At 41.5% G+C, this 72,089-nt stretch overlaps 2 protein-coding genes across 2 annotated transcripts; one reads left to right on the top strand and one right to left on the bottom strand.

Moving 5' to 3' along the window:
• Positions 1-14,604: 14,604 nt before the first annotated feature.
• On the top strand, positions 14,605-40,796 carry LOC310938919 (ras GTPase-activating protein 1-like). Its single transcript, XM_083903553.1, has 25 exons — positions 14,605-16,294; positions 26,850-27,002; positions 29,154-29,289; positions 30,258-30,328; positions 30,740-30,857; positions 30,988-31,019; positions 31,238-31,290; positions 31,374-31,524; positions 31,639-31,717; positions 32,610-32,733; positions 32,833-32,989; positions 33,392-33,479; positions 33,607-33,687; positions 34,216-34,373; positions 34,469-34,545; positions 35,366-35,538; positions 35,632-35,791; positions 35,893-36,035; positions 36,845-36,960; positions 37,087-37,173; positions 37,245-37,312; positions 37,986-38,074; positions 38,157-38,234; positions 38,422-38,556; positions 39,689-40,796. Exons 1-25 carry the CDS (start codon positions 15,753-15,755, stop codon positions 39,770-39,772), a joined length of 3,153 nt encoding a protein of 1,050 aa, XP_083759679.1. The 5' UTR covers positions 14,605-15,752; the 3' UTR covers positions 39,773-40,796.
• A 71-nt stretch (positions 40,797-40,867) lies between these two features.
• On the bottom strand, positions 40,868-45,411 carry ccnh (cyclin H). The gene is made up of 9 exons (XM_083903554.1): positions 45,168-45,411; positions 44,963-45,085; positions 44,521-44,594; positions 43,554-43,767; positions 43,290-43,453; positions 43,132-43,193; positions 42,913-43,018; positions 41,061-41,124; positions 40,868-40,980 (listed from the first exon to the last, which is right to left on the bottom strand). The coding sequence occupies exons 1-9, from the start codon at positions 45,282-45,284 to the stop codon at positions 40,954-40,956; spliced, it is 951 nt and encodes a 316-aa protein (XP_083759680.1). The 5' UTR covers positions 45,285-45,411; the 3' UTR covers positions 40,868-40,953.
• Between the last annotated feature and the right edge of the window lie 26,678 nt (positions 45,412-72,089).

Raw genomic sequence — 72,089 nt, 5'->3', positions numbered from 1 at the left:
ATAGTGTTAGAAAAGCTTTTTATTTTCCCTCAGTCTCATTCACTTGAAACACCTCTTGTTTTATAATTGCAGTATGTGACCACCAGAGGGAGCCTTACCCACACTTTTCCACTCTCTCTCTCTGTGTGTCAGATTCCCATAATGGAATCATTTATGATCCACATGTCATTGGAAAGTTGTCATGTGCCTCCCCCCAAAAAAAGCTGATTTTTATTGTAATATCAATTTCAATCACTTACCTTCACATATACGGTAACTAAGGTTATTATTGTTGATGAAAAAGTTTGTGTTCACGTGATAGGCTGAGTGCAGCAGGCCTCCACAGAATAGGCTTCTGTTTGCATTATTTGTTTGTGCATAACGGCCTGAACTGAAAACGTTGTTCAGAAAATGCAACAGAGCCTCAAGGCCCCGAGGCATCAGGACTGGAGACGCTCCTGCAGGAAGGAAGGAAAGGAAAGGAAAGGAAGGAAGAAACTGAGCTAATGTCACAGATGAACATCTCTATCATTCAGACTCATTTAATCTGAAACACTGGCTTAAAAGTTCTTTAATCTTCAAACAAACCCATAACTTTAATGTCAGACATGTGTTTGTCTGTTGTTTGTTGTATTGGACGAATAATAATACTGTAGAATTGAACTGAAACAGCAGCACGACGAGTCTGAAAAAGAAGAGTAACCATCACAGTTGACAGTTTATGAATTACCATGGGGCCCAGGGTTGGTGTAGTGGTTAGCACTCTCGCCTTTGCAGCAAGAAGGTCCGAGTTCCTGGGTTCAAACCCCGGTTGGAACAACTTCGAGCCCCAGTTGGAACAAGGGCCTTTCAGCAAGGAGTTTGCATGTTCTCCCCATGTGTGCGTGGGTTTTCTCCAGGGTCTCCGGCTTCCTCCCTATCTACACCTATATAGTGGTGGTCGGAGGGGCCGTTTGGCAGCCACGCTTCCGTCAGTCTGCTCCAGAGCAGCTGTGGCTACATGTAGCTTTGAGTATCAAAAGCGCTCTAGGAAAATATAATGAATAATAATAAAGTGCCATTGTTGTGTAAAGTGTGAGCGAATAAACGGTAAAAACCCACCTTCTGTCATGACGCGCTCGCCTTTAGCGTGTTTATAGAAGACGTGAAAATAGTTCCTGTCCAGTAATGATAAAACCATACCTGACCTTTCAGATGAAACTTTCATCTTCATCTCACGACACAGAGCCAAGAGCAACATGGAGAACGTGTTCAGTGATGCACAAACCACAGGAAGCAGACCATTGAGCTGTCGTTGACCTTCTGTTTGATATGTGAACTCAATCAGACAAACAGAAGATGTTAAGACTTAAACCAAGAGACTGCAGAGACACATCCTTTATTTCTGAGACATGTGTTTATGTGCATGTCTCTGTGTAAAGAGAACATTAGGAGATATAAAATGCTCTTTAATCAACTGCAGAGTGAGTTTCACCCTCCAGCTCAAAAAGCACACTTCTGTTTGTGAGAGAAAAAATGCCACTGGTTAAAAACAATAAAAAACAGGCTCCTTCCTGCAGAGCTTTCTCCAGTCCAAGTGAAACTTGTCTAAACAGCAGCATCAGGATCATGATCGAGCGCCAGAGAACAGGGAAGACGTGGAGAACGTGGAGAACATGGAGAACAGCAGTGGAAGCTGCTGCTGCTTCAAATTTGTCAAAAAGTGGTTGAAAAGGACGATTCATCTAAACTTAAAGGTGAATTATGTAATAAATTTAAATCAACTGGCCATAAAATCCTCCTAATATGTCACAGAGACTCAGGAATAATGTTCATATAACAAACTGAACTCACCAACAACAACAGTACAGACAAAATATTTTGCAGACTGCAAATCATGTTTATGTTTTGAAATCATGTTTTGGTGTCATGTGGCGCCACCTATCGCCGTCTGCCAATCATTGCAGTCAGTAGAGTCTCAGCTGCCGAGTTGCCAGTTGCCAGTTATGTCAGAAAACGAAACCTAAAAGACGTCAGTATTTTGAATTTGAATGTAGTAACTGTTTTTGGCCACATTCTTACATATGGCACCTTTAAGTTGTGATAATGTGATAAGTAACCTTACTTTATCTCCTTTACGTCAACTTCCAGATTGATTTGTGTTGCAATTTCCAGTCAAGTTATTTTAAATCATTGTTTTTAAACAGATTCTTCAAGATAAGATGTATTTCATAAATGTACATAATTGCCTTTCACAGCACAGATGACCTCATACCCCTCAGTAGAGATAAGATAAGATCAGATATATGGTCCTGTATTAGTCCCCCAGTGGTCATTTTGCAGTATTACAGCAGCAAAGACAGTCAAAAATAAAGGTAATAAATTATAAGCATTAATGAAATAGCACTGGTGTGAATGATGAAGTCAGTCAGTCGCTCACAGTGAGTTTAACTTCTGAAAGTTCACAAACTTGTGTTTAAAGTCCAAACTTGTCATAATAAGTGGTTTTAAAGGAATGATCTTAACTTGGTTAATGCTGATATCTCATTTAACAGTTTGTGTTCAAACAAACAGGTTCAGTGGTGAAGATGAACACCCCTCTTCTAATGGTTTTGTCCCATATTTCCAAACCTGCTCTGACCTTATTTTAATGATGTCTAATAACCGCTGCTCCTCCACTTAACACAAAATAAAGCTTCCTCACTACAGTGATTTTTCGGGAGTTTTGCACTGTTGAGGCCAAACTTAATCTCACTGTGAGTCAAACACTAGGTTTCCAGGAGAGATCGTGTCAAAAAGATTACAGGCACTCTCCTCCTCCTCCTCCTCTTCCTCCTCCTCCTCCTCCTCCTCCTCCTCTTCTTCCTCCTCCTCCTGCTGCCTCTGAGCACTCTGCTGATTTATAATGCAATCAATTTAAATTTGTGTTGCATTATTCATGTGTGGATGAATGTACACTGTAGTTTTGCAGGGATCATTTGTTTGTTATCAGTGCACTAAATGATAAGGAGCTTCACAAAGAAACACAGAGTACATTTACGTCGCTGTGAAAAAGTGAATGGGACGAGACGCAGTTTTACTAAATATTGTATTTATTGCTTTATAGGAAGCACTAAATGATGTGGTTATGATGAGCTATGTGTCTTCACACGTCACAGACACATCACAGACATGTTCAAAAATAAAACCCTCACATCTGTATGTATGTGTGTGTGGTTTGATTTCCTATCAACCTAAAGATAACTGGACGTGGAAAAACCAAGGAGCCGGATGTGACTCTGAAGTCTGTCTAAGACTCAGAGGATCAAAGAAACTGTTGGTGCCAGTGTTCAGAGTTATAAACAACCACGTTTATAATGTCTCAAGCAGCTGTTTAATGCCCTTCATCTCACTATACTCTTCTATTTCCTCTGAAATAAATGAATGAACAATATGATCCTGGTCCTCAATAATCTGAACAGAACATTAGTTTCAGCGTTGATGTTATATTTCTGTTCTGTTTGTAACAAAACTCACTCTCTCTCTCACTTACACATTCACTCATTGACTTCATGTGTTTTCACCTGCTTCTCCCTGATTAGTTTCAGCTGTGTTAACTCACCTCAGTATTTAAACACTGTTGGCAGCGCCTTCCCTGTCTTTTGGACCTTATCTTCTCCTGTATCAACCATTTTTTATGACTATTATTATTATCTCTACTCTACTGAGTTTTCCTTTTCTTTCCGTGAAAAGTCCTGTTTCCACCAAGTGGACCAACACTTTGGTTCAGTTAAACCAATGCCATTGCAGTCACCCTAAGTCACCGATGCCATTTCTCCACTACATGGTCCCAGCTCAACTCGCCTCGCCACGGCTCGACTCTAAACGCTTTGGTTGGTTTTCCATTACAATACGATACCACCTCTGCTGAGGCAAGGTGAGTGAAATGTTCTTTAATCTCTTAAATGCTCTTTAATGATAAACAAGAGGCACCGTACACCTTTTAAAGATGTTATATAATGGCCTAAGTTGACCAAAATCACAAATACACTCCAAACTTTGTCATAAATTGTAGCAACCTACATGTCATCGTACGGAGCCCCCAAAGTGACATCAAATGACAAAAAAATTTTTTTTTTGAAATCTCGCGTTTCAAAGTCAAGATCTCGAGTTTCCCCAAAAAAAATTTTTTTTTTTGTTTTTTTTTTTATTTTTGAAACTCGAGATCTCGACTTTGAAACTCGAGATCTCGAGTTTCCAAAAAATAATGAAAAAAAATAATAATAATTTTTTTGGTGATGTCACTCGAGATTTTGAGTTTCCAAAAAACATTTTTTTTAATTGAAAATGTATTTTTTAAATATTTATGTTTTTTCATATTTTTTTACAAAAAAAAATCCAAAAAATGTTGACTTTTTTTTCACATTTGTTTTTTTTTTCTTTTTTGGGGGGGAAACTCGAGATCTCGACTTTGAAACTGGAGATTTCATATGTTTTGTTTTTTTCGTCATTTTTTTTTTTTTTTTCCTATGTCACTTTGGGGGCTCCGTATCATTGTGTAATGCTGTACAAAAAATTATAATTACACTTCGGGTTTAAAAGGGAAGTGTTTGCTCGAATACGTTTTCAGTGAGGAACATGAAATGAAAAGAGAATTTTAAATAGAGCTGTTGTGTCACACTCACACACACTCACACACCAATCAGGATGCAGCAGCCACAGGGCACCAGATCAAGCAGAATTAAAGAACACCACACGCCTCCGTGTTGAACAGTGAGAGGTCACACAGGTGACTGTAAAACACGCTTCCGTCTAAAGTGGCGGATTTGTCCGACAGAGCACGGATCAATGAGGACGCGGCGTGCGCTCGTGTCTGTTTCGCCCTCCGGAGATTTCATGTCCTGATCTGATCAAAGTGCTGTGACATTTACATCTGTGTCGCAGGGTTAGTCTCACTCTCTGTGTGTGTGTGTGTGTAGAGTAACACACACAGGCCTACGTATATATGCATCAGTACGTATGCATACAAATGTGACATTAAAGTCTGATGTGTCTCGCCTTGTTTAGATGCCTCCGTTGATAAACATGCATACATATGTCTTTAAATCTGTTTTATAGAAACACTACACTCTCTCTGCACATGGCTGTAAAAACTATTTGGATCCAGACTCAGTTACTGTTACTGTTGTTAAGATGAATGTCTTGTTTCTGAGTAATAAAAATGGCTGTTGGCCAGAAAATTGAAAATGCAGGAATAGAAAAGACGAAGAATTACACAGAAAGTGGCTCCTGCGGCTTTGACTCTGCTGCAGCACTGATCCATTCTTTATCGATTAACACAGAACTCATATCTTAAGTAGATATTTGAGCACTCCACGGTGGGATCTGTTCAGGAAAATGTTATAACGCAGCAGATCCTCGTAAAGACTCGCCTCTAAATCTACCCTGAGAGAATTAAACAGGGGCCTTAATTCCTCACATTTGTCATATTTGTTTCTCGCAGCAGCATCGATCCTGTTATCAGTGTGTGCAGGAGAGACGTCGCTGAGGCTGTAAATAATGTCAATAAAACACCCGGAGATGATCAATAGTAACAAGCCTAAGGTGTGTGTGTGTGTGTTTGTGTGTGATAAATGGAGCTTGTTTTACGAGGAATGATGCAGTGTAAATATGGAAAAAGGCTTTCCAATTACCACTGTGTGATATATGCATATATATATATATATATATATATATATATATGGTAACGCTTTCTTTTACAGTCCCCTAATTACCATGTATTTACCTGGTAAATTCATGGTAACACAAAAGTGTTACTAGGTAATTACCAATGGTAATAAGAAAGTAAATACAGTGAAACTGTTGCCAAAATACTGGGCATTTACCTGGTAACTATTTAGTCAATTATAGTGTGTTATTGTGTAACTACTGCTGTTAATAATGTATGTACAGCGAGACTATGGCCTAAATGCTGGGTATTCACCTGGTATCTATATGGTGAATTTTAGTGTATTATTGGGTTGTAAACGGGTAATAAGCAGGTAGCTACAGTCCCCTAATTACTAGCTATTTACCCAAGGGGTAACCTAACCCTAACCCAATCTATGTGTGTAAGAACATGGTAATTACATGGAAACAAGCTTGGCTTTCTTTTACAGTAAAGTTTTACTTTACTTACCGAGTACATTACCTAGTATTTTGGCAACAGTTTCACTGTATTTACTTTCTTATTACCATTGGTAATTACCTAGTAACACTTTTGTGCATGAATTTACCAGGTAAATACCTGGTAATTAGGGGACTGTAAAAGAAGGCGTTACCATATATATATATATATTTATATGCACCTGTATGATTCATTTTTGTAGATAAGGGAAATGTCTGATGTGTGAAATGTAACACGTCAACACGGCGTCTGGCTACGACTGCGTCTGCACCGTATGTGCAAGAATAATGTTGTGTTCCTGACATATGTGTTTGAAAGCAGCGAATCGTCTCTGCTCTGCATGGGCGAACACGGCGCTGCTGCTGCTGCTGCTGCGACAGCAAAGCAACACGTCTGTGGGGACGCTCCATTATTTACACTGTGCCTTCACGTGGCCCCCGATGAGACATGACAGGAGCCACAGGAAGCTCATGAATTAATCAGAGGAGCCTAAAAGCACAGGGGGGAGGCCACGGGGTGATGGTGATGGAGGGAGAGGCCTGGGTTAGACAGCAGAGAGCAGGAGGAGGCTGGAGAGGAAGATATGACGGAGATGAGAAGGTTATATTGAAAAAGTAGAACAAAAAAAGTCATCAGAGAAAAGAAAACAGCTGACACAATCTTAACTGAAGTCTCTCGGGGGATTTATAATGAGCCCAATAGAGAGAAAGGAAAGAGCTAAAAAAGAGCAGCCACTGTTCTTAATTTAGCCGGAGAGACACGAGGCCCTTACTAATGCATGTAAAACACAGGAGTGAGCATGATGTCATGCATTCAGTGGACAGTTGGAGGGTGTGTGTGTGTGTGTGTGTGTGTGTGTGTGTGTGTGTGTGTGTGTGTGTGTGTGTGTGTGTGTGTGTGTGCGTGTGTGTGCGTGTGTGTTCATGTACTTGCGGCATACTGAGGACCAGTGAGGGTTTTTAACAAACAACAAACTCACTTTGTTTTCATTGAAATTACTTCCTTAGGTTGCTATATGCTATACTCATTTTGTCCAAAAAAAAAAATAGTTAGTCAAATTTTGGACCAAAAATGTTGGATCAATTTTTTTTTTTCAAATTTTGGACAACATAATATGACGTTTTTGTCAAATTTTTGGTCAAAAATTGTTGGTCAAAATGTTTTGGTAAAAATGTTTTGGTCAACATTTTTGGTAAAAAATGTTTTTTAATTTTGGACGACATAGTATAGTATGACGTTTTTGTAAAATTTTGGACCAAAATAAAAAAAAAAAAAAAGTTTTCCAGCCAGACATTTTATGGTACTGCAACCAGTAATTCTTTGTAGATGTCATTCATGAAGTAGATATTTGTAATTGTGTTGATTTATAAAGTGGAAATGCTGGTCCTCACTTTGCCAGCAACCCAGTCCTCAGTATGCAGCAAGTACAAGAATGTGTGTGTGTGTGTGTGTGTGTGTGTGTGTGTGTGTGTGTGTGTGTGTGTGTGTGTGTGTGTGTGTGTGTGTGTGTGTGTGTGTGTGTGTGTGTGTGTGTGTGTGTGTGTGTGTGTGTGTGTGTGTGTGTGTGTGTGTGTGATGTCCCAGCTGTTGCTGGGCAGTGATGAGGAGCCTCTGGTGTCAGCACGCCGGCGTGACCGGATGGATGGGATAATCTCATCTGAGCTGTGACTCATCATCACCTGATGCAGCAGCAGCAGCAGCAGACGCCGTGTGCAACGAGACTAAAAAAAAAAGAGCTATTAAATACGTGATGAATGGGTATCGAGGTCACGTTAATGAACGTTGGATTGAGATGGACGATGAACTGCCCACGTAGGTGAATGTAGGTTCATGTGTAGAGAGGTAACCTTGGATCTGAATGAAAATGAGCTTCTTCAGTTCTGTGGATATTTCACATGCTCTCTCTGAGTGTGTGTGTGTGTTTTTACGAGTGTGATATTTGTAAGTAACTTTTTACAGGAAGTGCTCCTAACGACAGCCTCTTTCATTGGCCCCCGCAGAACCGCCGTCCATCTCTCATGACAGGCCCAGACGGGAAAAGGAACCGCCCGGCCTGTCGGTGCCAGGGTGATATCATCCGATCGTCAACCTCAAACATGGGCTCCGAGCCACGCAGTGCATTTTCATATCGTGGAAGCAAGGTCTTCATCCGTCACTTTCCTCTTTTTATATTTCTTTCTGCAAATATCGATGGGCTGCACAACAAGTGAAACGAGCTCGTCGTGTAAGAAGAGGAAGTCGTGGGCGTTATACATAAATATAAATATAAACCTATTGTGTGATGAGTAAATTATGCGTGTTAACTTTGAATAAGTCAATTCTTTTTTCTTTTTTCTAACGCCGAGCTGAATGTATCTACTCTTATTGACAGAGTCCATTAGTGGTAATAGTATAGTCTGTCTGTGAAGTATCAGTTGTCCTTCAGCCTGTGCTTTGAGTGCTCTTAATTCCCTCCAGAGCTCATCTGGATAAACATCTTTGCAGACAAAAAGAAAAGATGAGATTTAGAGGAAAGTATCGCAAATAAATGGTTTCAGTTAGTCTTGTGTAAATATCCTTTGTTTCCCCAATGCTGGGTCAATTCATCTGAAAACGGGCAAAACTATCAGACCTGACTGAGGCTGTGTTTGTGTGTATACAGCAGCCGTGCAGAATCCTTTTAGTGGCTGTTTTACATTATACTTGGACCAGTTTGTTTGTTTGTTTGTTTATTGTTTGCACGTTAATAGAACATTACAACAAGGAGCATATCACATAAAAGAAAAAAAATATACATAACAATCGATAATATATGATAAAAAATACAGTGATCCTGGAAGAGCTTATGGAGAACCTCACCATTAAATAAATAAGTCATTATTTTGATAAAACTTGTCTTCTTTGCAGTTTGCAGCCGCCTTGCTTTACTAGCACCACGTAGTCTTTGCCTCCAACTGTCATCACTTCCTGTGTGAGCTGATAGGCTTAATCAGCATCGTGTGAAATCATCATCTGACGGCGGTTTGAATGTGACACAGATGCGTGTTTATATTTAAAAATTACACGTGACAGCGTTGAGTGAAAGCCACTTGAGATCTTTTTGGGGGGGGGGAGTGATAACACTTTATATTTTTAGTCTCTCCAACACAGAAGGAATCTGAGTACAGTTCTGCTCTCTCTCACAATGGGCAATGATCATTTCCTGTTTGTGTATGGTTTCAAGCAATATTTAAAGGTGCATTATGTAATAAATCTAAATCAACTGGCCATAAAATCCTCCTAATATGTCACAGAGACTCAGGAATAATGTTCATATAACAAACTGAACTCACCAACAACAACAGTACAGACAAAGTATTTGCATTAAAAAAATATTTTGCAGACTGCAAATCGTGTTTATGTTTTGAAATCACGTTTTGGCGTCATGTGGCGCCACCTACCGCCGTCTACCAGTCATTGCAGTCAGTAGAGTCTCAGGTGCCAAGCAACCACGGGTTGCCAGTTACGTCAGAAATATTTTGTGGTGCGACAACAACTTGTTGCATGTTGTGTTGTCAAAGGTTAAGAAATGTTAGCGTTACATTTGCGTAGAATTTGCTGCTGATTCTGCTCTATGTGAAATAAAGACGTGCCCTTTTTCATCACTGTGTGTGGAATCTGAAATATGGTGATTTTGAGACACGGGGAAAGTCAATTCAGACAAAAGTTGTGCACACAGAGAGCTTCTTCTTCTGTGACTGAGAGGACCATGTGTGCTCTCCGTACCCCCCCCCCCCCACCACCACCTCACCACCTCACCACCACTCTGCCCATATGTGCATTAGAGTGGCAGCTGCAAACTCCCCCGCTTGCCACAGTGAAAGTAGGAGAGGGTTTTTTTGGCCACAGCTGTGAGCGACAGAGTAACAACAAGAAGGAGATGAAACAAAAGAGAATAAAGAGAAAGAGAATTATATTTTATTTTTTTGTGGAACAGACTGTTTTGTAAATTAAGTCACTGTATCAATCATGTGAACAAACCGAAGCGTTCAGAACCTGCAATTAGCCACAAATAAAGCTCTACAGTGTCCGTCCCATCTGCCTTCTCCAATTCCCTGGAGCGACAGCCTGTTCAACACATTAGTAACTCACTGACATGGAGAAGCCGGGCGGGCACACGTCGCACAGAGCCGGCCGACGCCAGCACAAGACGCATCCACCACCGATTAGAATATTACAAGACGATCAGGCCGACAGAGACACCTCATATTTCTCATGTAACCTTAGACTCACACACGGATACCAAGGGTGAATTCCAATTCCTATCTTAATCCTCAATCTCAAAAATGTTCTCCCTCTAGTCCAAGTGCTGTCCTGATTCTCAGAAAAATTAAGTTGAGGGTCAAGTTTAAGGGCTGTATCTCCCTCAATATTGAGATTTTCCGAGACCACCCTTGGGAGCAAGGGCTACCCAGAATGCATTGCGTGTTTTCACATAAGAAAGATGGCGTTGAAAGCAGCGAAACGAGTACGCTACAAATGAAGTATTTTCTTTGTTAATAGAGATATAAAAATGATCTTAGTTTAGGCCCATATTATGGCTTACTGACGTCATTGTTGCGTAACATTTATTTTTATTTTACGATCTTTTGTCAATAGTCGGCCGGTGTGGTTTACTTTTCAATAAGTCGTGGTGTGTGGTAACTGTCAGCTGAATATTTGTATGAGTATCATCTTATAACTAACTGACAACCTAATAACTTGACTGACAAACGGATCAGAATAAATAATCCTGACGTAAATGTGTTCTTCTTCTTCTTCTTTTTTGGAGTTGACAGACTGGACGCAGCTTTGGCGTTATTCTGCCCCCTACAGTCTGAAGACGTATCTACATTTAAGGGGTGTCCCATTTCTAAGTGACAAAATAACCCTCAACACTTGGTTTTGAGGCCAGTTAAGATTAAGGGTTGAGCTTGAGGGTTAAGATAGGAATTGGAATTGGCCCCAATCTGTCCAGCAACAGAAGGACCTACAGATTACAGCAGCAGAATATCTCATGCAAAGCATCTCATATTTAGAGTTCATGTCAAATCTTTGTCAAAAATGGAGATATCCGAGTTCCTGCACCGATAACACGAAACCTAAATGGAGCAAATCAGCCGTGTGTGTGTGTGCACTGAGTTGAGACTATGTATGAAACTTTAATGGACAAAATGTCCTTTAATTTGAGTTAATGTCTGTGAATGAACAGTGGCACGATCTGAGACGCAGACTCGGAAACACGGACTTATCTTTTCACTTAAATCTGGAAATGTAACATTAGTAAATTCACACGTGACATTAAAACGAATGAAGCATCTGCTCAACAACACTGGACATGGAATGGGAACTTTTCATAAATCCTACAAAACCAGGCTCATACTCCTGAGGACCTTTGCTCACGCGATCATCCGTGTGTCGCTCACTCCCTCTTTTAAACTTTCATGTTAATCCTTTGAATTATTCACACAGAGAATCCTCTGTATGTGTTAATGTGTAGACTATACTTTTAGATTATTGCCTCTTTAGAGCTTAAATAAGAACTTGAGAGGGTTTGTCAGTTTTGGTGAAGAACGTGTGTGTGTGTGTCGCGTGCGTGGGTGAACGTGTGGTCTTGATGGTTCTCAGAAAGCGACTGAGAGAGAGGAAGTCCATGCACATTTATATCCTGTTACACTCCTGATGTGTTACAGTTTATATCTAATGCATGACTTTACCAACAAGCCTTTAACGCAGCTTTAGGCCTGAAGGTGACAGAGTGTGTGTGTGAGATGACGCGTCCTTTAGAATCTTTCACATGTACCACGTGTGGTTTAGTGTGATTGGAACTCACTGTATTTTTATACATTACGTTAGAGATACTGCCTCACACCAGGAAAGTGTTGGTCTGTGCACAACAAAATTTTTTTCAGAAGCACAGGCGGGTGGAGATGTTCCCCGTGTGCTCTCTCAGAGGGCAACGAAGTGTTGTGATAATAACACAGCGATGAATATGGATGAGAGGCTTCAGTCGACAACGGCGCAGACGCTCAGATCTGACAACTCAGTTATGGTGAAACAGAGCAGAACAGCCAGGCTGGTCTATCTATCTATCTATCTATCTATCTATCTATCTATCTATCTATCTATCTATCTATCTATCTATCTATCTATCTATCTATCTATCTATCTATCTATCTATCTATCTATCTATCTATCTATCTATCTATCTATCTATCTATCTATCTTAACTAAAAGGGCAGACATTGGAAAGGGAACATCCAGACATCCTTGCTCAGAGATGTGCTCTGGTGTGGAGGTGGAATGGAGATGGCAGCTTCCCCCGAGGGCATGACTTGACTGGAGATGTTCGATGCTGTCAGGATCTGCTCGACGTAAGCGACGCTAGGTCAAGGTTAGCCTTACTGTGGCCGAGTTACCAGAGCTCACAAAACGATCTTCTCCAGCCTCCGTCCGAGTGGCAGCTGAGTGTTTAACAGGATCTTAAAAGCTGAGCCATCACAATCTCCAAAATGCAACATTCACTCACATCTCTGTGGAGAGACGCCACGGCCGTCTGATTTATGTGGGCTGAGCTTGCTTAAAGATTCCCTTTCACTTGTCACGTTTGCATCCCTCTCTTTTCCGTTTTACAGTGCATAAAAACAGCAGGTGTTCAAGTTTGAAAGGGAATGGTTAAACGTGACGATATATGGACAGAATAGAGGTCAAATCACACGAGAAGCCCAGCTGTCAAAAACCTATGATTAATATTTCTTATAATTGTCCCCTTGCATATTTATGTCCATCGGCTCGTGCTGATCCAGTGAAAATAGATGTCAAACATTGCCTTTCAAGTTTTTAGAGGGGAAAATATGTAGAAACTATACGGAGTCAGTAAACTATTCAGTAACATCGCTGGTGTTGCTCTGCTAGGTTCATGCAACAATAATCTCTTATTTTTGGATAATATTTACATTTCTGTATGGCTGTATTGCGTGGGCCAGTCATGCCAACAATACTTCTGCTTCACTTTCAGAAAAAACGAATGCAAACATAACGCTGCACAACGCTGAAGGTCAAAATGACCGACTCTCCAAGAACAATCACCGTGACAGCGAGACGCCGCCCAGTATCTGTGCCGGTCTGTGTCACAGGACGTCGTGGCCACATGAGTTAAATTACACAAATTGCAATGCTCAGCATAGTTTCAATGAACAGAGACGTGTTCTGACACAAAGCCAGAGCTGTGTGTGTTTGTGCTGCCTTCAGCACGCCGTCACAGTGCTAATTAAACACTCCCACTGGAGCACAATAATGCATGTTTCATTCAGACGTAAAACAGTCAAAAACAAAGGATGAATATTACACAAAGTGCCAGAGCACCAAGCGCCATGTCACTGACACAGTTTATGTACACGGAATTCTTGAATTGTTGCAGAATCAGGTACAAAAATGAGAAAAAATGAGTAATGATTTACAGCATTTGTGGAAAAAACAGACACATGCATTGCAAATGGTTCCTCCCGACCTCCCCCAGGTTGTGTTTTCTTTTCATTGTCGAATCATTACTCATCAGACAAAGAGAGAGAGAGAGTAGCGTCAGTAGAGAAGTCTGGTTGAGAAGAATTAAGTTAGTCTGTCTCTCTGTGAGAACCACAACTCAAAATATAAGACAATTCTCTGGGATGTCGGTTATTGCCCAAGAAGGAAATGATTATATTTTGATGGTGATGCAGACATTGATCCAGAATCAGATTAGTTTTGTTTTTTGATGATTGTGCTCCTCTGGTTTTAAATGTGGTATCATATTGATCTTCTCTTCTGTAAAAAACTACTCCTCTACTTGCTGTACTCAAAATTCTCAGTCATTGCTCCTGTTTTTCTATACTTTGACAATTCAAATTTACTTATATATATATACATATTAATATAGGTTTTTGTTTGACCCTCATTCATACTTTTAACTTTTAATTTTCTTCATGTCACTTTGTTGACATGGGTTAGGGTTATCTGTATCTGTGTGATCTGTACTGCTTATTTACTGAGTTAAGATCAGGGGTTTCAAACTCGCGGCCCTACACTTATTTAAAATGATTAAATTCAACATTTTATTATGTATACGCCTATCTGGTGTGTTTTAATTACAATTGTATACATGTATACATGTATATTTGTATTTTTGTATACATGTTTTATTTCTGTCTGTATCTATCAAAACACACACTTTTACTTTGAAATGGTGTGTGATGTCGTCCTAAATATTTGTAATTGCAACATCATGATGGATTATCAAGATATAATTTTAATTTTGAATCAATGAAGTGTTCATTTTTTACGGAGCTCCCGAAGTGACATGAGAAAAAAAAAGACGAACAAAAAACAAAAATTAATTTTAAGTTTCCAAAAAATATGAAAAAAAAATAAAAATGTAATTTGTTTTTCTTTTTTTTTTTGAAACTCGAGATCTCAACTTTCCAAAAATTTCACATTTTTCTTTTTTCACATTCTTTGTGAAATTTTTTTTTGATTTTTTTTTTTTTTCGAATTTCTTTTTTTCATATTTTTTGGGAAACTCGAGATCTCGACTTTGAAACTCGAGATTTCACTTTTTTTTTCTCATGTCACTTCAGGGGCTCCGTAATTTTTCCCTAATCGTTGGGCTTTCCACTTCAACTGACCAGACTAGAAGTTCACTGGACCCCAGGCCATTTTGAGTTTGAGGTGTTGTGCAGTTGTAGCCCATCGATCATCTCAGGCTTGTTGAAAAATGAGGAAAGTAAAAGTTGGTATTGAAGTGTATACTGTCTGTCTGTGTCTTGGTGGAGATTGAAGATGTCATGGATTGAATTGACGCTGAGTTGCTCTGTGTTCACTTGGCTGCGTCTGCTCTGTATGAGCGGAGAGAGCAGTGGGAGAGGGAGGGGAGACCGAGCAGCGCAGCAGCGGGCAAACCAACCACCACCACCAGGCTCACAAACCCAGGAAAATACGCGAACTTAGCTGCTATACGCATTTTTTTTTAACTTAGCTTTAAGACATGCTTTTTTATAGACAAATATAACGCTGCGAGGGTCCGGGCAACGAAGCTGTGTTGTTTTGGGAGCCCACGCGAGACGACTGGAAACTCAGGAGGAAAGAAAACAACAACAGTGGGAAAAGGACGAGGATTACACACACACACACACACACAACCGTGACAATAAAACAACACTCCCCGACAAGTGGTCTCTGTGGTGCGGAGGCTGAGATCCGGAGGACACAAGGAAAACTATTTGTATGTTTGTTGATTCGTATTTTTGTTCCGGACGTTTTTATTGTTCGTTTCCAAAGTGCGTTTCTGTGTGAACTTTAAACTCAGGAAACAATGAAGACATAGCGAGCAAGAACTCATCAAGTGTTTCGACGCTGCTAGCCATCCCGCTAGCATTAGCATTAGCGTGGCTATCTCGCAAGCGAGCGAATGCGAGGCAAAGCTAACGCCCGCTAGTGCAGCTAAGTAAGCTAAGTTAGCTTCTCGGCTAACGTTAGCTGGGCTAGCTAAACGCGTTTTTGTGGAAAAAAACTTTTAGTGTTGTTTTCCTGGAGCCCAAACACTGAAGGAGTGTTGTAAGGACAGAGGGGAAGGGCAGGACCCCTTCTGGACTTTTTCCCCTCTACGCATTTCCCCAATATGATGGCAGCGGAGGTCAGCAGTGAGGATACGGGCTCGGTCACGACAGGGACAGGGGTGGCAGGCGTAGGAGGCCCGGAGACGGCCCCTTTCCCCTACTATCCCAAGTCGAGCATAGTGCGTGTCACTGATTTGGGGCAAGGACCTGCAGCGAACCTCCGCCAACCTCAGAACACATCACCGGACTCACTACCGGATATGAGCATGGTCTATCCCGTGGCCGGTGGGGATGTGACCGGGCCAGTGTTGACCACACCAGGGAGTGGCGGACCAGGAGGTGGACATTCGGGTTTCCAGGGAACAAGCTCAGGCACCGTGGGCGGCAATTGCTGCTCTCCCATTTCGGAGGCTCCAGCTAGCCGGATTTCACCCACATCAACCGGCCAGGATGGGCCCACTGTCTTCCCACCTCTGCCACCTCCTCCTCCCCCTCCTCCAGGCAGCGGCGGCGGCGGCACTCTGGATGAAAGCGACATGCAGGATGGACCGGAATACGAGGAAGAAGAGGTGGTGTTTCCCCTCTCTGCACCTCCCACCAACCAGTAAGTATTCTACCAGTAATAACTGCGTCCTCTCCATTTGGCATTTAGAAATCACACTTTTTCCCAAGCATCCTGTGTTTTCTGCAGGGTTTCCTTTCTTCCTGCTGCCATGATGCATGTGATACCTGACTTGTGTCGATTGGTGCAGATCTCATTTGTAACGTGAGCTGGCACGCGCTGATATCTTCAGTCATGATCTACATTTATAGCCTACAATCACTGCTCCATGTCCTGGGGACTTTTATAACCTCATAACTAAACAGTGCATTGCATATCTATTTGACATGTATAAACTTATTACACTTAACAAAGTGCCTTTTAGTCATACAGTGAGTTTCTAATGAACCTATTACTTCAAAAATATTACGAATTATAGCATTAGAAAGTATATGAATAGATTAACTGATCAACTAAAACAGAAGGAATATGTATAACAACTCCATTGGTTTGTCTGAAAGGAGTGGGAAGTATTAATACTTTACATGTCAATGATTATGTTGTAAATCCCATCAACATTTAGGTGGCATTGTTTTTGTTTACTTAGTGTATTATATTGTGTGTCATTTTCATAATACCGTTGCTACTGTGATGCTTCATCACACAAAAATACAAGTTTCCTCAAATGCACTTGAAGGCAAGCTTTCAGTTCTTATTTTCAATGTTTCTTCAGCCATTTCTTTGCATCAGAGCAAATGTTTAAATTCCAAACTGATAGATGGTACTGACACGAGATAAATATAATTTAATGCAAGACTTTTGCACAAGACGTCTTCAGATATGCTCAAAAGCTCTGCCTTCAAAAACTGCCTGCACACACTAATTGCAAATAAAAAAAACAAATGCATAATTTATGAGAGCATAAAACCTAAACATCTCACATCAGACGGACACAGGAGAATTAAATAATAATGTTTAGTGCTGGGTGGTATACCAGTTCATACAGTAAACTGCTATTTACTTATTTTTTAATTATATGAATATCATTTTTTTTGCACGAGCCCTACCCCTCAGCTCCTTGGTTGCTCGGAGCATTTATCCCACCAATCTGCTCCAGGTTTTTTAAGTTGAAGAATCCACTTCTGAAACTTTTTGTAGGTGCTTCTTGGTTCTTGTTTTCAGTCATACTCTAAACTGTTGCAGCCACTTGTAATCGAAATACTACAGATAATACTGATTTTTATAGATCCTTCAGCAAAGACACCTTTGCATTTTGTAATCTACAGTGTGATTTATCAGTTCTTTTACAGTGGGCTCTTTACAGCCCACTGAATAACCTGTTCTTATGTCGGTGCAATAGACGTGTCACTATTTGAAGTGAAAGATTGTGCTCTTTCATGCAACATGAGGAACAGATAGAGGCATAAATAAAACGCTCTTATGAGCGTTTGTTGTTTGTTTGTTTAAATAAACCTGAATGAGAATATTAGTAAATTAATAGAAGCTAGGTTAATGCATCCTAACCAATGCATTTTCATAACCGATTCTGTAATTATAGATATGCATGTGAATTTATGAGGTATTCACACATGCACATGTCAAATCCTGTGCGAGCGCGCTTGTGTTGTAATAACCCAAATACAGGCCTCCCATTTGTTACAGTCTCATTAGAGAACTGCTGAGCTTTGTCATTTCTGGCCCTCATACTGTGAAATATGGAAGTGACTGGGCTTGGAGTGTGGATTCAGCTCTTATTTTAGGAGCCACCCTACATCTCCCTGTCAGATAACACAGGAAGTGGAAGGCCGGCGTTTCACCAGTTTTGCCTGTACTGGCAAAGAGCAGCCGAAGACCAGGCGACAGGATAAAAGAACATTTTATAATGATATAGTTTGATATGAAGATCTCAAATGTCTTGTTTTGTCCACAAACCAAAATGATTCAGTTTGAATAATTTCTTTGTTATATGGAACAAAGAACATTTTCTACTACTCAAGTTGCTTTTGGATGTTGTTAATATTGTGGCAGTGGTGACAAATAGAGTAAAGATTGGGCCCTGTTTAAGGTAAAAAATAGTGTTTCCTAAGGACACCACCACCTCCACACCTACCATATTCCCTTGTTAGCAGACATTTAATAAGAGAAAGGTTTAGAAGTGAAAAAACCTGGTCGATCATCAGCTTGATGAGATAAACACTTCTTGCTCCCACTGTCCCTGTGCTGCTGTTTATGCACAAATATATCCTTACTCAGGTCTGACGGAGCTGGTTTTGAGATCAAGGAAGCAGTGTACAAATCATGTTACTTATTTTCTGTTCACAAAGGCCAAATAGAAGCAGAATAGAATAAAAACAAAACACCAGAAGTACTGTAGGCTTGCAAAGTGTTTGTCATTATATTGTTGTGTTTTTGATTATTCTATATTTTATACAAACTTTAAGCAGTGCAGAGCATAAATGTTTTAAACAATTCATATGTAAGTTTTAATCCTTGCATTAGATTATAGTATTTGATATTTGGCATGGTATCTCATGCGTTAATGCTCCATCTTGTTTAAAATCTATAAAATATTGAACCCAAACACGACAAATAAAATTGAATGGGACGAAAAATCACGAGTATATACCGTACATCATCCTGCCCTACTGAAACGATAATCATTTATTCTTTATCTGAGAAATGTCCCTGGCAAACATCTGGCTAAAAATAGCCAAATGCTCCATATTGTATGTGTGTGTTTATTGTAAGAACACCTGCTACATTAGCTGTATGAGCAAGGCCAGACACAAGTTCTCTACTCGGGACTCAGCTGAGCCTTTATTCATCTTCTTGTCTGGAGGACAGCGATGACTCTTGAACAGGAACGTAATAAGTTACTGCCTTTTCTGATGACCCAGTTTAAACAACTGTACGTCACTCTAGATTCACTGTGACACACTCTGATTTTATGTCAAAAATAATGACGCTGTCTGTCGCACAGGTATTGCGGAATCTGATATATTGTGTTTAATGCAAAATAAATTGACGTAGCTAAACAATTTGGCCTGCAGGCAATAAAGTAGTAAACCTCATGGCCTGCAGTGTTTGGCACAAAACTGACTCCTCTTGTGTCACAATATTTATCCCGACATCCAGCTGCATACACTGTGTGTAATACAAGACATTAATTAAAAAATTTTTTTTGCCTGCATTTGCCACTGGCTGTTTTGTCTTGACAACAATAAGTATTAAATTCACAGCTGAAGGCCACATTATAATTCTCCGACTGCGTAACCACGGAGACCACTCGAGCCTTCATACTTCTGCGTCGTGGACGGATACGCACTGCAATTTCCCGCCCGATCAGTAGGGGTCGCTGCGCAAGGTTGTTGTGCTTTTGGCTACAGTGAGCAATGGTGTCCGAGAGAGTAAGAGAGAGAAAGACTGTTGTCGTTGAAGCAGTGGCTGTTTCTCACTTTTCTGTGTCATGGAACGCAGTTTTAAGATAATTTGAGGCAATTGGCCATTTAGAGTCTAAACGTGTGGTTTGTGTATTAAGATATGACGTATTTATAGTTTGGCAGCGACGTTGTCAGCGGTGATAAGCTCCACCTCTGTGGACGCTCGGTGCACACTGTGTAACCTACGCAGAGCACTTTACGCAGGAGTATAAATTGGGCTTGAATCTCACCCTGCCCTCTCAGTTGTGAAGCTGTGTGCTTTCTGTAATCGGGCTCCACAATCTTATATTCTTTTTAAGTTATGTCAGCAGCCTGCAAAGTGTAAATTGGACGAGTGGTGGTGGAAAACTTCCGTACTATTGAAAGTGGTCTCTGCGAGTGTTGCACACTGATGGTAAAAGCTGAACTCTGCATGTCAGCAGAGTGCAGCAGAGCGAAAATGTCTCGGAGAGCGAGGGATAAACAGCATTTGCATTCGTTCGCACCTCTGCACACGAGGGTGCCGTTCACAAACAATGCAGACGCGTGATAAGAAATGTTCACTTGTGGTAGCTCCGTGAAGAGAAGAGGGCAAAGATTGCTTATAGTGTTCCTGTAGAAGACTCTGGCCCAGTGTTGGAGATTAAACAAACAGCATGTTGGGAAATGAGAAGTTGATTTCGAGTTTCCACGAAGATTAGCGAGGATTTCAGGTCGTAAAGCGTTTCCCTGCAGAGGTGGCGTCAGGAGGAATGGGAAAGGGGCTGAAGAAAACTTGGATTTAAAAAAAAAAAAAAAAAGTCAGCGGCTATGTAAATGAGTTTACCAGATTTAGCAGTCGCCTGTGGAAACATCTCTGTAAGTGTCAACTCGACACCCACGCTAACGCTAACATATCGTGTACAGTAATTGAGACAATGAAGTTCTTAAATGGCATGGGGATGATTTTCACATAGTTTATCTCGGTTATTCTCTGGTCTCGGCCAAAATGTTACAACACTTTTATGAGACAGGAACATTTAATTAGTTGTAAATGAATGAATTAATCCTCTTTTGAGAATACCAAAGGATTCCATGGTGGAAGTAGACGCTTTATTATTATACGTTGGCTATGTTTATTCACCTGTTACTAGGTGAATAAAAATGCCATTGTTAAGTTAAGGGAGCCAACAAAAACAGATCTATTGTTTCCTAGTAACTGAAGTTTTTATATTTATTTTGTATCACTGTTATGTTTTCAAATTAATTTAATCTATTTAAGGAATCGGTTGATGTAATTTCTTTGCCAAGCCTTTTAAAATGCACGTCTTTATATTATAGAAATGTACTAACTTGCAAACAGAACTATGATTTTTGAGTACAAATACTCACACCTTATTTTTTCTACCTGTGAAGGTAGAATGTCTTTATTCTTTCACTGGTTATTTATTATACAGATTACATTTACTCAGGTATATGAACATGGTATTTACATTGACTTGTTTTATTGCTGCCCAACCCCATCAACGTCAGTTTACTACACACACTGAATGAAACACCAATCCCACTTTGATTGGTGTAATAACTGTGCTGTGCATTGATAAGGGAAAGTCTATGGTTTCCATGCATTTTCAATGCGTTATGCAATGTCCTGTCATGCCCTTCCAATACCCACACTGCCCTTTTCTCTCCTACATCCTGTTTTCAAGACTTCTGAGCCACTCACTAACAGGATCCTCAGAAGCATTTCAGTTGTGTTTGACAATACCCAGGATTTTTTTTTGACGTGAATGACTTGTCACAGGTCAGAGACTTTGCATTGAACAGTGTCAGGTTAGGCTTAGGTATTACTGCACTAAGGAAATTACTTCCTGTACTGAAAGTATAACAAAAGGTGTTTTAACGGTGATGTTACTGCATTGACATTTATAAAAACCGTAACTGGCCGCTCCCGCGTGCAGCAATCAGAAACTCAGGAGGGATATTTTATGAGTACGTGACAGTGAAGCCTATCATCGCTGATGTAATGATGTTATTTCAGGGAAGCTGATTCACAGCAGGAAGGTCGATGTCGACTTTGGTCCCCGTGTGCCTGGTTGGGCATTGAAATGATGATGGTTGGTTAGTATTCGGGCTGAATCTCAAAGCTGAAGATGCATGGATGCACCTTCCCCCCCGTCTCTCCATCTATTTGGGTTAGGTTTGCCCCGGCATGCGTGCTGTCGCTCTGAGGGTAACAAGCTGTGGCAGTGTGTAAAGAAAAACAAAACCCATCCATGGCTGCTGTGTCCTCTACAACTCTACAAAACAATCTTCTTTCTGTTGGGGAAAATGTGATCGTTCAGGGGTCATAATTTGCATCGTATTTGTTTGGTCAGTTTGTTATTGTATAAAGGCCACATTATACTTCTCTGACTGTGTAATGCGTTATCCGACTGCGTAACCACGGAGACCCATCAAGTTTTCATACTTCTGCGTCGCAGTGACGGATACGCGCTGCAATTTCCTGATCAGTAGGGGTTTCTGCGCAAGGTTGTTGTGCTTTTGGCTACAGTGATCAATGGCGTCTGAGAGAGAGAAAGACTGTTGTTATTGAAACCGTGGCAGTTTCTCACTTTTCTGTGTCACGGAACGCAGTTTTAGGATAATTTGAGGCAAGAAATTGGCCATTTAGAGTCTAAACGTGTGCTGTGTGTGTTAAGATATGACGTATTTATAGTTTGGCAGCGACGTTGTCGGCGGTGATCAGCTCCGCCTCTGTGGACGCTCGGTGCGCACTGTGAGCCGGCACAGAGCAGCGTTAGCTCGGCCTGTCCTGAGGACCAATCGCAGCCCTTGCCATCTCCGTTGTCCCTTGACGGAGTGATGGACACTTAAAAAAATATTTTGTGCAGTCGGAGACGACGCAGAGCACTTTACGCAGGAGTATAAATTGGGCTTTAGCCACAGTTTACATTGAAGTCTGAGGTGTTGAAACCAGTTGGAAACTTTCAGGGTGAAGCCAGGTGTATATGAGCTCTTTAAGGTCACAGGGGTTTGTGGCTTGTTTGCACTAATGTATGTCTGTATGCGAGTGTGCAGGGAGTTATGCCCATGTGTGTGCACAGATGCCACTCCCCTTCCTACCCTTGCTGGCCCACTGCTTCAAACACCAATAGGCAGAATGCTCACGATGCGTAGCTTCATGAGAGGGAGAGAGAGAGAGCACAGAGTAAGAGAAGAATTAAGTCAGAAGACGATGAAGTGGGATAAAGACTGCAGGGCTACAGTCTGTCTGTGTCTCTGAAAATGGACAGGATAACAGAATGGGACGCCGTCATCCAGTTTTCCTCAAATTAGTTGGCACAACTTGATGTATGTGGGGGTAGCGTCTTACCTAGCGGATGTTCCTCATTAATCCCAGTGAGGGGAGATGACTTTATCGGGGCGGCTGCGGGGTCACATCACCACCACCACCATCATCATCATCATGCCTTGTATGGATTCAGAGCTGCTGCTGCTTCTGCTGTGCTTTCCACATCGGAGCTCACAGATTTTCTCTGGCCAGCAGCTGTGTCAGTGGAGTGGGTGTACCTTGTGAGACCACGGGACACAGCGCGGGGAGATGCAGCACAGAGCGAACTCGGCGTAAGTGGGTCATGAAATCACCCTGCAACTTTTGTGTTGTTTTCTCTTTTTAATGGGCTAGCAAAAAAAAATCTGGCTATTCGTTTTTAGTTTGGAGTCAGATGTCAAAAATATTGTTTCCCTTAATAATAATTAATTGAAAAATTTAGCATACACGTGGGAATTAGCGAAGGTCATCATCCAGTTGCAGTTGCATGGTTACATGTGATGACAAAAAACCTATTTATTGTACTTTAAATTGAAGCGTGTACTCGGTAACCCCCTGGAGAAAGTTGGCAGCTCGACTACAGCAATGCAATATTTCATTTCTCTTTTATACTGATGAGAGCTGACGGTACAGTTGTAGAGATGTACGAGTTCAGCAACATCCATCAACAAAGAGAGACATGCTGGAGAAAGAGAACTCACAACTGACAACTAATACAAATAATACATTTTCTGCTTACCTCATTTTTTTTATTGAAGATGTTAATTGTATTACTGGCTTCTTATAATTTATATAGATTATGTGCAGTGGTCCGTTAACCGAGGCTTAATAAATGGTTACATCCTGCCAAACCCAGTCTGGGTTTCATTACTTAAAAAAAAAAGTTATATTTAAATGATTCAGGTCAATGGGGTTTATGGTGTCCTCATTTTGGTAACTGTAGCTTATTTACTGTGTGTATATGTTATATATATATATGTGTGTATATATATATATATATGCGTGTATATAAATATGCATTTGTGCTGTGCCCCGTTTTGAGAGGCTCTATTAATTAAATTTTCTTACAGCTGTAGCTCAGTAAGAGCCCTGAGTAAGCAAAACGACCAGAACACTCAATTTTACAGTTGACGTGATTGTATGTAATGTATTATTTTGCAGGGACAGCTCAATTAAGTAGTTTAGAAAATTATATTAGAAAAATAAGATCTCTTTTACAAGTGATGTCCCAGTGTCCTATTCAATTTAGATAATCAACCTCAAGCCCTGACGCCCTTGATTAATATATACTGTATGTAATGTATGTGTCATACATTAATTTAAACAATTTGACTGAACTGATAAAGCTCTCAGGGACGTTGGGACAGTGAAACTGTGAGTGACTCATCGCACACTTTGATGTGGTGCTGTCACAAAGCCTGGACGCACAGTGTGAGGCACATCTACGTGCAGTGGTTGTACGTCATGCTTTTTTCGTTTCTGCACACAGGTTAGCTGCTCTCTTAGGAAACGGAAGTCTCTCTCACCTTCATTTCTATGTCTGTCACATACGTCACAAACACAACAAGTCCCACGCCGTGTTTCCTGAATTATTTTAGGACCGATGACCGGCACAGAGGAGTATTTAGAGTTTTTAAACATATGTTGTTTATGATTTTGAAACGCGAGCATGCAAAACAGCATAAACTCCACAGCACACGCAGGCTTCCTTTGTGAATAATATGCAGAAGATCATAGACGCAGCCATCGTGCACTGTGTGGTCCTGATCTTAGAGGTAGTTGTGACCTGGTTCGTCTTGATTGTGAGAGAGAAATGCTTTATCCTGAGTTCAGTGTCAGTGGAGCAGAGAGAACCACGACGTCACTGTTCATGTACTGACATGATGAGACATTCCTCCAGCTAATAGTAGAACTGTGTCCCGTCACTGAGCTCATGGTTTAAGCTTTTCTGGGTGGTTTTATCCAATCAAACCCCATATTATTATTGGCAACAAAATACAAATACAAATATTTTAAACTTTTGATTTAGATCTAAAATAGAAACCTTTACATGGACTTTAAACGCTGTTTCATTAGTACTTAGCTTTGTTCTCTCCCTGTATGTTTGACGGTTGTTTTTGTATTCTGTATTTATGTACATATTAAGTATTATTATTTAACCAAATTGAGTCACTGTGGAACAAATACTCGTGGCAATTAACAGCTACCTTAACCTGAAAAAACAATAAAGTAGCCTTTTCAGCTTGTAATCCGGTTGAAAAGATTTCAGTGCCCTGTAGAAACAATACTTTTTTTTGCAGCATATGCACCTGCTTGACTCAATTAATGGCAAAACACGGTCTTCATTTTACCTGGTGTGTAATTGAGGCACAGAGGAAGAGCAGTGGTTATTTAGTGTTGCACTTTGTTAGCTTAATGTCTCCAAACAGTAAAATATCACCACACTACCCTTTAACAAGTTTTAAATAATTGGAGGAGCCACATAATTCACAATAATAAATGAATTTGAATTTGAGGCTTCACATCCTTCCAGAATAAGACAGAAGTGCTGGTAAGATGAACTTGTCAACTTCCAGGGGAATTAACGGTTTGGTGATATTACACAAGTTCCTATTGGTGCACCCTAAACAACACATGGTAGGTGTTTTATGTGATGTATAAGCTTTTATTTGTTCCTCAATTTGCAAGCTCATTGTGTGCAACAGGTTGTGTGGTTAGTTCACTCTTATTTTCTGTATTATGTCTGGTGATGGAATTAGCCTCAAAAACTCATCAGGACAGCAGGCTTTGTTGGTTGAGTGAGTGCAACTTTAGCACCTATAAGAAGTGGCTGAGGGTGGGATATGATACAAAAATCATCAATAATCCAATCCTTCCAATGTTAAAAGTATTGCTTTTAACATAACCATTGCTCTCTGTATGGCTAATACTATTTTAATTATATTTCAAAGATTCATAGATGGTTCAGAATTAGCTAAAATTTGTATCCCATCAAACGTGGTTTGCAGAGAATTGCACTCTCTGAAACTCCTCTCTCAACAGTCCTCTCTTGTCCTTTATGTTTCTATGATTCCCCTTCATTTTTACTTCCTCTGTCTCTTAAGTACTGCTTGGCTCCACTCGTCCGTTGCTCCTTTTCAATTCTCCTATCACCCAAATCCCCTGCACGGACACTTGAGAGCTCCCTCTCAGCGTTTGCCAATGTTGTCTGTGATTAGAGTCCTGATCGTGTTTTCTTTACAAATACAAACCTGTACTCTCTTAAACCAGATGGTAGCCCTTAAGGTCTCCTGTGTAAAAAAAAAAAAAGGCTCCTGCGGGGCCTCATTCATCTGCTGGATGTTTTTTCCAGTCGCTGCCCTCTCTTCCGAGAGGCACCACTGGCCTAAATTTGGAAAAGCGTGTTAATTTTTTACCCCAGCTCGCACGGCGATGTCAAATTCAGTCTCACCTGCTGAAATTTTAACCAGTGTTTCTCCTTAAGGCTTGTGTTTAAATCAGAGAGAAGTGAGACTTTAATAGGTCACTGAGAAGTAAAAAATAAAAGCTTTTGGATTAGACTTTTATGTGCCTTCCTGTGGCTGTTTATTTTAGAACATGTGACCTGCTCCTTCTGTCTGGGTTGTACTCTGCATGACGTTAGGCAGTAGAATTCAATGAAGGTATTAAAGGTTTAATTTGTTTTTAATCAATCAAGGTATTAATAATCATCATATATTTCATTAGATGCATGTACTTGCAAGTCATTTACTTAACCGAGTCAAAGACCTGGCATCTGGGGAGTGGATGCACGGTTTAATTGAAGTCTTTTGTGTATTATTATTATTATTATTGTGACTGTGGCTTAAACACAAAACCCAACCTCCTTCCTCTCCATCCATCTCAGGTGGTACCATGGCAAGCTAGACCGAACCATTGCTGAGGAGCGGCTGCGTCAGGCCCGGACCCCTGGCAGCTACCTCATCAGGGAGAGCGACCGCCGGCCCGGTTCCTTTGTCCTGTCTTTCCTCAGCATGACCAACGTGGTCAACCACTTCAGGTGAGACGCAGAACGTGCATCATGCATCCTAAAAAAATAGTTTCTTGATCCTCACAATGCTGAAACATGTGTTTTCATCCATTCGTGTTTTGCTAACCTAGCTCTCTGTGAATGAATAGTCAGAGTAGTTTGTGGCACGACTCTTTCATGTTTGTATTTTATAAACTCACGTGAGGCACTGAAATTGAATGTAACGCATCGTTTCACAATGAGGAGACGGCATGCTCCTGCCATCCTCAATTACAAGATAAAAATAGGGGGAATACAGAAGTTATTCATTACCTGACAACCAACAGGACACACACACACACGACATGAGCACATTCTGAATGATTTGTCATGCTATTGCAGACAATTTTGTCCAATGCGTGTCACTGTTTTTATAGTGCATTAAACTCTTAGACCCTTGACTCTGCATTTGTGTGCAAGGTTGCACGGTCCTTAGCGTTTATACCATGTGTGGAGGTGAACTTGAAGTATAACAAAGATGGCAGTACACTTGTCTAGCAGCAATACTATAGAGCAGGGGTTCTCAAAGTTTTGATACCTGAGGGCCAATTTAGGAACCCAACATTGGACTGAGGGCCGCCAAAGGAAAAAAAACAGAAAGAAATCCCATTTGTAATAATTTTAATGACCAGATTGCAGTTCTACAGTTTAGCGTTAAGTAATACGTGTTAATATAATGTAATTTAAGCGTTAATATAATAACGCTTTAGAATGTACTGGGTAATTACCCAGTATTTTGGCCATTGTTCTTACCTTATAATTCCAGGTTAATACCAAGTAACACATTTCTGTTACAATATATTTACTGGGTAAATAGCTAGTAATTGGGGGCTGTAGCTACCTGCTTATTACCAGCTTATAACCCATTAATACACTAAAATTCACCATATAGAACCCAGGTAAATACCCAGTATTTTTGTTTACACTTATTGGTCTGTATCCAGTAATGTCCAATAAACATTTAATAAGCTTAGTAGCTCCTGGATTAAAACTATCAACTGTAATTCATTGCGGGCCGTCAGAAATGTTTCTGCGGGCCACCATTGGCCCGCGGGCCGCACTTTGAGAACCAATGATATAGAGTAATTTATATATTTGCACTCATATTACAAGACAAATAAAGCATACAAGTCATCTCCAAGTCGTCCCATCCTCCATAGATGCTGTGCCTTTTGTTGCATTTATTGCACACCGTTAGATTTGTTGTTTTTATCAATGCTATAATAACCATACAGTATAAGTATTTCTCAAAACTTTAACTGGAACATATCCAGAAATGTGGGAATGTGTATGCAGTTTTATAATAACACAACTCACTAAAAAACAGCTAGTATAGGTTCAAGTGTCAACTATTTGTGTGATCCGCCCTTATATACTCGAACAATCGCGCAACCCTGGCTCTCACAACGAGGCCGGGGTTATTCCAGACATGCTCGGCCATTACACACACACGTCAAACTCACTGACAGTTTGGCAATATGTAAGACCAGCTTTCACTCACATCATTCCGCTCCAAATGCCAATGATCACAGAATTTGACAGACATAAAAACAAGAAATCTGCTGCTGCGGCTGCAAGTGATCGACCTGCTGCGAGTCCTGATTATACAGGTTTGTGTTCAGGGAAAAACGCTGACGTTTTCTCCAGGAATTAATTTTTCCTCTTTAAGTAACAATGACATCATCTGGCTCAGTCACAGCGGATTAATGCATGTCCACGAGGACACTGATGCTGGAAGGGGGTGGGGGTCGTGAGTGAATTATGCACATAGGGTTAATTGCACAACATATGCACTACAAAACGCTGATGTCCTTAGATCATATTTACAGCAAACGAGTGACAGTACAGTACACTGTGTATGTTGTAAGCTCTCAGTCAGAGCTTTGGATTAGTAGCTTGACAATGGGACAGTGCTTTCACATGTGATTATTGACTGTTGTAGTTAATCTGGTTCACACATTAAAAGCATCATCCGTGGTGTAGATATTTCTGTGAGCTCTGTTTCATCTGCAGTGTTGAGACATTGATGAAAAAAGAACGTTGACGCAGTGTCGTGCTGACAAAGGAACAAGTGTCGAACAGTGTGCTGTTGTTGTTTAACCTGTATGTTAAAAATAACCGCGATGTTTTCTTTCTTAACAGGATCATCGCCATGTGTGGGGACTATTACATCGGAGGCCGGCGGTTCTCTTCTCTATCAGACCTAATTGGTTACTACAGTTATGTGTCTTGCCTGCTAAAAGGAGAGAAATTGCTATCCCCTGTGGCGCCCCCAGAGGTGAGACTTGACTTAATGGGAATGTACATTACATGGAATCATTTAAATTTGAAAAAGTTTTCCCCTACTTCTTCCTCTCCTTGGGGCTTTTCCCTCAGGGGTCAGCACTGCAGATCATCTGCCTCCACCTGGTTCTCTCCCTTGTGTTGCATGTCCTCCTTCACAGCATTCATGAAGTTTTCCCCTACAATTTCAGATTACTGTAAACTCTAACTATTTCTGGATTGACATGAACTACCTTTCGCCCCCTTATTATGTGCTTCATTGTTTTTGATTGTTGATCAGCCATGAGGTGATCATAATTAAACCTAATATTCTCAAGTATTGTTCAGTAAAAGTAAAATCTATAGTGTGTTTTTAACATTAAGGAATTCCTACATCGCTTAAAATATCCCTTTAACATCATTGCAGTGTCAGAAACACGGATTAATGATGAAAAAGGCACAGTTTTTTGCCTGGGGGGGTACAAGCTTGTCTGTGTTAACAGGAGAAGCAAAGGTGGTGGAGGAGTGGCCCTGTTCATCGACAACAACATCGAATTTGACATTGTGCAAAATTTATCCGAAGCCGTTGAACACTTATTGGAATGTGTGACAATTTAAATTTGTGTGCCAAAAGGTAAAAATGTTGTGGTAAGCTGTGTTTACTGAGCACCAGACTCAAAAATAGAAGATTTCAGTGAATATATGGGAAAAAAGTTCTCAGAACTTAGCCAGAAGAGGGTGTTTATCTGTGGTGATGTAAATATTGACCTACTCAACCCAAAACAGAATATGATGATTGATGACTTCACTAATACCTTGTATGTGATGGGGTTTTAACCTCTCATTACGAGGCCGAGCAGGATTACGACACACAGTGCTACCTTAATCGATAATATTTTCACTAATATCATAGAGAATAACATAACAAAGGGAATTCTGGTCAATGGTTAAGGCTATATTTACATTGATTTTTGTTTTCCACAGCCTGTTGAAGACAGGAGGAGAGTCAGGGCCATACTTCCATACACCAAAGTGCCAGATACTGATGAGATCAGGTGAGTTTCTGTGTTTCTTGTACACCGTTTTCTTATCTGACCATAAATCTCATTTGACTCTGGCTTGGTCGCAGGCCTGCTCTTCTCCTCACATTAGCCTTTAAAGAACCTCATCTGATTTGTCAATAAAAACTGGTCTTGCCTCTGTTCTTAAGCACACGCACTGATGATCCCAGCTCTCCCTGACTTCCTGAATCTGATAAACATCTGTCTTAAGTCTGGCAGGCCTCAGTCTTCATTCATTCGACAGAGAGCCGTGCAATGTGTACCTCGCATGTTATGAGTCAAAGAGGACACCTGCTGGCGGAGTTATAGTATTACAATAAATGCACCAGTTGGAAATTGTGTTCAGATCAATTGTGATTGCTTTTGAAACCTTAAATGCCCACTTTCAACTCCTTGTATCTGCAGCTTCCTAAAAGGGGACATGTTTATTGTTCACAATGAACTGGACGACGGCTGGATGTGGGTGACCAACGTTCGCACCGAGGAGCAGGGTCTCATCGTGGAGGATCTGGTGGAGGAGGTGGTAAGAGGAGAGGGAAAAGATTTTGTAAATCTGTAGTTGAAACGGACGAATGGAAGGGAGGAGTCAACAAAGTATCTAGACTTTTGATGTAATAAAATGAACAATAATGCATTTCTCCTATTTGTTTTAGGGGCGAGAGGAGGATCCACATGAGGGAAAAATGTAAGTGCACTGAATTTACTTTTTAAATGTCCAGTTTTTTACTAAATGCCCATGACCCTATGTAAGAAGTTTTAAATTGAGATAAATTGCTTGCTTTTTATTTTTAATAAATAAATAGTATATCATGAAAGAGTAGATAGATGCTGTTGTTGTCAGCACAACTTAAACATCTGCATCTTTGCTTTCCTCTCCGTTGCTCTTGTTCTGATCTCCTACAGCTGGTATCATGGAAAGATCACCAAGCAGGAGGCCTACAACCTGCTGATGACAGGTACCATTGCAGCGTTATCACCGCGGCGTCATCATCTTCCATGCGAGCGTGCATTTAAACCCTTCTTATTCTCCCTTTCAAAGTTGGTCAGGTGGGCAGTTTTCTGGTCCGGCCGTCAGACAACACACCCGGCGACTACTCTCTCTTTTTTCGCACCAATGAAAACATCCAAAGGTTTAAGATCTCCCCCACGCCCAACAACCAGTACATGATGGGAGGGAGGTACTACAACAGGTACATGTGGCAAAGTTGGCTGGATCTTACATGCATTTTTTTTTTGTGCGTGTATTTTGACTCTCAGTTGCTGACGTGCTGCATCTTGTTTGCCTTTATCTCTCTCTGTGGTAGTGTTGATGACATCATCGAACATTACAAGAAAGAACAGATTGTCGAGGGCTACACCTTGAAAGAACCAGTTTCAGTGCAGGTAGGTACAGCTGTGGTGGTGTTACTGAGACTGTGAGTCTTTGGGTGAATTCCAATTCCTTGCTTGACCCTCAATCTCAAAAATGCTCTCCCTCTAGTCCAAGTGCTGTCCCGATTCTCAGACAAATTAAGTTGAGGCCAAGTTAAAGGGCTGCATCGCCCTCAATATTGAGATTTTCCGACACCACCCTTGGGTGCAAGGGCTACCCAGAATGCATTGCGTGTTTTCACATAACAAAGATGGCGTCGAAAGCAGCGAAGCGAGTGCGATACAAATGAAGTATTTTCTTTGTTAATAGAGATATAAAAATGATGAAAACCATTGTATTATCTTAGTTTAGGCCCATATTATGGATTACTGACGTCATTGTTGCGTAACATTTATTTTTATTTTACGATCTTTTGTCAATAGTCGGCCGGTGTGGTTTACTTTTCAATAAGTCGTGGTGTGTGGTAACTGTCAGCTGAATATTTGTATGAGTATCATCTTATAACTAACTGACAACCTAATAACTTGACTGAAATAAAATAATAAATAAATAATAGTAACGTAAAGGTCTTCTTCTTCTTCTTTTTTGGAGTTGACAGACTGGACGCAGCTTTGGCGTTATTCTGCCCCCCACAGTCTGAAGACTTATCTGCATTTAACGGGTGTCCCATTTCTAAGTGACAAGATAACCCTCAACACTTGGTTTTGAGGGCCAGTTAAGATTGAGGGTTAAGATAGGAATTGGAATTGGCCCTATATCTTTGCTAAAGTGGATGAATGTTCCCCTGCCTTTTTATTATCTATAATTGAGACTCCCTAAATCTCTCTGCTCTAATACACATTTGTTAAAATGCCTTTGTGGAATGATAATATACTTGATTGTCTTTGTTATTATTCACTGTAGCACCAGGAACAAGTATTGCCTGATACAGTGGACGGGAGAGAGATTTATAACACTATAAGACGGAAAACAAAAGACGCTTTCTACAAAAACATTGTAAAGAAAGGCTACCTCCTGTTCAATAAAGGTGTGTGGAATTGTGTTTTTCATTAAACCAAATTCAGTTAATTGTTTTTTTGTTGTCAGGTCAGTCGAAGTCTTTAAACTTTAACTCTGGTTCTTTTAGGTAAAGGCAAACGGTGGAAAAACCTTTACTTTATCCTGGAAGGCAACGACGCCCAGCTCATCTATTTTGAGAGCGAGAAGAGAGCCACCAAACCAAAAGGGCTGATCGACCTGAGCGTGTGCTCCGTGTACGGTGTTCACGACAGTCTCTTTGGCAGGTGAGATGGCAAAACCTTTGAGCTTGGACTAATTGTGTATAGTTGAGATTCCATGCAGAAAAATGAACGAGTAATGTGAAACAAACTACGTGATGCCTGGGAAATGTGAACTCCCAAATCTCTGGCTCACAAAAGAAAACCACAAAGACTGACGTGAACCAAGATCCCAAAGAAAATCACTTTTCCAGAAGCAGAACGTGCTGCAAATCAATAAAAAGACGCCTCTTGCATCTTAAGCTGTGTCAGCACATTCAGTCCTTGAATTTGAGGAAATTGGCCCTGGAAGGTCCTTGAAAAGTCTTTGAATTTGATGTCAACAAACGTGTGGGAACCCTGAATAATATACTGTATGAAATCATTCCAATAATTTTCAAATATCTACTTGTTTTTACTTTGTTTTAGGCCAAACTGTTTCCAGGTTGTTGTCCAGCACTTTAGCGAGGAGCAGTACATCTTCTACTTTGCAGGAGAGGTTCCAGAGCAGGCACAGGTAAGAAGAGGAAGAACAAACTTAACTGACATTTCCTATAAGTTAAATTAGTTGTTTCTTCCATGAAATAAATAAGTATGGTGGAATGTTTTAAGTGTTTTATTAACTGGGTCATTTTTTTAAACAGGATTGGATGAAATGCCTTCAAAACTTCTGCAGTAACCTAAGGAAAACCACTCAGCCCACAACCAACAAGAGGCTCAGACAGGTACGTACACACACCAGCAGTCACTGTATGAATTCAGACCATTATTTTCTCTAACTGTATAAATCAACATGTGTAGTTGAGCACTGATTAAACTGAGCGTAACTGATAAACGGTGATTTAGTTGAACTGTGGTTTCTTAATGAACCTCAAAGTTTTACACTCATCTCATTATAACAGAACATCTCATGCGCGGTTGTTTTGCATCATGACTTAATTGGCGAAAGGTCGTTATCTCACTCGCACACAAACACACCAGACAACGCTGTTGGACTGGCTGCAGAAATACCTCAGCATCAGTGGGCTAACAGACCATTAAAATAAATCCATTCACTTTTACTGTCCTCAGTAACTCAGCGTGAACACTGCGCAGATGTCAGGGTGCACATAAAGAGCACACCGTGACTCTCATTTTTGTTTTGAAGTATTTGTACCATTGTGTCACGTATATTTAGTTTTATCTTTTATGTCTTGACATTTTCTAAATGATTTGTAGATTGTTCCCTAACCTTATCTGTCGTTTTCCCTCAGGTGAGCAGCCTCGTTTTGTACGTGGAGGAGGCCCACAAGCTGCCAGTCAAGTATTTCAACAGTCCGTACTGTAACATCTACCTGAACAGCGTCCAAGTGGCTAAGACGCATCCCAGAGAGGGCCAGAACCCCGTCTTCACAGAGGAGTTCATCTTTGAGTGAGTCTTTATCCGCATTCATGTGTTTGACTCTTCGTATTCAGAGATCTGAGGAGTAACCGAATGTTTTCATGTTGTTGTTGTTGTGGTTTCAGCGACCTGTCGAGTGAAATCAACCGATTTGAAATCAGCCTGAGCAACAAAACAAAAAAGAGCAAAGAAAGTGACATCTGTAAGTACTCGTCAAACTTATTCTATTCACATTTCCAGTGTTTTGAGAGCCATTAACGTGAGATTAAACGATCCCAGAGTGAAACAATCCCAAAACTCCACCCTGTTTGTGTAGAGATAGCAGCAGGATGATCATCTTCTTCTTATATTTGAATCAGCTAGAGCTGAAACGATTAATCGATGAATTGATTATTAATCAATTACTGAATAAATCACCAACTTTTTCGATAATCGATTAACCGGTTTGAAGCTTTTTTCATGATTAAAACAAGATTTCAGATTGTTTTAACTTCTTAAATAACACATAACAAAGAAATCATTAAAACTGAATCATTGTGGTTTGTGAACAAAACAAGACGTTCGAGAACATTGTCATTTCCAGCTTTGACAAACACTGACAACGTTTTTTTAAAATTTTCTGACATTTTATGGACCAAACGATTCATCGATTAATCAGGAAAAAAATCGACAGATTAATCGATTATGAAAATAATCGTTAGTTGCAGCTCTTGAATCAGCACGTCGTCTTATACACTACAGTGTTTAGAATGAAAACATTTCCTAAAAAGTTCAGGGACACCTTTTTAAGAATGAGAAAGAGAAAAGACTGTAGAGGGAAAGTTAAAGCAGGCCTTAAATCAAAGCAGCAGCTTGGCTCAGAGGGCACATTATTACCCATTGTTATGTAAATGCATCAATGGCTGAGGCTCCTGTGAATTGTTGCTGCCACCCACACACACACACACACACAGCACAAATCCAAGTTTGGTAGCAGAGAAAACTCATAACTCACCTTTGTCTCCCACCTTTTCCTCTCTCAGTGTTTATGCGCTGCCAGCTGAGCCGTCTGCAGAAGGGCCAGATGATTGATGAGTGGTTCCCTCTCAGCTCCCACGTTCCCCTGAAGGGCATCGAGCCGGGCTCCTTACGCGTTCGTGCTCGCTACTCCATGGAGAAGATCATGCCTGAGGAGGAGTACAGCGAATTCAAAGAGGTCACAGAGTGCTTTTGATTGCAAATAAAAAATCCCTTCCTCTGCTTCTCAGTATGGTTCACTTAAATATAACAATGATGTTGTTCTTTGCAGATGATCGTGCAGAAAGAGTTCTACGTCATTTACGCACTGGCCCACGTGTGCGGTCAGGACCGCACCTTACTGGCAAGTCTCCTGCTGCGGATCTTCAGACACGAGAAGGCAGAAGCTCCGTTACTCAGGACACTGAATGACCGAGAGATCAGCGTGGAGGGTGAGCAAAACACACGAACGCACGCACATCTATGAAACGCCGGCGTCTTTCATAGATCGTCGTCATGTCACAGTTCTCTGCTGCTCGTGCTCTGTTACCAGACGAGGCCACGACCTTGTTCAGGGCGACCACACTGGCCAGCACTCTGATGGAGCAGTACATGAAGGCCACGGCCACGCCGTTCGTCCACCACGCGCTCAAAGACACCATCCTCAAGATCATGGAGAGCAAACAGTCGTGTGAGGTGAGACACTCGCTCACCTACAGCTGAAACTACTCATTAAGGAGCTTTATTTTCATGATTAAAACAAGATTTCTGATTGTTTTAGCTTCTTAAAGGGACACTGTGTAGTATTTATGGGTTTATATGAACCCAAAATCCACTTTTTTATACATATTATGTGCTCCTGCATTGTCTAGTCGCTGTATAATAGTTTTTGTTTCATTTTCGTAGTGTTTCAAAAAGTCATGTAAAATAACATGGTCACGGGCCGCTGTTGCATAGCCACTGTTAGCAGAGAGACACCATGTTTCTACCGGAGCCTGTAAGGACAAACGCGAGAGAACAAATCAAGCGTCGCTTTACTTGTAGCAGAAGTCCCGCCTCCACTGACGGAGCAGATACAATATACAAAAGACACACTTATACATCTGAATAAATACTAGAACCTCATCTGCTGACACAGAGAAAGACGACGAGGACGACATTTTACCGGCTGAGGACACCGTAGCGCTCAGGGAAGGGAGGGGGTGAGCAGAGGAGCAGTTCGTTGTTGTAAATTTCAGCCCCTCCTCTAGATGTCACTATAAACCACTTACTAAGTGTGAATCTTTTCTTCGTTTCTTTGCTCCACACAAACAAAGAAATCATTCAAACTGAATCATTTTGGTTTGTGGACAAGTTCAATTTGAGAACATTGGAATTTCCCGTTTCGGTTTCGTTTGAAAAAGTTTTCTCAGAGTTTATACATTCGCTGAGATGAATGTCTCATGATGATGATGATGATGTGCGTTTATCTCACTACGGTCGCTCTTTCGTGTCCTCTCTCAAAGCTGAACCCTTCCAAACTGGAAAAGAACGAGGACGTGAACTTGAACCTGGCTCATCTCCTCAACATCCTGTCCGAGCTGGTGGAGAAGATCTTCATGGCCGCTGAGATTTTACCGCCGTGAGAACACAGTTTATACACTGGCCGAGCTCTGTTGTTCTCGTCTTGTTCATCATTTGATTCACTGATTTTTAAACCAGAAATCTCAGTTAACCCATGGACGTGTCTCTTTAATGAACCATTCAGGACGCTGAGGTTCATCTACGGCTGTCTGCAGAAGTCTGTGCAGCAGAAATGGCCCACGAACACCACCATGAGGACGAGAGTCGTGAGGTAAAGACACACATTTATTTTCTCATTAGTCTGTGTTCACCTTTTAATCCTTTATTATTTTCTCTCCCCAGTGGCTTTGTCTTTCTAAGACTGATCTGTCCTGCCATCCTCAACCCCAGAATGTTCAATATCATTGCTGGTGAGCATTCACACACATTCACAGGGTATCCGCGGGGTCTTAAAAAGTCTTAAATCCAATAATTTGAATTTAAGGCCTTAAAACGCCTAAATTCTCCTAAAATCTCATGAAAGGTCTTAAATACAAATTTTAAAGGTCTTAAAAATCTATTAACGTGACTTTTATTTAAAACATGCATAAACTTCAGTCTCACTTTGAAATGTTTCTGTTTTTGAGGATGCGATAACAACAATAACTACAACACGGAACTAAAGTAGGTCACCTGTGCTGCCCTGTGAGAATTTATCGAGCACCGCTAGCTAGCGTGCTGTGTGCGCTCCGTGGTGTGTTATAGCTTAGCTTAGCATAGCAGCGGAAAACTTAATGAAAGCCCACATCTAAGCCGAATTGCAAGTTCAACGATTTGTGGCTCCAATTTTCCTTCATGTCTTTTGTACTTTTTAAATAATAATAATAATAATATTAAAGGCATTATATTTGAAGGCGCCTTTCAAGACACTCAAGGTCGCCTTTTGCCAGTACGGATTTGAAATGGGTCTTAAACTGTATTCATTATGGTCTTAAAAAAGTCTAAAAAAGTCTTAAATTTGACTTGTTGAGCCTGCATTCAGGCAAACCTTGTTGTTTTCCCTGTGTGAAAGTGAGTGTTTCACGCTGTGATCTCTCCTCTTAGACCCTCCGTCTTCAACAGCTGGCAGGACCCTCACACTGGTGGCCAAGTCTGTGCAAAACCTCGCCAACTTGGTTGAATTTGGTGCTAAGGTATGAAACGCCCGTCAAGAGAAGTGAGTGTTAAAAGTGTTCTTAAGGTTTCATTTCACTGACTTTTCGTTGGTGTGAATAGGAACCGTACATGGAGGGCGTGAACCCTTTCATCAAAAACAACAAACATAGGATGATAATGTTTCTGGATGAGTTAGGGGTGAGTTATATTTGCTGCTTTTTGTTTGAATTTGAATGAATATCGTGGTTTTAGATGGTTGGAAGTAAAGAAGCATGTGATTTGTTTGTTTTTATGGGCCTCTGGGAAATGATATATAATTATTTGACTATTTAAACTCCAATTACGATCCTGACGACAACAAATTTTTTTTCCTCGGTTTTACTAGAATGTTCCTGACCTCCCTGAAACCACAGAGCACTTTAGGACAGATTTGTCCAGGGACCTGGCGGCGCTGCACGAGGTCTGTGGCACGCACTCAGACGAGCTGCGGACGCTGAGCAACGACAGAGGAGTGCAGCAGGTCAGAGGCTCACACACACACACACACACTTCTTGTAGTTGCTGCATACTGAGGACCAGGTATAAGTGCTGACAAAGTGAGGACCAGAATTTCCACTTTATAAATCAACCCAATTACAAAAATCTACTTCATGAATGACATCTATAAAAAACTACTGGGTGCAGTACCATAACATGTCTGCAGGTGGAGCCCCAGAGCAAAAAGTGTGTGAAACACCAGGGCTGGAAAGCAGGGTTTTTGTACCAAATTGAGGAGCTCTGTTAAAAACAAGAGTATAGCATGTTTACAACCTAAGGAAGTGATTTCAATGAAAACAAAGTACAAAGACCGACCAAAATGTCCTCACTTTGTAAAAATGACCCCACTTAAAAACCCTCACTGGTCCTCTGTATGCCGCAAGTACAAGAACACACACACACACACACACACACTCAGCAGGATTTACACTACCGTTCAAAAGTTTGGTCTCGCCAATACAATTTTTGTTGTGTTTTCCATTAAAAGTCAGACCTTTATTCATCAAAAGAGTTGTAAAATGAACAGTAAATATAGTCAAGACATTGAAAAGAATAGAAATAATGATTTTTATTCAAAATAATAATTTTGCCCTTTCGTCAAAGAACCAGCCAAACTGTTTTCAGCTGTGCTAACATCATTGCACAAGGGTTTTCAAGGGTTTTCTGATCATCCAATAGCCTTCTAACGCCATTAGCAAACACAATGTACCATTAGAACAATGGAGAAATGGGCCTCTATACACCTATGTAATATATTCCTTTAAAAACCAGATGTTTTTACCACATTAACAATGTATAGCGTGTATTTATGATTCATTTAATGTTATATTCATTGAAAAAAAAGTGCTTTTCCTCAAAAAATAAGGAAGTGTAGTGGAGTTCTGGGTCTGTGGAGAGCAACTTCACTTTTCCACACGTGTACGCTCATACCTGCAGTTCCCGTTTGATTTCTCACTAAATTGCCCTCATTGGTGTCTTTGCATTTTTTAAAATTGCCAAACGAAGAGCAACCAGCTACTCTATATATAGGCGTTCTCACGTTCTTCTGCAGACGCTAGCAGGACGTAGAATGTAATGACCCTGGGTCTCAGTCGCTCTCTCCTCTCTCTCCACAGCATGTGTTGAAAAAGCTGCTGGCCATCACCGAGCTCCTCCAGCAGAAGCAGACTCAGTATGCCATGTCCAACAGCAACAGGTAGTACTGCACCCCCCCTCCCCACCACCACCACCATCACCACCACTCTCATCCTCCCATCCCTCCGTCGAGTCGAGTCTCCTCCACCGGAGTGCAGCACAGAGGAGTTGCCGAGCATGTTCTAGCCCTCATCACCATGGCAACCCCTCCACCACCACCACCCTCCCATCATGTCCTCGTGTGATCGCCCTGCTCCATCCCCACCACCACCATCTTTGTCCTGTTCACCACAGAGAGCTATGCAACAACAGCGGCCGAGTCCAACTGATGCAGTATTTAAAAAAAGAAAACAAACTCGCACCAGTGACTGAGAGCTGTTTGCACAAGAACATGCATTTTTTTTCCCCTTCATCAGAGACTGTGTTCATGAAACTGAAACTTGGGTACATTTCATTCCCTTCATCACGAGGGCCAAATATAATGATTTCAGAAGAGCTTTCTTTGTACCCACTTTGTGTTTGGATAGCACAGGTTGCCAAAGTGCCCCCCCCCCTCCCTTCTCCCCCCTCCCTTCTCCCCCCTCCCTTCTCCACTCCCCTGTTCTGGCTTAGTATGAGGAAACTGACATGAAGAAGCTGTTCTTTGACGTCCCCTTCTCTTTCTCTGGTAACTGGATTGTGAGCAATGATGCTTTTTATACTGTAATTAGTGACTGATTTATTTTAAGGTGATGCGCAAAGTGCTGAAACTTAGCATTTCTGTCTTTATTTGTTATTGTTGTTTTCCCTCTTTGTCTTTCTTTGGTTTCTAGATCGGAACTAAGTCTAAGTGAGAAAAGTATGGTTATTTTATATTAAGAATAAATTCTCTTGCTGGAATCATGAGTATATAAAGAGAGAGGAGCTGAACGTTTGTTTTTTTTGTTTTTGTTTGTTTCTCCCTCAGCTATCTTTTGATTATTTTGTTGTCCTTTTTATTTTGGAAAACTTCTGAATGCCAGACGACATGCATAATCAGAGAAACCAAGTAAAATGAAAGTGTTTACAAGAGTAATTTGTTTTTGGAATAGTACAGACTGTATGAGACATGCATGCACTTATTAAACAGTTTTTGTAAAGTAGACGGAGTCCTTCATTGTAGAAAAATATCTTTATTCTTACGGCACAACAAAGGGAAACTCAGGATTGACGTCGGCGTCATGTCGAAAAGTAAATGCTCAAGACTGGAATTAAGTAGGAAGTAGATTCACACCAGGTCTTCATCCGTCCATTCCTGGAGAAAAGCACAGGTTTAAGTTTGTGTTAAAATAAGTCGTAAACACTGGACCAAAGCTTTGCTGTAGCTCCTCTCACCTCTTCTACCAAACGTGGTTCTTTTGCAACATGGCTGTCGTCCTCGTATCCTCTCTTACGTTTGCTGAAAGACACGCGTTTTAAATTGAGTGCACGACGAGGTTTGTATTTGAAAGCCGTGACTGAACTCTGTTTTTAATGTAATCAAGTTCATTATCAACATTCTAGTGTCTGCTACACCTTCATGATCACCATCAGTAGTCTCTTAGTTTGTCTCTAACATAGTTCACTGCTTTGTTCGCCTGTGGCCTTTTTTTTTTTTTACAACTATGTGACTTTATCTTCCAGGACAGAGTGCACCATCATGTCTCTGGCTGCTGCCATCCAGGTCATGTGACTTTGACGGATTTCCATTAAAAGTGGTCGTCGGAGCGCACCGAGTCAGCCAAAGTGAGGGAAGCCTCGTCCCGTTTGGGTGCACGACCGAAGACTCAAGTCTGATTGTATTTATAAGCATGTGGCCGAGATTCCTGGCACTTCTGCGACGGCTGTTCTCCGCGGGGGAAACCTTCACGTGCTGCATATCTGAACACTGTCCTTCCGAAGCCCTTCCCGAGATGCTCCACCGACAGCGGTTTTGAACCGATGAAAGCCGAGGACCTGAGATAACAGTGCAGCTGCAGAGACGTTTTAAACTTACTTCTTTCCTCGGACAGGACTTGTGGGGGACATTTTCGACCGGGGGAAGCGATCCAAAGCATTAAAGTAGCGTTTTTCTGCCGTCATCAGGGAAATCTAAACGTAGCACCTCTCTCCAAGACAACACGAGCCTTAACTTCTTCTCTTCACGCCATCCCATCCCAGGTGTAAGAAACCCCGCCCCCTTCCTCCCTCCCTCCCCCCTTCCTCCCTCCCTCCCCCCTTCCTTCCTCCCTCCCCATCTTTGTATCCACCTGCTCCATTTTTACATACTGCGTTGTTTCGATATGTACTTTTAGGCTTGCGTAGACATAAAAGCGTGTTTTTGTACGATCTAGCTGAACAGACGCGAGGGATAGCCTTAAGCATTTGTAGGAGATGAGTGTCGAACTTTCCAGTGCATGTGTTTAAACCTTGAATGGATCCTTTTTTTTCTATTATAACGCCTGGGCCTACATACTGTATATGCTGCTCTTAACAAGCATCGCTCCATAGCTTTCGCGCAGTCGCGGCGTCTCTGGACTGTCGTCGACGTAGATTCATCATCTGAGAGGTCGTGCCACGCACAGATCGATCCACCTCGGCCTCGTGTGCCTCCTGATGAGCCGAGCGGCTGCAAAAAGTCTAAAATCTGTGCCTGTCGTCGCTCCAGTGTTTAACTGCGGCTGATACCACGGACCTCAGCGAGCAGCGAGCCTGAGAATCTCCTCATCAGCAATACCAATATCAGCTGTGCTTCAAGGTATGGATGGTGTATTTAGGAATGTGGTGTGCTGTTGTTGTTGTTGTTGTTCTTCCTCTCTCTGATGATGACGACGACGATGATGATGTGTTCCTTTTTATTTTTCTACCTGATACTGAACCTTGAACCTTTTGCATCTTAGATACGACAACGTGGCTTCAATAAAACTGTTCCTACTTATGACTGTGGAAAACCTGGACTGGATCACTTTATAGAGACTGAGTGCGCAGGTAAACTGGGATTAATTATAACACTCGATCCTTAAATGGACCATGCATTTTAAAATCAGGGCTAGATAAAAGCTGTGAAAAATGTCTTCCCAGAGATGTTTAGATTGATTGTTAGCAGTTCATGTAGTCGTCAGTTACTCGGTGATCGTCCGTTTGTCTTAAGATTCATGTTGAAGTCACATCATCTGAATATTTAGTGTAAGAATAGATTTATAAATCTCTTAAATTTTCCTCCTCTTACTTGTTTGTCGAGCCAAACTCGGCGTGAATCCTCTCCAGCTTCGGTTTGTAAGAGTTCACCTCGTCGGCTTTGGGAAGTTCATACTTTTTCAGCAAGGTTTTCATCCCTGGAGGAACAGAGAGAGAGTAAAAAACTCACACTGTAGCTTAATATCGCCACCCTGTGGTCACAAATGAAAGGTGCAATTTATTTGCTTATTATTTTTTTTGTTTTACTCACGTCTCATGGAGTCATACATCTTTGAGATGTCCTCCTTCAGCCCTAAGCACTCCGTCAGGTAGCTAGAAATGTTTTTTTTTTTAAAAACACACTAAACTATAACGCACTCAAATTTAAGCACCTTATTGTCGTTAAATGGTCTAAAGTTAAGCACCCACCTCTCCAAGTGAAGCCCTGCTCGTGAAGCGCTGTTCAGAATAGCCGTCAGAGCGATCTGAGACGGTGGAAACAGCAGCCCGGCGTCCGTCATGGACGCCTGTGTCAGGAAGTCGTCTGCGCTCCTCCTCAGAGACTCCGGGTTCTCCAGCATGGGGTATCTGGTCTGAAGGGAGGACATGACTCATTATGAGGGGGGACAATAACTCACCGGGGGGTTGGGGACATAATCCATCATCATCATCCATTGAGGTTCCTCCAGCCACCTTGAGGTCGATGAGCAGCCCCTCCATGGGTCTGTAGGGGTTGTGGACCACCAGGTGGAAATTGAGCTGCTGGATGAGCAGCAGCTCAAACTCCAGGATCTGCTCCAGGACCCTCTCCTGTCCCGCCGGCGTCTCCTGCACCAGGTTTCCCACAAACTGAGTGCAGGAGACGTTGAACTCGTCCACCTTACAGGACAGGTACGCACACGTGAGCCTGCAGTGACACAGTGACTGTAAATGAGGCTGAGCAGGAGTTTCATGTTTACTAGACTTAAAAAAAAAACATAATTCTTGATGAACGTACACACCTAAAGGAGTCTGAAGGGACAGTAACCAATCAGGATTGATGGGGAGATAATATCAACTGACTTAAAGGCGCCATATGTAAGAATGTGGCCAAAAACAGTTACTACATTCAAATTCAAAATACAGAGGTCTTTTAGGTTTCGTTTTCTGACGTAACTGGCAACCCGTGGTTGCTCGGCAGCCGAGACTCTACTGACTGCAATGATTGGTAGACGGCGGTAGGTGGCGCCACATGACGCCAAAACATGATTTCAAAACAAACATGATTTGCAGTCTGCAAAATATTTTTTTTTATGCAAATATTTGGGCTGTACTGTTGTTGTTGGTGAGTTCAGTATCAACAACAGCAGTACAGCCAAAATATTTGCATTAAAAAAATATATTTTGCAGACTGCAAATCATGTTTTGGCTTCATGTGGCGCCACCTACCGCCGTCTACCAATCAATGCAGTAGGAGTCTCCGCTGCTGAGCAACCACGGGTTGCCAGTTACGTCTGAGCTACAATGGCGGAGAAAACGAAACCTAAAAGACCTGTGTTTTGAATTTGAGTGTAGTAACTGTTTTTGGCCACATTCTTACATATGGCGCCTTTAAACCGTGTCAGATTCAGATTTGCACTGAAAGAACATGTGGAAAATACATGTGAACACAGTGACTCACATGATGATGCGAGGATGGTACTCCATGATGGAGTTGGTCAGGTAGAATCTTCTGAAGTACATCATGGCTGTGCCCTACACACACACACACACACACACACACAAAAAATGTTTTTTTAAAAAGCTATTTACAGTATTTTATTGTTCTTTACATTTATATTTTCACATACTTTTTTAATGACAAGGTTTTGCCATGTTATTTCATTCACTTCTAATTTTTTTTTATATATTTTGAAGTCATACATTTTTTTTATTGGTGTCAGATTATTTATAACATAATGGTGATGAACACTGTTTGGAAGGAAGGGCCCCCTGGGAATGTTTGCTTAGGGCCCCTGCAGACTCTAGAATCGCCTCTGCACACACATACATATATATATATACTAAGTACATATAATGATGAACTGATGAAGATGATGATGACGTCATGCATGTGTACGCACCACCACAGACTTGGGCATCACGGGTTTAAAAGCGTTGCAGAAGTCCAGCAGCCTCCGCTCGTAGTGTTTAAATAAGACGTCTTCTTCATGACGCTCCAGGAACATGGACTCACTCACTGCACTCTGAGGAGGAGGAGGAGGAGGAAGAGGAGGTGAAGAAGGAGAAGAAGAAGGTGAGGTATCACTCTCTCCTCTGAACACTCACCTTCCCGCTGTCCAGTATCCTGTTGCGGAATTTCTGGTTCGCGTTTCGTCGCATGTCGTCGAGCTCGTCGTCGCTGCTGAAGATCCAGTATTTCCTCTGAGAACTGTTGTGAAACATGTGTGAAGTGAGCGGAGAACAACGTTCACTTTGTGTCTCTGTGTTTGGTTTGTGTTTCAACGCGAATTCACCGTCAAACACGAGCTTTGACAACAGTGTTGATGATGATGATGATGGCGGAGCAGCAGCAGGTCGCCGTCGCTCCTTTATGACGTCAGCGCAGCGTCGCCATTTTTTCCTGACGACGACCGTAATGTAGGGACACACCGCGCACAGAGAAACACTCACTCTTTCTTACACAGCTGTGTTTTCAAGTAGAAACACTGACTTTTAATCATTTAGCTAAACTAAATAAAGCGTTAACTTTTACTATAACCACATAATCCTGAATTATAAGCCACTATTTAAGATTTAGACCTGAATTTAACCAGTTTAGACACTGAAACGTGCTTCTGTCTCATTAGGACAAGGTCAATGTTAAAGTCAGTCAATAATGTACAAGTATATTGTTTTTGTTTGTTTGTTTTATTAATGTATTAATTTTTTATAAATTCTGTCTTTATATTTAATATAAAACACTTCACCCACGTTGTTTTTAATAATTGAACTATTCAGTGGACTGTACAGTGAAATTAAATACAATCTTTAGTCCTGAAAAACAAGATAACACCAATTTCATGTAGATAGATAGATAGATAGATAGATAGATAGATAGATAGATAGATAGATAGATAGATAGATAGATAGATAGATAGATAGATAGATAGATAGATTTACTATGTCAGACATAGAAAATAAGAATATAGAGCACAATATATGCACAATTACAAACGTGACTGTGTATGAACGCTGAATATAAATATATGAAATTATAAAGTGAATGTATATAGAGCCTGTGATGTAAACATGGTGAAAGTTATTGCCTAGTGTGATGACTTCAGACAGGAGAGATTCCCTGTAACAGTGAGTGCAACTTAAAGAAATAATAGTGAATCCAGGCTCATTAGAAAAGAAGAGAGAATAAAAATAGAAACAATTAGTAAAACTTCTAAACATCTATGATTTCTATCACTCTGTAAATTAGACATTTTCACTGTGCATTTTTTAGAGAAATTTCAAATTAAATGTCCAATATTTGCATTCTTTAAGCCAAGAAATTATACATTTTGAGATGTAATAAGAGTGAAATGGCCATACTGAAGAAAGGAGAGCAGCCAAATATAATAATAATAATAATAATAACAATAATAATAATAATAAAAATGCAAACTGTTCTATATAAACAGTGAACATATGAAGTATTGAGTGTAATATTCACGTGTATTTACTGCATTTGTGTATTCTCTGTGACTCCATGTGTTATTTCACTGATTGGAGATCAGATCATCTGTCTGTGATTGTTCTTCTCCATGTTTTCATGTCTTTATTATGTTCTCATGTCAGTGCAGAGCTGCTTCATCAACACTCTGGTTAAATGCTTTAGGTTTTTGAGCAGAAAATAAAAGAGAAAATAAAATAAAAGAGGAAATGAGTGAGTGTGTTCAGATGGAGCCACTCAACCCCCCACCGCTCCTCTCCTGCATATAGCCCGCCCTCATTTGCATAAACATGAGTAATTTATGAATAATGAATGGTTTGCATTGCATAGCGGGAGCCGTCTGATTTGCATATCGCCTCAGCTGTTGTTTTATTTCCGTACAGTCACGCGCACACGGCTCTGATGATGATGGAGCAGAGAAGAGGAGGAGAGACAGATGTGAGGAGCTTTAACAGGTAAGACTTTATTCTTATTATTATTATTCTTATTATTTAAACTAAACTAAAGTGTGCGCGCGAGCTCGGGTCAGTCAGAGGATCACACGACGAGGCTCGTGCAGCCGCCGCAGCAGTAGCAGAGCGCGCGCGCGCCGCACTTTAACCACACCGACACTGCGTCTGTCCTCGAGAACTGCATAAACATGACGTGTGCATGCATTATTGATGAGACCATTCCGGATAGATTTGCGCGCGCTGACAGGGCGCGTGATGCCTGCGCGCGTGACTGTTGTCAACCTAATCAAACACACTTCCTGCTGTTTTGGACAACATCTATCTATCTATCTATCTATCTATCTATCTATCTATCTATCTATCTATCTATCTATCTATCTATCTATCTATCTATCTATGCACAACTGTAAGGGTGCAGGTTCGATTCCCATGCATGCCCCACTTAACCCCACGTTGCTCTACGTGTGAAACATGAGTGACAGAGCACGTGCTGTGTATGAATGAATGAATGAATGAATGAATGGCAAAAACAACTTTAAGCTTAAAACTATTAAAGTTCTCTCTATATAAATATACAGATTAATCATTTAAAGGGCATTGAAATCATCACATTACAGTGGGAAATATATGTATATGTATAATATACATATTTATAACAATAACCATAGACCCTCGTCCAGGTTTGCTGTTAAACAGTCAGACTCAACAGGTTTCTACAGACAAAAAAGTGACTGCTGTGTCACAGAAATGCAATTTCTGGTTCTTTTTGCACATTTTCTTGTTGACGTTTGTTGCCGTGAGCCACGTTAAACAAATTAAATAAATAATAATAAACAATTAGAATAAGAAATACAGAAAAAAAAGACCTGTCCAGACAGTTATAGGGCAGCTGTTTGTTTGACCAACTCCTTAAACACACTGTTAAATATCCCTTTAATTTCTCTGCATATTCTGCTGTGTGTGTGTGTGTGTGTGTGTGTGTGTGTGTGTGTGTGTGTGTGTGTGTGTGTGTGTGTGTGTGTGTGTGTGTGTGTGTGTGTCTGCGTGCGTGTGTATTGTCATTGCTGTGGTCCATGGTTAAGTGTGGCTGAATGAATGTGTGAGGGTCTATGAACACATGAATGTGTGTGTGTGTGTGTGTGTGTGTGTGTGTGTGAAAGGTAAAATCTTTTCATGGGAAATCAGAGATGAATGAAGGGAATTATTTTCCTTAAACTCTCCCTGAGTGAATCTGCACATATTTAAAGTCTTATTTAAACGTTCCGTGTGAAGCATCATCTCGTCTGTACACAGCTTTACTGTGATGATGATGATGATGATGATGATGGAGGAGAACAGGGATCCTCCTCCTCCTCCCTCAGCCTACACCTCCTCCCATCGTCTCCTCTGAAGTTACCTTCTTGTCTTAAAGGAGAAGAATGAATGATTTCTCTGACCACTTAGCTCCCTCCTTCCTTCCTTCCTTCCTTCCTTCCTTCCTTCCTTCTCTTCTTTCATATTCCCTCCATGTTTTGTCTGCGGCGTTCACTCCATCCATGTCATCTTCACACGCCAGCAAACACAATTAAATCCTCGTCCACACTCCTCACACGTGTGTGTGTGTGTGTGTGTGTGTGTGTGTGTGTGTGTGTGTGTGTGTGTGTGTGCATATTAATTATCCCGCCTTTCACCTTGTGCTGCGGTTGCTGTGGTAACCGGGGATGGCAAACGTCTCCTCCAAGGACACACACACACACACACACACACACATGCATGCAGGGGCTGGGTCAGGTGATGCTGCTGCTGCTGCTGCTGCTGCCACTGCCGCTGGGCACCGACTCAGGCACAAAATGGCCGCCGCCGCCCTCTTCTCTGCTTTGTTCCGCATGAGAGAGCGACAGCGACAGTGAGCTCTCGGAGCTGTAAACAAAAGCGGAAGTGCACCTGCGTGCTGCTGAGCAGGGCACCTTTCTCGTCGTGACGGTGTTGGGACGTTGTCACGGCGACCAGAACTCACACCACAGAGTCTCTGAGCCTCTCACTGTTCAGCTGCCTGTCAGAAGAAATTAGGAATAAGTGTTTTAAAAGTGCATTCACGTCTTTGTGTTTGAATGTGTCCGTACACTGGTTTCCCTCAGGTTGGCATTAACCCTCCTCCTCCCCCCCCCAGACACTCACCACTCCCCCACTGTCTCCCTCCCTCTCTCTCTCTGTCTCTAATTGAGCTTTGTGTCTACCTCCTTCTCCATTCAAATCCAGACTTCATTTGCATAGTGCAGCCGCCGCACACACATCGCACACACCGCACAGCTGTACAGTACAGGAGTAAACCAGGAACACAGACCCACTTTACGTGCTGTGAATAGTAAGCAGCGAGCAGCAGAGTCATTTTCACCCCCACGCTTTAACACCTGAGAGACGAGAGGAAGTGAAATCAGTGAATTCAGGCTGAGCGAGGCGTCGGCAGCATGAAACAAAGAGGCAGAGTTTGTTATTGGGAATAAAATAAGACTTAATTTGAGAATGAAATCACTGCAGATTTGAAGTTTGAACAGAGTTTAAGATTTAAATTCACAATCTGCTGTTTCTTGGGCCCAGCTCCACGTGATCACTGCTTGTGTCCGGGGTTTAACCCCCCGGCTGCAGTCCAGGTCCTGATGATCCCGAAATCCCGATCCAGGAATTTTAGGGACACATTTTGCTTGAGTGCACGGTCGAAGAAGTAATTACGGTTTATTTTTTGATGCACTCCAAGCACACTTAACACGACGTGTTAACACGACGCCCTTAATGGGAACCTTTATGCCCCAAGGCCAATTCTCATCTCTGGCACATTGGTGAGGATTTGTGACATTTCAACTCATTTTAGGATTCAATCAAAGAGCATCGCTGTAGGGGGGGGGAGCAGAAATGGCACGCTCTTCACGGCAAATCCAAGTGTCCTTGGTCTGGAATCACATTTAATAAACCATTTTTTACCCTGCGTGAAATATAAAACGCTCCCTCTTTTCCCTCCTTTGTGCATTTAAATGGACGTGTTTTTATTAAGAAGAACAAAGTAATTTCAAAAGCACGTGTGGTGTTAAAATACAGCCTTTCTTCACAGTCAGTGCAACTCCAACAAGTGCAATCTCTGCACCTTTAACAACAGCCAGTGTGTGCTGTAATACTCTGAGGCTCAATTATACATATTTATATGCATATTTATCTTTATTTTGTCTGTATCACATTTTAATTTGACCTTCTATCATTTACGACTGAAGGACAGGGTTGTGTTTGAAGGTGGAATTCTGATATTTGAGGGTTCAAATGTAAAAGGAGTGCACATAACGTGGATTAAATGTAACATTTGAAATTAGATGGAAACATTTTTATTTATTTTATTTAGGAATAAATTGTGTACGTCATTAAAACACAACATAAATGCAATATAGTGTGTGTGTGTGTGTGTGTGTGTGTGTGTGTGCATATTATTCTAATTAAGAGCGAGATGCCCGACTATAGATGAAGAAATATGAGCTACAAATTGGGGGGAGGGGAATCTTTGTTGCCCAGCAACACAAACCACTTATTTCTCAGGGAAGGAAAAAAAAAAAATCACCCCCCAAAAATAAAGCCCAGCTAAAGATTTAATAATAATCTGAGCTGCATTAAAATGCAGAGGGAGTTTTATCAGACAGTAGAAATTAAACAGGGTCATTTCAGAACCAACACTCACAGAAACACAATTATAAACATAATTATAGATTATATATAATCACGTGTGGCTGCTGTGTAATTTTTCTTATGTGGAATTTTGTTAATTTAGCATTAAAAATAGATGCAGACGTTAAAATCCAACTCATTTTTTAGGCCGTCAGCTTCACGTCAGATCAAATATAATCACAGTTAAATCCAAAATGTCAAAAAATACATTTACACAAAAATCATACGCAAAAAGCCACAATGAAAGAACATATATTTTTTTAATTTAACCACCAGAAATGATTTTTCCTGACGTTCGTCATGGCTTTTTTGTGTGTTTTTTGTGTGTTTTTTGTTGTTTGACAGAGTGTACAGATGCACCCTGGCTGTTCCTCTCATAATCACGCTCAGCCCTCCCCTCTTTTGTTTTCCTAATTGCCGCCGTGGCTTTTGTTGAGCGAGTGTTCTGCAGAAGAAGAAGAAGAAGAAGAAGTCTGTGTCAGTCTCTGCAGGAGCGAGCGCTGACGGCTTCCTGTGGACTTCCTGCAGACTTGGACAAAAAGGCCTGTCAGGTGGAGCAGCCATTAGTCAGCGGCTCCACATTGTCTCTGACAGAGCTGACGTTTAAAGCACACACGCTTCATTCCAAAGCACTTTTCTGTGCAACAACAAATTGCCCACATTTATTTATTTTTTTATTTTTTTAAATCCCAGAAGTGTGATAAACGTTGGAGCAGAACTTGTTCCTCCTTTTTTTTCCTTGGAGAGAAAATGCGTTGATAGGAAAATGTTGATTTGTGGAAATTTTGACAGTTGAGCGCGACTGGAGATGGATAAAGTGTGTAATTGTTATTATAATATAAAATTAGCACCAAAGATGGTTAAAAAGGTGTTTTTATTGATTTGAACTGAACACATTTTTAGCTTCATTTGTTTCCACCTTGATTCTGATGAGATAATAATGCCCTCTTGTGGTCTCTGTGTAAGAATATTAAACCGTGCAAATACATCATTGATATCATCAGCCTTGCACATACACTTTTACTCTATTTGTTCCTTTTGCTAACTCTTTAAATATTCATTTATTTATGACACGTTTTAAAGGTGCATTATGTAATAAATCATAAAATCCTCCTAATATATCACAGACTCAGGAATAATGTTCATATAACAAACTGAACTCACCAACAACAACAGTACAGACAAAATTTGCAGACTGCAAATCATGTTTATGTTTTGAAGTCATGTTTTGGCGTCATGTGGCGCCACCTACCGCCGTCTACCAGTCATTGCAGTCAGTAGAGTCTCAGCTGCAGAACAACCACGGGTTGCCAGTTACGTCAGAAAATGAAACCTAACAGACCTCGGTGTTTTGAATTTGAATGTAGTAACTGTTTTTGGCCACATTCTTACATATGGCACGTTTTAAATTGTGTTTATAATTTAATGTTCTCTTGTGTATTTTTTATTTATTGATTTTGTTTGTCTTTTAATGTTCTTTGATCAAGAGTAACCTTAAACACACACACACACACACTGGTGTGGATGCTGTGAGTTACTCTCTCTTGTCACTAGATGGGGTCAGAGCATCATTTACTCGCTGCAGTCGTAACCTCGCTGGTCTTGATTTATTCATATTTTAGATGTTGCAGACATCCTGGGTCTGAGTGAGGTCAAACGTGTGTTTGAACACGCGTGACGGAGGAGGCTGACGTGTTTGTTTATGTGCAAAAATGAGGCAATAATTACGCACCAAAGTGTCTAAATATGGAGGGAAAAATCTGAATAAAGAAGTGTGTGTGTGTGTGTGTGCACGTGTGTGCATATCTTTGTGAGGACCATTGTGAAGCATAAACCAGAGGAAGTGAGGACAAAATGATGGTTGTGTTTGGGTTCAGACCTGGTTTTTGGTGTTAAATAGTTCGCCGTATACGTAGTTGTGATCGCCAACAAGCTCGGGAATGCAATATGTCCACGAGTGTGTGTGTGTGTGTGTGTGTGTGATGGATTGCACCAGTGTGTGCATGAACAGGCCCAGTGTGTGTGTAACTGGTGTTTGGGTTAAACAGAATAGCTTTCCTTCTCTTTTTGTGTGTGAGGGAAAAACACATTTTTGCTGCAGTACAATATTTAGAATCTGTTTTAAATTTCATTTCATTCTGTTTCTCGTATTATTCCGGCTCAAAATTTCCAGTTTCCCTGCGATTCATAAAGTCCTTCCTCCCTCTCTCTCTCAGCCCCTCCACCACCATCACCACCTCCACACCAAACACTGGTTCATACATTCATTTCAAAGTCGCATATCATTAGCTCATGGTTGTGTTACGGCGCGCTGTTGTTGGTCTGGGCCTGGCTCCTCAGCACGTCTGAATTGGTGCAGGAGAAAGAAGCGTATAGAGATTAAGCAGCAGAACTGTGAGACACTGTGGAGATGACAAGTAGCTCCTTGATTAACCCGTAGGCCGCTGCAGCAGACCCACACTTCTCCTGTGTGCTTTATTCATTCCCCTTGTCCTTTTCTTTCAGAAAGAGACCCAATAGAGCTCAGCAGGTGAATGTAAAGAAACGCGAGAGGACTCCCCTCCGATCGGCCTTTCACGCTCACACAAAGGGCCGGCCCACCTCTTGTACAGCTGCATTAAAACCCTGATTAAAGCTCTTCCTGTTAGCAATTGATTGAGGATGCAAAAAACCAACAGAAGCCCACGCTGCTGAGGCCCCGATAATGACGGAGCCCCACCTACAAAGCACAGGCTTCAAATGATTAGTGGGGTTTTGTTTTCTTAGCAGGGGTGTGTGTGTGCGCCCGTGTGCGTGTGTGTGTGTGTGTGCGTGTGCGTGTGCGTGTGCGTGTGCGTGTGTGTGTGTGTGTGTGTGTGTAGTTAAAGCTTCTACAAATAGATCCAATTAATCTACGGGGAAAAAACCTTTCCTTTTCCATCGCTTCTGAAAAAGTAAAAAGAAAAATAATAATCTGTCGTCCTTTAAAAAAACGTCCACATGTTCGTGTCATAATCTTGTTTTTTAAAAATATGGATTATTCCTCTCTTGTCGTTGCTATTGTAAACATGTTAATCGTTTTACGAGAGAAAACACTGTATGTGTGTCCGTGTGTGTGTGATTCTTCAAGAATGCATAAATATTGCATTTCACTGTCTCTGACGGATGTTTGACACATTTCCACGTTTCCCTCAACAAACTCCTCTGTCATATTCTCCCCCCTTTCTTCCCTCCTTCCTTCCTTCCTTCCTTCCTTCCTTCCTTCCTTCCTTCCTTCCTTCTGTCAGTCATCCTCCAAACAGCAGACCCTGACACAATTATTATCCCGGAGAAACTCTTGATCAAAAAAAGAAAAGAAAAAAGCAGAAACGTCTTTATTCCATCATCTCCATCATCACATACGGGCTCCTGCGTCACTCACTTCCGTTCCCTTCGCTCAGTCTCTCTCTCTCTTCTGTCGTACATCACACCAATCACCAGTTCAGACACACACACAATCACACACACACACACACTGATTCTGTGGCATCTTCATTTTCACACATCTGTTGCAGCTCATGTATTTACACTGATGTTTGTTCCACTGTAGCCGTGAAGCTAATTCACAGAGTTATTCAACGTAATGTGGGTCACTTTTAGTCATGGAAGTAGAAAAAAAACAAGGATAATCGTGGTCTTGGAAGAGTCTTATTCAGTGTGCGAAATACCCATTAATAATCGGGGGGGTCCCCATCTCCCATTTATTGTGCAGTACTGTTTCACCAGCCCAGGTGCCACCCTGCAGTATTGGCTATCTTCCCTGTTTTGGCCTTTTCCACAGCGCCATTTGGAAAGCAATTATTAAAACATTAAAAATACACAATTAGAAATAAAATAATTGACATTTTGTCTGGTTCAAAAAGGATAAGAAAGCATGCAAAGTGTATTATGTATGTAGATCATATATGTAAAACTGATCTAAAAGATCTTTAGGAAAAAAAACATGCTTTCCAATTCCACTGTAACATGTTTAGACCCCCCTCAAATTTTGCATTTGAGGCTTTCAGGAGGTCTTGAGTGTTAATCAGGGGGGGTCTAACCCCCCCAGACCCCCCTGTATTTCACACAGTGGTCTTATTAAAACTTTATTGTCAACAGTCGTGTAAAAAGGACGTAAAATGGTGATTTTAGTTTGAACAGAAGGAGACGGAGAAGCAGGTGGTGATGACGGAGGACGTCCTCAGGCTGCACAGAGGCTTCACCTGACTCCACTCACATCCCACTGCTTTATCAGTAACAGGGTCATGGGTCCACACTGTACCCACTCACACACACACACACACACTCAGACCCAGACATCCGCCCACACACACACACACACACACACACACACTCACTGTGAGCCTCGTCGTCTTCTTTAATATCGTCTCTGTGCATCTCTTCCTCCCACTCGTCTGTTATTAGCCTCCGACAATCAACACCTGACTCCACCTGCTGCCATCATGACGTTCATGAGTCACAACCACCGACTTATACTCAGTTATAAGTTATATACATATGTTTTATTTTTTTTCGTCCGGAAAAACAAAGTACGACGACGACGACGACGACGACCGCAGAATCAGAGGAATGAAAATGAGTGAAATCTGCTGCATAAGCAAAGTTATTCTGCAGCAAAGATTCAGATTTATTTTGTTATTTTAGACACAGGGAGTCTAACAGGCAACATTCTGACAGCTTTGTTAATTCTGTTGTAAATCATGAGAGGGGTTTTCTTAAAGGTGCATTATGTACTAAATCTAAATCAACTGACCATAAAATCCTCCTAATAAGTCACAGAGACTCAGGAATAATGTTCATATAACAAACTGAACTCACCAACAACAACAGTACAGACAAAATATTTGCTTTAAAACAAATATTTTGCAGACTGCAAATCATGTTTATGTTTTGAAATCATGTTTTGGCGTCATGTGGCGCCACCTACAGCCGACCACCGATCATGGCAGTCAGTAGAGTCTCAGCTGCCGAGCAACCACGGGTTGCCAGTTACGTCAGAAAACGAAAACCTAAAAGACCTCGGTATTTTGAATTTGAATGTAGTAACTGTTTTTGGCCACATTCTTACAAATGGCACCTTCAATATAAGTTAAAAAAAAAAATCAGATTTTGTGTTAAAAGGGTAGTAGAATAACAAAAGAGTAGACTATTTAGAGGCTTTATTTAATTCCACATGAGCAAATTGTGGCCTCACGTGAAAAAGTGTAAATTGAACTCCTGTCTTTCGCTCTTATAACCTTTTATGTACCTTATATATAGACGTGGACAGGAAGTCAGCGGGCAGAATAAGAGCAGGCGTCCGTTTGTAGAAACACTCTAAGTGTAAAAAAAAAGGCCGTGTTTTTGAGCGTCGTCGCTGCTGATTTATCACAGATAATGTTCCACTGTTGCTCTCCGCCAACGTCCGTGAGCGCGTCAGGAATTAATGACCACGAGGAGCTGTCACTTTTGATTGTCCAAAAATATGCTTTCTATTTCTGTGAAGAAGAAGAAGAAAAAAAGAAGAAAATGAAGAAATCTGCTGCTTTATCGTCCTGTTTATTTAAAAATATATATATAAAGATGTGGCCTTAAATGACTGCTTTGTTCAGGCTATCGGGAAAACACTCGTGGGTGGATATTTTCGCGCCACAGAGACTGGCGGTCGTGGCCTCAACCCTCTGTCCTTCAAGCGTCCGTCCGTCCCTCGTCTTCGTCTTCGCCCACGCTCACAAAAACCCACCAACAAACAAACAAACAAACAAACAAACAAACACACACTCGACCCCGCGGTGACAGCACGAGGTCACGGAGGCAGACGACGGCGACGCGTACGCCGTCAAACACACACGTCAGTGTGATTGTCAGTGGAATAATATCTCACACACACACACACACAGTGTCCTGATCCGTCTGACCCCGGTGGACGTGGAACGAATGAAGTGCCGCTTTGAATTAAAAGTGCGTTTGACGCTAAAAGAGGGGCTAACGTGATTTGACTGGCTAATGAGATTTGATTGGGCTCAGCCACAGATAAAGTGCTGCGGCGTACGGCGGCGGAGACAGAGAAATGGATCCGTGCCAAGCCAGATCTGCTCTTTTCACTCCATAATGGAAGCAAATACGGCCCGAATGAACCCTGAGGTTGAGCGAGGAGCTAATCTGAAGCGTTAACAGTCGCCTTAGCGTTGATGTCGCTCGGGGGTTTTTATCGCCGTGGTTATCAAAATCGCCTCCGCTAAGTGAGCATTACAGGCGTTTAGTGAGCGTTGATCGCCTGCTTTTTATTACGGAGGAGATGAATCAAACGTAATCCGTTGGCTGTAATTGTTTGAGTGTTTTCTGTTTAACGCTTTGTTAAACTTTGCTCTCGTCTTTACGGCCGTGTTTGTTTAGCGCTGGAAACTTAAAACTCTCCTCACTTTTCTTTTGGCTCACGCTGCCGTTCGTTTTTTGCCGTGAGAAAAAAGCTTTTGATGAATAACGCTGGGCTTCAGAGGTGTTTTCAGAGGTGTGTGTGTGTGTGTGTGTGTGTGTCAGAAAGTTAAAGTGTTGTTATAGGGTGAACGTGGGTTTCTCCCGGAATCAGGAAGGAAAAAACATTTGACTCCATAAATGGCCATTTATATCTATTTCAAGTACGTGAAGTAGTGTTTTTGAGTGTGTGTGTGTTCCTGTTTTCTTTGCGGCATCTTCTTTGTTTGTGTTTCCTATGTAAAGACGCTGAGGTACGACACACACACACACACTCACACACTCTCCTTCTTCAACCTCCTCCGTCCTCAAAGAGCTCTCAACGTTGATCACAAAGAGACAAAGAATGACAAAGATCATCCTGTAGAGCGGACGAGGGGGAGAGAATTTCCCATCTGATTTGAGATCAGAACAAGGGAATAAGAGTGTGTACATGGGTTTTCTCCAGGTTCTCCAGGTTCTTCCCACTGTCCAAAAACATGTAGATCTTAATTGGACGACCTTCGCTGTGAGGGTTAGGGTTAGGGTAAGGGCACTGGAGCCAGGATTGGCACCAGCGCTCATGTGGAGGATAAACCGATTGAAAGTAAACACCTGGAACAATACAACAAGACTATGTCAGCATTATTACAAATTGTCGATTCTGTAGTTTTTGGGCAAAACAATCATTGCCATCGTTTGCCCTTAGATGAGTTTGATGTTTATAAATACTCATTTATAATCTGCCACATCTTCATTTCACACTGATCCTGAAAGGAATTTAAGTAAAAAACCAAACTGGCTGCTGATGAGGAACAATCTGTTGTGACACAATAAAATTACAATATTGTAATAATCTAAGATTATCTCTAGAGTGATCTCTAGAAATAAGGGTTCCAAAAGGGTTCTTCTACAAGGGCTGAGGTTCTACCTGGAACCATTTGCGTCTAAAAGACCCAGAAGAAAGGGTCTTTCAAGGGTTTGGTAACACTAATGGTTCCAAGGTTCCAAGTTATTGATCCAAAGAACCCTTTAAAACCCCTTTCCTGAATAAAGGGTTTTAAAAGGGTTCTTGGTGGAACCCTCCAAAAGGGTTCTTGGCGGAACCTTTATAAAAAGGGTTCTCCTATGAGGACAAGCCGAAGAACCTTATATGGTTCTACTTAGCACTCTTATTTCTAAGAGTGTATGGATGTGACCTTGAGTGAACAAAGAGGTTCTAGACCCGTTGTTCTAATGATGCCAGGTCTCCTTGTGGTTCTCGTCAGTATTCCTTGTGAGATCATCGGTCACAGGTGATCTCAGGAGGGACTCGGTTTGTCTTCTGCTCGTCTCAGATACACCTTCATCGTTTCCAAATTTGAGGCGTCTTTCCCCTCCCCTCCCCTGAAGATCCACCCCCCGCTGAGCCACTAATCCCGTCTAAAAGAAGCAGGAAGATGGCTCCTCTGCTGCATCCCTGACCTTTGGGTCCTCCAGCACCTCCCAGTATGTGTGAGGAGGGGATTAGCAGAGCAGGTTCTGGAGCATCCCTGCTCTCTCAGTGTGGAGCTGACCCTGCAGCCCTGTGGCCAGGTGGAGATCCATGGGTGGAAACCTGAGACTGAATTAGCTTCTCCTCTCCCCTTTTTTAAATGAGGTGTCCTGAAGGGTGTCAGGTAAGACGGGGTTGCGAGGGCTCGGCGAACCCCTGCGGTCTGACACAAAAAGAGGCAGAGGATCACCTGCCGCTCGCCAGATCAAATGAGAGCTTAAATAGGGGGCTCCTCTCCTGTCAAACCTCTCTCCATGAATAGTCAGGAAGGCCAGAGTCGACTGTATGGCCTCCCTCAGTCTCGGCCTCTTGTAGACCTGAGACCCTGTTGACTGCTAACACCCCTGTGCTCCAGTCCAGGTCTCCTCGCAGTAGCCATCAAGCTCTTAATTCCTACTCTCAGCCCATCACGAAGCATTATGTGCATAATGGACCTATAATCAACCCCCGGCCAATGGAGACTTTTCTCTCAGCGTGTCTGCACTCATGTCGAGCTCGCATGTCGAGTTGCAATGAGATGCTAATTAGACTTCATATCTGCGGGGCTGATCTGTGTGTTCACATTCAGGTGCTTTTAATCCACTCCGTCGCAGGGCAGCTCGCCAATTTGCAGGTAGAATTACGGTCAGAGGGTGGTGGAGGGGGGAGGGGGGTTGAAAGGTAAAATTATCTTATAAAATATTATGATGTGGACATGTTTGAAGGGAGCTGTTCTGCTAAAACATGAATAAATAATTTTAAGTGTACGTACAGAGTGTTCCGTGGCTGAAAGGTTAATGGTCAGATGCGGTTTTTTTCTCTCTCTCTCGCTGCCAAATAACCTCATCAAACTGCACCACATGACAGGGTAAGTGAGGGGTGTGGCCATCGAGGTGAACAACACAATGCCCCTTGTCAGTCAGCCTCATTCCTGGGAGTGAAGAGGGGCCGGGGAGGGTGTGATGGAGGCAGCCACAGGCCCTTGGGTCCCTGCGATTGGCCTTAATCCGCCGGCTAATAAGTTCAGAGAGGGGCCATATGCTGCAGTGCAATGTGTGGGGAGGGGAGTGTTGCCTCATGTTACTTACACCAGGCCGGCGCTTTCTCAGGTACCGCCCTCCCACGGTCTGCTCCTTTGTACGAGGGGATCAGCCCTCTCCACGCTGTGAATGGTCCCGAATTGATTAAACCCCACCGTATAATTGTCAGCAAATCCCAGCGAATCATTTCCCATCCATTTGAAAAGTACAATGTGCGTTTCTCTTTTTCTCCTCGCCTTCTTTCTTCCTCCCCATCCCCAAACCCTCCGTGTGCCCCTCCCTTCTTTTTAAGACTCAGGTTTGTCCCTGTACGCCACTCTTGGCCTCTCTCTCTCTGTGGCAGCAGGAGGAGGAGGACGAGGATAAGAGGAAGCAGGGGTGAGGAAGCGTGGGGTACGCTCGGCTGGACAGTTGTTGGCCGTACATGAAAGTAGACGATGGGGGAACTTCGTTTTTTAATTTGTGGTCCAAGCCGGTGCTGATCTGAGCTGGTACAGTACCTGTCTGTTGCACAGCCGGCACCGAGTCTGTGGAGTCACGCTGTCTGATCCACAACAGGTTTGAAGGACGCAGGAGTCAAACACTCACCGCTGTTTTAAAAAAGTCAAGTTAGGAGATGATGGAGAGGTCACATGGTGGCGCTCCTGAGGCTGTGGTTCCTCTGCTCCAACCAGGGTTTTACCTCTTTCTGTCTTTTATCCTATCAAATAAGTGAGGATGCAAAAAAAATAAAGAGAGATCTGGTCATTTTCACGTGATCGGGCGAGAGGGAGAGCGAGTGCGAGAGAGTGAGGTCTGCGCTCTTGGTCATTAATTAATTGACTTATTTTTGTTTAGGTAATATGTTGTGATATATGTTTAAACTTAAATAAACTACATCTACAAGTAGTTATGTCTCGTTGTATTAGTTTGTCCTGTTATTGTCATCGCCTGACAGTCCACATGCAAGATTTATACGGATGCAAGGCACCCCAGATGCATGATGCAAATACAAGGAGGGTTTTAAAAGGGTTCTTGGTGGAACCCTTTTAAATGTGAACTAGTGTGGAGTTATTCTACAGTATTCATGACAGTAAAATAGACCATCCTAAGGTAATCTACTGCAGTAATTTTGTTCTCAACCAGTAGAAAATACCGCCATATACGTTCGAATTTTGAAAAATACCGTGATATATATTTTTGGTCATACTTCCCAGCCCTATCCCAATGTATCATGGCAATTGATTTTGTATTTTTATATCATTATTTATATACTTCTATTTTATAGTTATTTGTTTTTGTATCTTTAGTTGGATGTTGGATGTGAACTGATTGTATTTCTATGTTTAAATGTTCTATTAAAGAAAAGATGCAAAAATATATATCTTTCTGTATGCTGTAAAGTGGTTTCAAAAATGTTTAATCGGAATCGGCTAAAATCGGTATCGGCAGGTCAAACTTCTTGAAAAATCAGATATCGGAATCGGCCCCAAAAATGGCAATCGGTGCATCCCTAATACAGACAAATACAATTGCCAAGAAACTCATTGAAATTCCACCAAAAGTGATCAATTGTGAAAATTTAAGCTTCTTTATTATAATTCTGGTGTAGCGACATTTGCAGAGCGTCATTTAGAAAACAGTCAAACAGGGAGGACATAGACAGACAGGACCGAACCATTAATTGTTTCCAAATCAAAAGTCTGATTTGGAAACAAACGCTATTATCAAAGTGCAAAGGCTGAAAATGAAGTGTTGTGTCATTTGTGCCATTTAAAACGTGTTGGAAACAATTCCTGCGTCTGTTTGTGTTGTTGTGTCCTGATCTTATCTTCGCTCCTGCTTTAATGTTCTGTCACAGTTTCAATTTATTGCAAAGTGAATATTAAACTGAAGGTTGACCATAACATTTTATAACCGCAGATCCAATTGAAATGACAATGTCTGTCAGAAAGAACATCACAATTAGATATTTCCTTACAATAACACTGTGTTTTCTCTACTAGACAATATGTTTTATTATAATTCTATCTCTTTAAATATCTCGAAACTTGAACCAGGGCTAAAGGGCTAAGCACGACATTGTCAACATAAGTGGATTTATTAGGATTTAGAAAGACAGATGATGTCATAAGGTCCAAAAGTCAACAACTAATTATGATATTTAGTTGGATTTTATTGGTGTAATTCATATTTTTAAAAAGGGGGAAAGCACAAGTCGCACCAATCAACACCTTTGCCACTTCCTCTCGCTCTGATCAATCAACCCTCTTATGAGCGGACGTCCACTCATTGATCTGAGAAGTCTCTCGTCAGAGGTTTAACGCTCTCTGACCTCGCTCACTTAACCCCTGACCTCAGGCTCCCATTCTGGGGATTCACTTTATTTCATTTGGCCTCTGGCTTCACGACGACTTATCGAGTTTCACCCTGAATTATGATCGTTTTTTAAAGTGTCCAAGAACATTTGAACTTGATATCGATTGACGACACATTTTTTTTTGAATATTAGATGATACAGAGGAAGTATCCTCACATACATATATATATATATATATATATATATATCCTGCTGATACCAATCAACTATTGTAGTTTCATGACCAGCTCCAAGATACCACAGAAGTATTGAAGCCCTAACTTTTACCCTGTAACACCTCAAAATGTCCGTCTGATTATTTTAACCATCAAAAAGTGTTTTTACCTATTTTTTTCCAGAATTACTTTCAAAATCTGGCAGTTATTTAGAGTTTACGGCATGTTAAAATATTGTATTAATAATTTAAAATAAAGAAAAACAACACTGTACACTCTTAGAAATAAGGGTTCCAAAAGGGTTCTTCTACAAGGGCTGAGGTTCTACCTGGAACCATTTGCTTCTGAAAAACCCTTTCCCGAAGAAAAAGAAGAAAGGGTTTTAAAAGGGTTCTTGGTAACACTAAGGGCTCCAGGTAGAACCTTTTTATAAAGGTTCTACCTGGAGCCAAAAAGGGTTCTCCTATTAGGACAAGCCGAAGAACCTTATATGGCTCTACTTAGCACTTTTATTTCTAAGAGTGTAGTTGTACACAAACACCAGATTTTGTGTGTTAAATTTGAACAGTTTTTTATCTCAATGTCCAAAAACAGGCTAAAAAACCATGGAAACTCATGAACAGGTGTTTTTCCAACTCTCTCCTCTTCAGCTTCCTGCATCACAACGAGTGAAATAACGATAATCACCTCACGTTGGCTTTGACGCGCAACTTCTCAGCTTTCAGAAACCGCTGGGATTTTCCCGATAGCACAAACCGTCGCATAATAACGTGTCACCTGCGATACGCCCGGCGTTAAAGGGTTAGTATTTCTTAATTTCCTTTTTTCTGGCTGTTGTTTAAACCTGGAATTTAGTTCAGGAAGTTGTTGCTGAATCTAATAGAAATTGATTTTTCACATGACCTGATCCCCTATATACTGTATTTGGGGTCATCCACACACACACACACACACACACATGGGCAGGCTGTGTCACCAATCTCATAACCCGACAGCGATCTCCATCTCTGACGCTGGGCTTTCATTAGAGGCTGAAGGGCGTTGTTTGTGGGTGTGATCTTCATGCAAAGTGCTCATAAAGGATCACAGGCCGTGCACAGGTTTTACGATGGTGGAGGTTACAAGGAGATGTCCTGGTTCTGCTCATAAAGAGGACGGTGGTGGAGGTTTTTGAGCTCTGTATGTGGACCTGTGATGATGATGATGATGAAGATGTGAAGCTGTACTGCAAGAGTTTGCATTTACGCACGTGTAATTACAGTCAACCTAGCCGATGCTAATTCATATATGAAAACGGCCGTCCCGGTCCTTATAGGTGGATACAAGACACATATTAACATGCTAATCCTGGGTGTAGCTCATGGTCAGGAAGCAGTGTTAAACCCCCCCACCCCCCACACACACACACACACATACACACACACACACACCCGGCCCCTGATTTCTATGCAGAGCAGTTAACCTTGAGCTCAACGCTGGCGAATGCAATCGTTAAAGACTGTCCCTCCAAAAAGAGCCCATCGAGAGAGTTAATTATCTTTTCCCCACTCACGGCTCTGCAACGTTAATGACATGCAGTGCATATCCCGCCCCCCCCCCCCTCCCTCTTTTTTAACTGTCTATCATGTTGCTTTATGTCGTCACCGGGTGCGGTTTTTTCCCTCTTCTGTGTTTAAAGTCGCTGTGACATCACGAGGTAAGAAGTTCCCATCGAGGCTGGACGTGTGCAGATGGTGTTAGCGCACGTTAGCGCCGCGTTGCGCCATTGTGGCTCTAAACTCCCACTCACTTTTCCTCGTAACTGCAACTGCAAGGTTAGCAGCCTGTCACGTCCAGGGTCGTCTCATTTCAGCCTCGTCCCTTAATGATGTCCACTAATTAGCACGGGGGGAGTCCATCAGCAAGAGTCTCCTGGGAATGAGGTCGTGGTGTTTGGACGGTGACCTCTGACCCCTCCCCCTGACATGCACATGTGTGCTCTTGGGGACCTCGTCGAGGGCCTTGAGCAAACAGGTTTAGCCCCATTGTTTGTGAATGGGATGAGCAGCTGCCTCGCTGGCCGTCGCTATAATTATGGGATGCACAAGATCCAGTTTAGGCTCAAATGGTATTGACACCCAATGAAAGGATAACTTACACATTTATTTTCTCTAGAAAACCTGCTTTATGTTTTTATTTCAACATTTTTATGAAAGCAGTATTCTACAAATCATGCAATCTGTGTAATCTGTGGTTCAGATTGAAACAACATATATATATATATATTATTGATTGGTGTTATTAATAATCATATTCAAACGATCGTGGGTTGAGCCTCATTTACACAGAGGAATAAAAACAACAACATAGACAAACAAAGGCTTTCAAATAAATTAAATTAAAACTGTTGTTTTAAATGTATAGAATTGAAAACAGTGGTATAAAGCAGTCATTTTAGGATTTCAAAATCCTATTTCCAGTATATAATAATAATAATGATGATAATACAATTAACCCAAAACACTATTTTCAAACCAATCAAATGCTCGAATCCTAATAAAACCAGTTTTTAAGCGTCGTTACGTGCTAATCATTCCCTTGTTAACCTCTTGCTCTACAACAAACCCCCCCCCCCATTGCTGAGTAAACACTTTAGCTGTGTCCAGTCCCCCCCCCCGACCCCTCAGAAGGGGCGTGGTGTGTCGCTGACCATATCCTCGTTTGACCCGCATCTCCCATATGGAGAGAGACAGTGGACAGATTGAGAGGAGACACGGCGGCGAGGTCAAAGGTTAAATGACCAGGACTGTTTACAAGGCAGTGGGGAATTCAGGCAAACATGGGACGATTGTCCAGGTCTTTGTCCTCCGGCCTATGAACGAGTCCATTAAAGACGGACGTGTGGTTTAACTGTTAGGGCTTAACAATGTTAATATTACAAACTTTTATTTTTATTCATTGATATTTTATCCACTCAGAAACAACTATTTTTCCTCTTTAATTGATAGAATATAAAATAGTTATAGTCATGTAAGAGCATTTGCAGTATGAGCTTATATTTTAATTTGCAGTCACAAAGCTTTTTTAACTTCTTATTACATTAAAATAAAAGTTTTTTTTACTGTATAATCAACTGCAGCAGTCGTCCACACCTCACCGTCTCCTCACAGGTTATGAATCTGATGAACGCGGCCTCCGCTTTTGTCTGAACGCCCCGTGTTTACATAAAGACGCCCAGTGGGACCGGCCCTGCAGGTCACGGGGTCGCACCTCGCTTGTCAGAGAGCCCTGTGACATTTCTTTTCCCACGTTTCCCCCCGGCCCCCATTGTCCGCGGGCGAGGAGCCCCTGTTAACGTTTGGCCCTGGGAGGTAGTGTGGCGTGAGAGAGGGAGGCCTCGGGGCATTGGACCCTCAGCAGGTCCCTGGGAAACGGGCGTAACCGGGGGCGGGGCCCAGGCGAGCGGGGGGGGGGGGGACAGCATGGGGTCATTTTCCGGCTTGCTGCTCCTCTAAAGGGCTTTGGAGAACACTATTGGCCCCTGGAGGAGAGCTGGTGTGGAGGCCGGTACAAAGGCCTTTGTGTGTGTGTGTGTGTGTGTGTGTGTGTGTGTGTGTGTGTGTGTGTGTGTGTGTGTGTGTGTGTGTGTGTGTGTGTGTGTGAGACTCAGAAACAGAGATGTGTGACTGACGACGACACACCTCACCACGTTTGTCTCGGTGTCCAATCGATTATTCTATAAGTCGGCTGCTGATTTTATTGATCGATGATTGTGTTTGTGGGACACAAGAGATCACACTGATGATGATGATGATGGTGATTTTTAAATCAGGAAGAGTTTTTAATATTCTTACACTGTAATAACATCCTCTGCGATAACTGATTTCATGATTTCTTCACCAAATAAATCACTCTACTGTCACATGATCAGCCCTGATTGTAATTTTATTTCCCCCACGTTTATTTCTGAGCTCCATGTTTATTTATAGCGCAGCGTGATCCGGCAGATTTGACGCACACACACACACACACACACACACACACACACACACACACACACACACACACACACACACACACACACACACACATTCTTGTACTTGCTGCATACTTAGGACTGGGTTGCTGACAAAGTGAGGACTAGCATTTCCACTTTATAAATCAACACAATTACAAATATCTGCTTCATGAACGACATCTACAAAGAACTACTGGTTGCAGTACCTTTTTTTTTTAAATTTTTGGTCCAAAATTTGACAAAAACGTCATATTATACTATGTCGTCCAAAATCAGAAAACATCTTTGACAAAAAAAATTTGACCAAACATTTTTAGTACAAAATTTTTAGTCCAAAATTTGACAAAAACCTCATACTATACTATGTCATCCAAAATTAGAATTTTTTTTTTTTTTTTACAAATTGAGTATAGCATGTTATAGCAACCTAAGGAAATTATTTCAATCAAAACAAAGTGAGGACTGGCTAAAATGTCCTCACTCCGTAAAAATGACCTCACTTTGATGATTAAAAACCCTCACTGGTCCTCAGTATGCCGCAAGTACAAGAACACACACACACACACACACACACACACACACACACACACACACACACACATTCCTCCTCTCACCTTTTCCCTCACTAAGCAGATGTGCATTTACATTTCGCCTCTTGTAGTCCGACAATGTCATTTGAAGCCGACACGCTGAGCTATTGAATAATAAATAGACATCAGCGCAAATGAATAAATAAAACATATCATTCTGCCATTATCGCTGCCTCTTTTCTTCCCTACGTCTACACGGCAAAAAGAAAACCACAGCCCACATTTCCGCTCAGAAAAAGGTCATTTTTCTTTCTTTTGTTTTAATCGCTGAGAGATTTTTCTTTCTTTTTTTTCTGTTTTCACAGTAGAATCCAAGTGAAACGAAACATAAGTACAGCTTTGTTGATCTGTACACACACACACACACACACACACACACAGCAGGATCTTGGATCTTGACGCAGAAAAAGTCTCTGGTGAACAGTGAGGAGGATTTCTGCCATTTCACTCTTTGGTGCAGCCTTTGCGTGCTCACTGATGATGACTGGCAGCCATTTTGTTTTTATGCATTAAAGATCCCTCTGCGTCTGCTTCACATCAACACTCCAACACATTGAACCTTTATTCGTCTTTCTTCTAAAATCTAATTTATTAACCATTAATGATCACCTAACGACCATCATGATATTCAGGCCTCCTTTATTTCGATTTTATGGCTGTAGAATTGTCAATAAATGTTAATTTTTCCAAGATAACTTTCACTTCAGATATCTGGCAGTTATTCAACCGTTTAGGAATTACGGTTCTGAGAAGAATCTGATGTGAATCGTTGTCTGTGATTGGACGGCCGTTTTTGCAGAAGTCCTGAGGTTCTACCGTAATGACAAGTATATGAGCGCAAAGCTCTATTTCTCTGCTTTCCAGTATCCATCCGTTCATCTTCTACAGCTTTATCCTCCACACGAGGGTCGCGAAACGTGGGGTCACATCCTGGACAGATCGCCAGTCCATAGTTTTTCACTTTCATTTTCCAGATATCGCAAACGGTAGAAGCTTTTTTATAAAGGTTCCATTTGGAACCCTTTTGGAGGGTTACACCAAGAACCCCTTTAAAGCCATTTATTCAGGAAAGGGGTTTTCAAGGGTTCTCTGGATCAAAATGGTTCTTACTGGAACCATTAGTGTTACCAAGAACCCTTGAAAAACCCTTTCTTCAGGTAAAGGAAAGGGTTTTTCAGAAGCAAATGGTTCCAGGTAGAACCTCAGCCCTTGTAGAAGAACCCTTTTGGAACCCTTATTTCTAAGAGTGTAGAAGTTACGAGATATGCCAAATCCTGTCAGTGACAGAAGGGTTCACCACGTTTCATTTAATGTCCATGACACTAAAGCCTCTTTTCCACCTATGGTCCCAGCCCGACTCGCCTCGATAAGACCTCCTCAAAGTGGGCGGAGTCATCACCGCACGGCTGCATGAAACTGCCGTGACTTCTTTTTTACAAACGAGTGACTGGTGACTTGTAGAGCAGTTGTTTTCAGTGTAACTGAGTCATTAGAATCATTCATCTATGTTCTACCGCTTTATCCTCCACAAAGGGTCTTTTGTAAGTTAATTTAAGCCACAAAAAAGTGTTTTTTGAGTCATGTGACCTGGTGTAGATGCACATAATTGGTCTTTGCTGCTTTTTACATCTAAAGAAGGACTTGGGGCCAATTCTTAACCCTCGAGCTCAACCCTTAATCTTAACTGGCCCTCAAACCCAAGTGTTGAGGGTTTTTTGTCACTTAGAAATGGGACACCCCTTAAATGCAGATACGTCTTCAGACTGTAGGGGGCAGAATAACGCCAAAGCTGCGTCCTGTCTGTCAACTCCAAAAAAGAAGAAGAAGAAGAACACATTTACGTCAGGATTATTTATTCTGATCCGTTTGTCAGTCAAGTTATTAGGTTGTCAGTTAGTTATAAGATGATACTCATACAAATATTCAGCTGACAGTTACCACACACCACGACTTATTGAAAAGTAAACCACACCGGCCGACTATTGACAAAAGATGGTCAAATAAAAATAAATGTTACGCAACAATGACGTCAGTAATCCATAATATGGGCCTAAACTAAGATAATACAATGGTTTTCATCATTTTTATATCTCTATTGACAAAGAAAATACTTCATTTGTATCGCACTCGTTTCACTGCTTTCGACGCCATCTTTGTTATATGAAAACACGCAATGCATTCTGGGTAGCCCTTGCTCCCAAGGGTGGTCTTGGAAAATCTCAATATTGAGGGCGATACAGCCCTTAAACTCGGCCTCAACTTAATTTTTCTGAGAATCAGGACAGAACTTGGACTAGAGGGAGAACATTTTTGAGATTGAGGGTTAAGATAGGAATTGGAATTCACCCTTGGACTTCAAAAAGTCGTCCACTCAGTCATAAACTATGTCGTCAGTCTTATGCCCAGCACACAGTGTTGTTCGTTATCGTTCTCTATCCGTGTCTGTTCACATCAGCTGCACAAAATAACAATAAAGCTCGAGAGGAAAAAAGAAATGAGGATTTTTTACTCATGTACAAACAGAGTCAGGCATGGTTTGTTTGTCTCTAACAGAGCGCACAGACTCCTGAGTGCTGCATATGAAAGTTTCAGCCAAACGTCTCTTCATCCCATTGTGAGTTTACCTGGGCTGAACGCAGCAGAATATCAGCCACGAGAACTATCGCCTGATAGAATCTCTCCACTTTACCAAATCGCAGACAAAAACATTGCAATCTAGCGGCTGATTGTAACTGTTTGGCTGCTTCTGTCTCGGGCGCAATTGTTTCTTGGCGCTCGCGGATTGAGTTTATCAAGGTGTTGAACAACGGTATCGTGGTGGTTTATCAGGTGTTCAACAGCAGAATAGAATATTGTGGGAAAGGTCACCAGTTCTTCTTTGTTTTTGTTTTACTCGCAGAAAACTCAATATGCAAAAAAACATTGTTTTTTCTGCAGCATTTGCACACTTTTTATTTTCAAATGTATTTATTCATAGATCTGACATTTTACACAACCTCAGAATGTTTTAAAAAAGAGAGAAAGAAAGCTAATTTCCCCTATATCATGTTCCATACACTCTTAGATATAAAAGTGCTAAGTAGAACCATATATGTTTCTTCGGCTTGTCCTCATAGGAGAACGCTTTTTGGAACCCTTTTGGAGCATTCCACCAATAACCCTTTTTAAACCCTTCATTCTGGAAAGGTGTTTTCAGAAGCAAATGGTTCCAGGTAATACCTCAGCCCTTGTAGAAGGACCCTTTTGGAACCCTTATTTCTAAGAGTGTAGAACCTCAGCCGTTGTAGAAGGACACCTTTGGAACCCTTATTTCTAAGAGTGTAGAACCTCAGACCTTGTAGAAGGATACTTTTGGAACCCTTATTTCTAAGAGTGTAGAACCTCAGCCCTTGTAGAAGGACACCTTTGGAACCCTTATTTCTAAAAGGTGTAGAACCTCAGCCCTTGTTTCTAAGAGTGTAGAACCTCAGCCCTTGTAGAAGAACCCTTTTGGAACCCTTATTTCTAAGAGTGTAGAACCTCAGCCCTTGTAGAAGAACCCTTTTGGAACCCTTATTTCTAAGAGTGTAGAACCTCAGCCCATTTAGAAGGACACCTTTTGGAACCCTTAATTCCAAGAGTGTAGAACCTCAGCCCATTTAGAAGGACACCTTTTGGAACCCTTATTTCTAAGAGTGTAGAACCTCAGCCCTTGTAGAAGGACACCTTTGGAACCCTTATTTCTAAGAGTGTAGAACCTCAGCCCTTGTTTCTAAGAGTGTAGAACCTCAGCCCTTGTAGAAGAACCCTTTTGGAACCCTTATTTCTAAGAGTGTAGAACCTCAGCCCTTGTAGAAGAACCCTTTTGGAACCCTTATTTCTAAGAGTGTAGAACCTCAGCCCATTTAGAAGGACACCTTTTGGAACCCTTAATTCCAAGAGTGTAGAACCTCACATACACTCCCAAAGACCTGACCCTCTGAGTGCAGGTGCAGATTTATATCTGTGATGACGGTAAATATTCACACAGACAGCCAAGGTGCCCCCGTCATTACCCATAATGCTGTGTGTTTGCCCACCAGTTAAATTCTTTAGGGGGGAATTGTTTGGTGAGATGAATGGGACCAAAGTGCTGAAGGACATATCGAAGTTCAGCAAACAAAAATGTCCGCTCAACGGCAGCTCGGTCAAGTTTAGCAGTGAGGGATGAAGAAGAAGAAGAAGAAGAAGAAGAAGAAGAAGAAGAGTTGTTGTAAGGATTTGTCGTCTAAATCAGCCGTGAGCGTCTCAGAGGTGGAATGCGTCCTGTTGTCCTCTGGTCCTGTTGGATCTGTGCAGATCGCTGAGTTGTCGTTCGCCTCAAATGGGGAAGAAAAAAGAAGAGAAACCCTGTCAATATTCATCTCTTTAATAACGGTGAATGTCTTTTGAAGACGGTGGGGTCTGCGTTTCCCTTTGATGTCGCTTCATTGTCAGACTCTCTATCTAAAATCTTCCAAGATGACATTTTCTCTTTTTTCATTCATTCAATCCAACCTCAAAGGTTTGCTGCAGTATTTCTCTGGTCCGCCACGCTTTGTTGTACGGGAGATGAGGGGAAGTAAGGGGAGGGCACTTGAGTTGGCTGTAGTTCTCCACCAGGGTTTGTATTACCGGGTAATGGATAGAGGGAGATTTAGGCGAGGATGTGACTGACAAAATATATACATGTTGTTTTATATGTGACTCGCCTCCCGAAGCACAGGAGTAGATTGCTGCAATTTTCAGAAACACAGAGATGCACTGAAGCAGATTCTGCAGACACGGACACATGCTGTCTCTACACACACACACACACGCAGGTTTGCAGGACTATTGTCCTGAGGACACTGCATTGACTTCCATTGATTCAACAAAGCACTATCCCTAACCTTAACAATTATAACCAGTTAATAACCAACCTTAACCACACAATTCAAATCTTAGCCCTGATCTTAGGGGGGGGGCGGTAAATATCTTGAAAATAATCATCATTTTAAACAGTTGAAAATATTCGCAAATCTCTTAAGGAATAATTTTAATGAATTTTTGAAAATCAGGAAATGATCCATTGGCCTTAATACACTTTGACAGTGAGCTGACTTTTTTTCAAAAAAACTAAAAGTATCTCGGAATGACTTGAAATTTACCATCATAATAGTTGGTATCGCCCTGAACAAGGATCAGTTGAAAATATTTGCAAATCTCTTAAGGAGTAATTTTAATGAATTTTTTAAAATCAGGAAATGATCCATTTGCCCTGATGCACTTTGACAGTGAGCTGAGTTTCTTCTCAAAAACAAAAAGTAT

Source organism: Microchirus variegatus (genome assembly GCF_963457635.1).
Source record: "Microchirus variegatus genome assembly, chromosome: 17".
NCBI classification, from domain to species: Eukaryota; Metazoa; Chordata; class Actinopteri; order Pleuronectiformes; family Soleidae; genus Microchirus; species Microchirus variegatus.
This window is presented reverse-complemented; position numbering and strand designations above follow the sequence as displayed.

Excerpts from the sequence above, each read along its gene's own strand:
- LOC310938919 (XM_083903553.1), top strand. The coding sequence starts at position 15,753 with ATGATGGCAGCGGAGGTCAGCAGTGAGGATACGGGCTCGGTCACGACA. Across the intron at positions 31,291-31,373 it reads CTACAACCTGCTGATGACAG|TTGGTCAGGTGGGCAGTTTT; the intron begins GTACCATTGCAG and ends TCCCTTTCAAAG. Across the intron at positions 37,174-37,244 it reads ATGAGGACGAGAGTCGTGAG|TGGCTTTGTCTTTCTAAGAC; the intron begins GTAAAGACACAC and ends TTCTCTCCCCAG.
- ccnh (XM_083903554.1), bottom strand. The coding sequence starts at position 45,284 with ATGTTTCACAACAGTTCTCAGAGGAAATACTGGATCTTCAGCAGCGAC. Across the intron at positions 43,454-43,553 it reads GGCTGCTCATCGACCTCAAG|ACCAGATACCCCATGCTGGA; the intron begins GTGGCTGGAGGA and ends TCCTCCCTTCAG. Across the intron at positions 41,125-42,912 it reads GAGTTTGGCTCGACAAACAA|CAAACGTAAGAGAGGATACG; the intron begins GTAAGAGGAGGA and ends CGTGTCTTTCAG.